Here is a 72,089-nt window from a genome sequence, read left to right on the forward strand (position 1 = left end):
AGGGCATTTGCCCAAGAAAGTTCTGCATTTAATACCCAGTCTGGCACAGAGAAGTTCCCAATCAACAAATACTCCATTGCAAAGTGAAAATTCCTTCCGGAGACTTCACTGTCAATTTGATGTCAGCACCTTCAACAGGCTGGCACCAAACTTTGTAGCGTGCAGTGAACTCGAGTGTTGGTGATGTGATGTACATTCTACAATTTTGCCATCAGTGTTAACAGTGGAGTGACAGCACACTTCACTTCATAGTTTGCTGGACATTTAACAGATTACACTGCAATGTACATCCTGTGACTTCTGGCGATTCTGCGTCACTGCATCTGTGCGGCTGCAGTGTTGTTACCAGTAAAATTATAAATAACTTCTAACTTAACTCTCCCAGTGCCTGTTCGAAGACTGGAAGAACAAAGCAAGCTGAGAAACGATGAGCAAGTCAGAAGTACTCAGCACCCAGAACACTGCAATGAGTGTAGTAATGAAGGACTTGAAGCACAGCTACAAAGTCTCGCTCATAGCTGTCAAATGGTTAGACAGTGCACACATATATTATAGCTTTCCACCATTTGATAGGGCAAGCTTTTGTAGGAAAAATTATGTTGACAAGACAGTCATATAATATACATACAACATATCAATTTGATGTATGTATTTATACTAAATACATCTGATGATGAGGCTGAAAGCCTTGAAATTGGTGATGGCAAAATAAAATGAAGAACATTAAATGCAGTCTGAGGTAAACTTTCTTTCCCCGAATTATACATGAGGATTTTATCCTCTCAACACGGTACATGCTACAATTGAGAAGTAATCTTAACAAATTACAGTTGGTAACTCTCAAATAATGACTGTCTACAGCACAGAGCAATGTATCATAGTCTCAATCAACAGTTCCAGGTTAGACCAGCCTGAAGCACATAATGAGCTCTGCCAGAAGGTGTATGCACTAGGTGTGTGGAACCAAAGTCCAGCCATGACTGTGTGACCAAAGCTGGTGTAATTCCACAAAGCAAATCAGTTAACACTCCAATGCCTCCACGTGTCAGAAAATATATAGATTTACAGCTGGACACCCACCTACACAGTTCCTTACTCTCTGCATGCCTGAGGATCACAATCCCGAGTCTCAATTCCTCAAAGTGGTGCCGAGAAACGTTTCTCAGCCACCGATCGCGTGTGCGAAGTCGCTGAACTGCCCCCTCACGGGGAAGGGGGGTGGGGGTAGGGGTGGGGAGAGACTAATTCAATTGAATCCTGGTGGTCTCGCGAGGATCTTGAAGGACACTTGCCCCATACCGAGATAGAGTTTAAATTTGTACCCCCTCAGTGCCCGGTAAGACTTCTCGTCGATAACGAGAACCAGCGACGTGCCATCGTCCGCATCTTTCCTGCTGACGGCCTTCCATTCTGCAGATGGCACGCCTATATTCTGCTTCTGCAGAAGTGCCAGAATCTCGGGGGTACCCTTCTTGCTCGCAGGTTTCGGGATCCAGACGAGAACCTTCGCCAGCCGCATCACGGCGTTGGCAGGCCCGACCTTCAGCCTGGCACCTCCCCACGGGCTGATGTCGGGTATCGTCTCCTCCAGCCACACCGCCGTCCACTTGTTGGCGCAAATGAAATACGAGGCCCCGTCGGTGCACCGAGCAGACAGGAACTGCAACGGCTGCGTGCCACCGGACAGCTCGATCCTGTCGAGCAGGGCATCCTGCAGCGCATCGTGCTGCTCCTCGGTGATCTTAACCGACGGGAACCCTCTGCAGACGACGGCCATCCTCACGGAGGTCGTCGGGTCCCCGCACGGAGACGTGGGGCCGTCGCTCGGGTTTTGCCCCGGTTCCGAATGATCGGCTTCCTCTCCTGGAGACACCTCCAGTTTGCCATTCGTCGCACCCACGGGCCTGGAGTTTGGAGCTACCTTAGCCGGAGCTCTCCCTCTCTGCGATCGTTCAGATCTGGGAATCACCTTCTCTCCTGCTGCCAGTGCCCGCTGCATTCTCAATTTGCGCTTCTGAGCTCCACTCCGCTGTCTTTTTCCACGCTGCTGTTCCTTAAATGAGAAGTTAAAATACAGACGTACGTCATAAATAAGAAGTGCAACAGATGCATAATTTTCAGTTGTTAAACATATAATAATAATCTGTAGAAATTACGAGGGCTATCCTGAAAGTAACCTCCATTTCAATCTAGCACGAGAAGCAGTGAGGGGGACAGAACAGTCACTACATTTACTCTGGTCACTAAGCTCAGCGTGGAAGCCACACTACATTGCTTCTCATTCACTTACCGTATCCACTGAACTTTAACCACAACAGCAGAACAGTAGTGGAATATTCACTACTCTGAATCAGTGAAGCACCTGATACATACGTATCTTTTCAATTTACCGATTGACTTCCTGGTTGTTTCTTTTATTTGGCAATGACAATTTTTGGTAGAAAGCTGACACTACTGATTGCTAATAAGAGAATTTTGCATAATTCTGGAATTACATTTCACATGTGGCAAAGTTAATAATGTTAGATAAAAATACAAAAGTACAGGACATTCCACTGTTTACATCACATAATCAAAAATTTCAGATACAGTTTGCTTCTTTCACAAAAACTAATAATGACTATGAATGTAGATTGACATTGTACTTCTAAATTTATGTAGGCAAGCTTTGAAGTCTGATATTAGCAGAATAATTAATAACTAAAACCAATGTACAAAACTTAAATTTTAAGCTGGTTCACTTAGGATTCTAACATAAAACATGATTTTATAGGAAAAAGCAGAGATTAAATAATCAAAAATCTATAATGTAAACACTGTTATACTTTTATAAAATACAAATGCCCTGTATGGATCCATTTGTCACATTATTTCACACTAACTTGGAAAAGGCTGTATTATTTTTTGCCTTGCATATTGAAGCATAAATCTTAAGAAAGATTGTATTGTTGTTCTTTTATAAATACCCAGTAACAGCTCATTCAAAAGTAACTAATGATCCCTTATATTCAACATTTGCTGCATGCATCACTGACATGGGCTGAATTTATATAGATTTTGCGCTACAAATATCAGCTTCCTACGTTGTTCCTCAAATTAATAATTTTGAATAAACAAAGTGTATTCAAAAACTAGGGTACATTTGGCATTAAAAAATTCAGCTCATTAGGAAAGGTTTTCATCAACAATAATATTTTACTATATATCAACTTTACTTTCCCACATAATTGCCATTTACATCTCTAAACTTTCTGTAACACTGCACCAGCTTCTTTAACCTCTCTCACAGGAGTCTTCAACTGGCCACTGAATAAGTTGGTAACACCAGTCTTGAGTTCGTCATTTGTTACCCATCCAGCCACTTCTTCAAATGCAAAAAGAAGAAATAGTCACTTGGTACAAGGTCATGACTGTATAGAGGATGCTCAAAATGTTCACAACAAAAATCTTGAATCTTCTCCTTGGTTCTGGCAGTGTGTGAAGGTGTGCATTATTGTAATGGAGGATTAAACCACACGACATTTTCCCACTGCATCGATTATGGATTGCATGTCTCAGTTCGGTCAGCATTTCACAGAATACATCAGCTGCTATTGACCCATGGTACATGAAATCAATCAAAAGGATGCTCTTTTTTCCCCAAAAAATGATAGCAATCACTTTTCAATTCGAGAACACAGATTGCTTAAACTTATTTGGTTTGCTTTGATTCTGCACTGGTGTACGATATCCATATCTTGTCGGTCGTAACAATGTGGGAAACAAATTCATCTCCTCCTTGTCTATAGTGCTCCAAAAACTGACTGTACTGTGTTTTCTCTGCTTTTTGTGCTGATCAGTGAGCATTTTTGGAACCTCGCTCACACAGTTTGTGATATCCAAGCTGTTCAGTGTCAATTCTGTAAACTGCGATTCAAGCAACATTTTGGAATTCATTAGCCAGATAAATAATCATCAATCGCTGATTGCTTAGAAGTTTTCAGTTCACTTTTATCAACAATGTTGCTAGTATAAATACTGCTCATCATGGACATCCGTACAGCAAATTTGAAATTATTGACACCATTTTTGAACGTGTTTGTCACCAATTTTTCAGGTTCGTGTAGTAGGCACAACTCACGACATATTTCAGCAGCTTAAGATCCTTTCGCCAGCAAAAATCTTAGCACCTCCCGCACTTCACAAATGGCGGAATCTACAATTGTCTTGGCCATTGTGATCTGCTCTCATCAACTGGCAAATGATACTGAATCAAACGAACATTGCAGTTGTTTCCTAAAGAGTCAGTATACAGGGCTGCATGTGTGAAACTTCATTCAGACCTACAGTCAGTTAAATGTTAGTCACCAGACCTTAGTTTTAGAACATGCCTTGTATGTTGAAAGGATATCAATATTAAAACTTCGAAATGAGTGTTACACTACTGAAGATCCTGCCAAACAAGAAATCCACTGTGTAATACAGATTTCAGTGGCAAAAAACTTCAAAACTGTTGACATTTTTTGCAAATATTGTATGGTTTCTGGGTGGTGACTGTTACAACACAGGGGCATTCCAGAGAGCGGGCATAGAGATCCCGAAAGAGGGAAGTGAGACACATTGAAACTGCCAACCTCACCCGTGGCCAGTTATCAGGAAGGAGACGTCCCTCATTTGCAAAGAGAGCAGGGTATACGGGATGGCCAGGGAATTGGTGAATGGTGATGGCGTAAGAAACCAGGAGCTGGCTCCATCATATTTGTAGAGAGGGAATCCCCACTTCTGTGAGGAGACTGTCAATAGCAAGATGCACTCCACAATGGTGAACAGGGTCAAGTATTTTCAGAGTGGAAGGAGCCACTGAACTGTAAACCTGACTAGCACAATCTAGTTTGGACAAAACCAGAGCACAGTAAAGATGGAGAAGAGTAGCACGGTCTGTCGTCGCCCCCCCCCCCCCCCCCCCCGATGTGTGAACCAGGAGGTGGAGAGCATTAAGGTTCCGCATACATGTACCATATTTACTCGAATCCAAGCCGCACCTGAAAAACGAGTCCCGAAATAAAGGAAAAAAAAAAAAAAAAATTTCCCGAATTTAAGCCGCACCTGAAATTTGAGACTCGAAATTCAAGGGCAGAGAAAAGTTTTAGGCCATACCTCCAAATCGAAACAAAGTTGGTCCATTGTAATATGAGACACAATTTAGATTGAATGAATGACGATACACCTACAGTAGTTTGGTTCGAGTCGTAAGCTTAGCAGTTAAGCTTTACCAGGTAGCCATGCTATGCATCAGGCGCTCCATCCATATTTATATGCGTACCCTTCCTTCTTCACGTGCTTCGTCTGGTTTGAATCGATTGCTTATTTTTCTTTGATCTGATAAGTGCCGTTTTCTTTGTAATAGGTGTTTACGTCACTCTAAGCTGAAAATGCATTCCTGTACTGTGTCATGCATTGTTTGTTGCATTCTGATAGTGCGTGTTTACGAACTGTCACCGCTCGCGGCATGGCTTGATTTTGTGCACGCTACCGCCGCTTACAATTAAGAAAACAAAAAAGAGAGGAATCGTCTCATTAGCGAAACAATGGCAAGAGACTGCTATTTGTTGTTACTTACACTGCTGCTTTCTTTGATAATGATCAACAAGAACCAAATAATAGACAGCATATGATAGAAGATGTTCTGAATGAGAGTTAGGCGAAAATTTTTCTCCTTTTGAAAATCTTCGCAGATGCCTCTTTGGTACATTATATTCTGCACTGAAATTAGTCATATTAGATTTAAAAATCTAGTCAATTGCCGTGCTTCATTTCTGACTGTATCACTATTAGGCATAAGAATAATACGAATATAAACATGGGATGATATCTATATTTTTCCGCGTTTGCTGTTGTCTCACTCTAGTTTCGTAGTTTATTAGGCAGACAGGATTTAAATGAGATAGCAGCAAACACGAAAGAATACATGGCAAAATGTTTATATTCGTATTATTCTTATGGTGAAGAGAATACTGCAAGTGATTCACAATTCATAAAAGTTCCAATTAGCAACCATCTCTTCTCACAGGTAGGAAAAAAATCAGAACGTAGAGTTGGCCATATTGACAAACATTCCAAACAGTCTTGCCAGTCGGATTTTCGTAGTATATTGAAATGCTGCTACATTCGAAGATGAACAATACGGAATTTGTATTTACTTCGTTGGATAATGTATGAAAATGCAGTGGTCGAAAATCAGGGCAGAGAAAAAAGCTCGTCTTCCACCTTTTTTTTAATTTATTTACTGACGCGCCAAAATTTATCTTTGTGCCTGCAAAGCATGCCTGTGTAGCGCTACATATATTCGACGGCTGAAGTTAGTTGTGGCGGCACCTACCAACATATTTCAGAACTTCCGCTTACTTTGCACTTGATTCTAAGCCGCAGGCGGTTTTTTGGATAACAAAAACCGGAAAAAAGTGCGGCTTAGATTCGAGTAAATACGGTAGTCTTCAGGTGGTGGATATGGGGACCCAACATCAGCATCTTATCAAAAATAAGGCCCAAGAAAAGGGACTGCACTACATCTAGGAGCTGGTCACCTAAATAAAGTTCTGGATCAAGGTGTGCTGTGGGTCGATGAAAAATGCATAACCTGGGTTTTGGAGGTAGAAAACTGGAAGCCATGGGAGACTGAGTAAATGATCAGTTGGAGACCCTTCCCGGAAGCCACACTGATACGGGGACAAAAGGTCCTGAGATACGAGTACCGTATTTACTCGAATCTAAGCCGCACTTTTTTTCCAGTTTTTGTAATCCAAAAAAACGCCTGCGGCTTAGAATTGAGTGCGAAGTAAGCGGAAGTTCTGGAAAATGTTGGTAGGTGCCGGCACAACTAACTTCTGCCATCCAATATATGTAGCGCTACACAGGCACGCTTTGCAGGCACAGAGATAAATACTGGCGCCAAATCCTCTGCGTCAGTAAATAAATTTAAAAAAAGGTGGAAGACGAGCTTTTTTCTCCGCCCCGAGTTTTGACCACTGCATTTTCATACATTATCCAACGAAGCAAATACAAATTCCGTATTGTGCATCTTCGAATGTAGCAGCATTTCAATGTACTACGAAAATCCAACTGGCAAGACTGTTTGGGTAGTTTGCCAATATGGCCAACTCTACGTTCTGAATTTTTTCCTACATGTGAAAAGAGATGGTTCCTTATAGGAACTTTTATGAATTGTGAATCGCATGCAGTATTCTCTTCACCGTAAGAATAATACAAATATAAACATTTTGTCATGTATTCTTTCGTGTTTTCTGCCAACTCATTTAAATCCTGTCTGCCTAATAAACTACGAAACTAGAGTGAGACAACAGCAAACGCGGAAAAATATAGATATCATCCCATGTTTATATTCGTATTATTCTTTTGCCTAATAGTGATACAGTCAGAAATGAAGCACGGCAATTGACTAGATTTTTAAATCTAAGATGACTAATTTCAGTGCAGAATATAATGTACCAAAGAGGCATCTGCGAAGATTTTCAAAAGGAGAAAAATTTTCGCCTAACTCTCATTCAGAACATCTTCTATCATATGCTGTCTATTATTTGGTTCTTGTTGATCATTATCAAAGAAAGCAGGAGTGTAGGTAACAGCAAATAGCAGTCTCTTGCCATTGTTTTGCTACTGAGACGATTTCCCCCCCCCCCCCCCCCCTCTTTTTTTTAGTTGTAAGCGGCAGTAGCGTGCACAGGAGCAAGCCATGCCGCGAACAGAGACAGGTCGTAAACACTCATTATCAGAATGCATCAAACAATGCATGACACAGTACAGTAATGCATTTTCAGCTTAGAGTGACGTAAATACCTACAACAAAGAGAACGGCATTTATCAGATCAAAGAAAAATAAACAATCAATTCAAACCAGATGAAGTACGCGAAAAAGGAAGGGTACCTGTATAAATACGGATGGAGCACCTGACGCATAGCAATGGCTACCTGGTAAAGCTTAACTGCTAAGCGTACGACTCGAACCAAACTACTGTAGCTGTATCGTCATTCATTCGACCTAAATTGTGTCTCATATTACAATGGACCAACTTTGTTTCGATTTGAAGGTGCGGCCTAAAACTGTTCTCTCCCCTCGAATTTCGAGTCTCAAATTTCAGATGCGGCTTAGATTCGTGAAATTTTCTTTTCCTTGATTTCGAGTCTCATTTTTCAGGTGCGGCTTAGATTCGAGTAAATACGGTACCAGACATAAACGGAAGCTAACCATCATCTCGAGCAGTTTACAAAGTACAATCGTTAGGCTAATCAGGCGGTAGCCGTCGCAAGATGTCGAGTTCTTCCCGAGTTTAAGGACAGGGATAACTACACTGTCTCGCCATTGCAAGGGCAAGGCACCTGTGAGCCAAATGTGGCTGAAGACCCTAAGCAGATATTGCCTCTGAGTGGAGTCCAGGTTGTGGATGGAATTCACAGCTGGAGGCATGTCACGTGAAGAGATAAAGCCTGCAAGAATTCCCATTCAGTGAAGGGTTCTCCCTGGTGGGGGTTCAAACAGAGGGGAGTCTGTTCAACTCAGCATTTCTGCCGGAAAAATGTAGCAGGAAGGGGGAGAACGCCAATGCTGTTGCAGTGTGTCACAAGGTGTATTGCATAGACCAATGGAGCAGTACACGGAGCAACCTGAAGGATAAGATCCTGGACAGTTGATCGTCACGGATGGAACAGAATACAATGGAGCTTGCACCAAACCTGTAATGAGAAGGCATACATCCCCACGGAGGAAACATAGCACTCCTATCATTCCTGCTTAACACTTAAAAGCGAGGAGGTCGGTCTGCGAAGGGTGTTGTTTAAATCACTAAAGCACGTGTCAGCAGTCCTGGACAGCGACCGCTACGACCTCGGTCCACCACGCTACCGATCGACAACAAAGGGAACCGGTGGATAGGAGGATAGCAGCGGCAGCAGCATGAAAAATAGTGGTAGAGAGACCCTGCACTACCACATCAATGCAATTCGACAGAGGGGCGTCTAAGTGCACAGCAGATGTATATAAAGGACAACTGGCCATGCAAATGCGCAACAATGGTGGCAGGGGACTGACTGATTCACCAGAACGTGTTTACTGTCCCAAAGATCATTATGGGGTGATAGGGAAGTCACGAGAGCAGAGAAGGAGGTTATGAGATCGATAGCAGTATATGTGCCACGAGCGGCACTGAAGTGGGTCGCGGAACCCTCACTGAGAGACACAAATCAACGTCTGTATTAAGTTAGTCAAGTTAGTCAATTAGAAGATCCCCATCTGTCGAAGTGGCACTCTCCCACATGGGATGTTGTGCACGGAAGTCCTCGAGGAGGACATAGGGGACGGGAGTTGCTGTATTCAATGTAAGGAAGTAGACTGCCTGGAGGGAGGTAGACATTGCAAACAGTGAATGCTGGGGCTGTTTGCACTCTAACCACTACTGCTTACACATTAGTGCGAAGGGGGATCCAGTCACTAATGACATCGGTGCGAACCAAAGTGCAGACCCTTCAGATGCTATCTCGGGACCGACACGGTTCCGACAAAATGCCCAATAACTATAAAATGTTGGAGAGTGGTCATCACAGAAGAAAGCAGAACAATAGGAAACAAGCTGTTGTATTTCCTGTAGGTGACAATAATATCCAATGCAATTCCACTGAAATATCGTGTGGTGAGAGTCCAGGTTAGACATAAAGAAGCCAAGGGGAGGTCGTTTCACTCAGTCGCTGGTCTTCACCGACAAGGATAGGGTGACATCCACAGATAAAACATCAGGCTCAACTGTGAGGGGCGAGATGACAACTCTGGGGCCACCAGGGTGATCTTGTCCTCGGACTTATGTTGTTTCTTATTTTTCTTCTTATACTACTTCTCTATCAGAAGTGGAGGAGGACAGGGCAATGAGGGAGAGCAGGCTTCTATAACGCCCAAAACTGCGAGAGCGCAGGAGACCATGGGACGATGGGACGCACAGATTGTGTATATTGTTGTTAAGTGTCATAGTAGGCTTCTGACATCAGACGTTACAGGAAGGGGGAAGGGGGGAGGGAGTCCCAGGGGAAGCCCGATCACCGGCAGGTGCCAAAGAAGAGGGGCACTATTTCGACCAGAGAGAGGGAGCAGTTCCCAAAGGAGAAGGAATGGGAACCCGGAGGATGATGGGTAGGGGGGGGGGGGGGGGAAGGGAGAGGAGAAAGGGATGGGGCTGGGGTAAGGAAGGGGTAGGAGGGGGAAAGGATGCAACAGGGGCAAAAGCTCCTCAACAATGCTAGAAGGAGTAAGATATATATTTTTGGCAAGTCTCAGCACAACATAGACTATCCAGGAACTTGTACTCTTGGGTCTTCTTTTCTCTCTAGTAAGCTGGGCAATCTGGTGACCAAGGAGAGGGGCGGTCATGACAACTGACACACACAGGTGGCAGAACACAGGGGCTTCCTTCACGCAGTGGGTATTCACAGTTACCACAAAGAGGGTCCACCATCCAGCAGGAAGACATATGCCCAAAACGCAAGCACCGAAAACACCTCATGGGTGGTGGGACGTACAGCTTCTCATAACCTTTATCTTATCTGGGAGGGTATCTTCCTTGAGAGCCAGAATGAAGGCACCAGCATCAATGTGCTTGTCTTTACGACTCTTCTGCACACATTGAACAAAACTGACACCGTGTAGCTCCAGATTGCCCTGCATTCTTCATCAGTTTGCAGGATGAGGTCCCTATGAAAAATCACTCCCTGGACCACATTCAGAGACTGGTGAGAGGTAATAGACTAAGACATTGCCAAGACAATCGCAAGCATGAAGAGCTGCAGGGCGGAAGAAGAAGCTTTGATCAAGAAGGAGCCCGACCGAATCTTTTGGAGTGACTCCACTTCACCAAACCTTGTCCTCTATATTCCCAACAAAAAAAAAAAAAATGGCTTTCTGGCGATGAATGTGTCCCTCTCCATCCTAGTACAGACGAGGTATCAGGGAAAGCAGCCATTGCCAGGAGTTCCTATACCCCAGGCACACAAGCAACGTTTCTTGGCATAAATGGGAAGGGGACAGCTCAGGTATCAGTAGTGCGATCCCTGCATTGTTAGGTGGGCTCAGCCAGATGGGTGCATACCTGCCCCACCACACACAGCGGCTACACGTGCTGGTGACCCAGTAGGGTGGAGGGGGGCTACGGCAGCAAAGGAAGAGAGGAAGGAAGGAGGAAGAGGAATCCACAATGTAGATGTTTGGGAGGGAGTTCTTCCCAAAGGGTTTACACAAAAAACAGAAAATGTAGAAATGGAGGTCAAACCCCAATCGGTGATCTAAATGGCAAAAAGGATGAAAGGGAACAGGCTGGATGAAACTAATCTGGAGGCAATACAGGGAACCAAGAGGATAGCCAGGTCGACATAAATCAGAACACGGAAAGAGGGGAAGGATGGGGAAGCAGGAAAGAAGTGAGGATAGGGAGGGAAGGGCATTGTGAAGGAAATACAGCCAGGGAAGGAAGAATGGACTGTAACAGCTCAGAGCCCTGTGTGCATCAAACACAAACCTATAAAAGAACCGTGAGCTCCGCCCCCAGGGGGAACTTTACTAACACACTTTCTCCAGACAGTTTACATCTATCATTAAGAATATTTCAGTTCAGCATGTTCAGTATCTCTGTGACATTCTCCCACATATTAAACAAACCTATGACCACTTGTGCTGCCATTCTCTGTATACGTTCAATATTCTCTGTTAAGACCTATTACGTTCAGGTGCCGTACACTTGTGCAAGTTTCAGGAACCGGTCATATGACTGATTTGTAAGCAATCTCCTTTGTACACTGATTGCACTTCACCAGTATTCTACCAATAAATTGATGTCTACCACCTGCTTTACCCATGACAACCTATGTGATCATTCCATTTCACATCCCTACAACATTTTACCCCAGGTATTTGTATGAGTTGGCTGATTCCAACAGTGACTCACTGACATTATATTCATAGGATACTACTTTTTTTTGTTTGGGAAGTGTCAAGTTTTACATTTATGAACATTTAGAATAAGTTGCCAATCTCTGCACCATGTTGAAATATTATCAAGAACTTATTGAATATTTATGCAGCTTCTCTCAGACAGTATTTCATTACAGATAACTGCATCACCTGAAAAAATCCTGATTGGACTATTGTCTGCAAGGTCATTAATATACAATATGAACAGCAAGGGTTGCAACACAATGCTTTTTGAAAATCAAGAAATACTGCATTTACCTGGCTGCCTTGAGCCAAAGCTTTCAGAACGCCATGTGAGAAAAATGTGATCAATGTTTTTGGTATTATGCTTTTTGGAATTGAGGAGGTAATTTTGTTCAAGATACCTCATTATGTTTGGGTTCACAACATGTTCTAAGATACAACAACAAATCAATGCCAAATATATTGGAATATAGTTTTGTGGATCACTTCTACTACTTTTCTAGTAGAAGGATGTAACCTGTGCCTTTTTTTAAAACTGGGCACGGTTTTTTGTTCGAGGGACCTACAAGAGATTACAGTTAAAAGAGGGACTAACTCAACTGCAAATCCCGTAGAGAATCTAAAAGGGATTCCATGGGGACCTGAATCTATGTTAAAATTTAACGATTTCAGCAGTTTCTCAATACCATTGACAATAATACTTATTTCATACATCTTTTAGGGATACGATGATTACATTGTGGCATTTCTCCTGGGTGTTCTTAGTAAAGGAACTAGTTTTCATGGCCACAAAAGAAATTTAAGTTTTCCACATCACCTATTAGTGATCTCTAGTAAAGCGTGTTTCTTTAAAGAATCAAACTACCAGATACAAACAGCTTCACACTGCTGATTACTTTACAAATGAAGTAATGAGTTACTTATTTTATGTCGAGCAAGTAAACAAACGATGTTTAGAAAAGGTTCAAAATTATATTAGAAGTTATCGGAAGTAGCTAAATACTCTCATTATCAAAGCATTTTGAATTTGGTCAGTTGTAATTACATGAAATATTAAGAATCAAATTTTTGTTGCCCTAGACACCATTAGATAGGCAACCTCAAACTGAGAATGTGCACCATGAACCGGGTTACCAATTTAGTAACACAGATTCCAAGTTCAGCCAAGATTTAAAGTTTTAACAACACTCCTGGAAATTTCTTTATTACCAACATGTCACCACTGTCCGAAAACATCACACATTTAGAAATTTTTGTATAAAGATGCTGCAAACTGTTGTCACTAGAATGTAATGTCAGAAAACTTTGATAACAATAACATGTCACATCACGTTGAAAAACTGACATTCTTACAACATTAATTTGAGCCACACACTACACGAAAGTTGACAAAATACATCCTAGTACTGAAACTACCGGAAAAGAACTGAAGACTGAACATTCGGTGCTGATCTGACATGTGTATTCGAATATTTACCTTATTTACACTTTCCATAAAATTAAAATTTACTTTTGCTCTTTTATGAACGACAAATACATAACTCCATGACAAATTCTCAGAGCCAAGAGATGCAATCATACAATAAATAATGAACAAAAACTAAGATTCCTGACATCTGGGTAGCTTGCTGGAATTAGCTGTGATAAAACAACATTACAACATCTCAATGCCCATCTTCACTGTTCCTTACCCAACTGATTGTTTCCGAAGCAGAATCTCAAAGTGATTTGTAACAAATGACTAATTTCCCACTTTTTCTAGAGGAAGTCATAATCCTGTGTATACAGATCAAATGCGACAAGTGAATATGCTGTATACCAATGGTTTAATGTGCACGAAAGATGGAGGAAAAATTTTCACCATGACAAACCTCCGTTATCTAGTAGTTGTCAACAAATGAATAAATCCATATAAAAACCAGTGTTTCACAACATCTCAATTGTTTTGCGCGAGATGGTGACCAAACAATTAGAGAACCTCCAAGTTCTGTTTTTATTGGGTACCTGTAGTCCTTTGGCAGAACCATAAATCTCTGTGCATAATTGGTGTTCCGTAAGATGCAGGCATTAACTTCTGAATGACACTGTCATCAGTGATGAAAGGCAAGTTTTCTATGCTAACACAGATGTAAAATAGCTGTTAAAGGTGATGGGGCAGCGAACACACAAATTTTTGCATCAGCACAAATGGGACGTATTTGAACACCAGCCCTGAACCCATACTTGGCTTCAAGTGATATGAAAAAGTAGTTTGCACCCCGCACTACTTTGATGCTGCCATTGTGGCTGCAAGCTCAGGTGACAGGATGTTATGACGAGAGAGTTTTTCAACTCATTACGGGAGCTGATAAATTTGAGATTCTTCTAAAATGTTTAGTATAACTATTACAGTACGTTATTTACAGTAAAAAAGAGGTTGCTTTGTGGATAGTCTTCATAATATGAAACAGACTCTCCATAGAGATGGCATGGCAACTGGGGTAACTTAGTTTACACTAAGAGTCAGATTTCAGAAAAATACCTTTTCCTCCACCTCTGACACTTTGGCTTCTTCTTCTTCGCCATTGATGGAACTTCCATTCACAGATAAGCATGCAGGTATCTGAAATTAGAAAGGGGTAAAAAGAAACTGAGAAGTGCTACAGCATTAAAAATGTAAGAGAGACAATTATACTGATGTCTCCCTTAAAACTTCAAACAGTGTAAATGTATCAAAATACAGTTATGTGGATTTTTCCTATAAAACTTCAAACAGCTCAATAAATTCAGATTCCCCAGTCTCACAATGAAAGTATCGCATACCTCAATAAGCAGTGACTCACACTGCAGAAACTGAAATAATTTTCGGCATATACTTCTATGAGGAAATTCAGCACAGTTACTTGATTCACGCCTAGAACATGCACAAACTAATTTCAATGACTTCGTTTGAGACAGCTTTTCATGTAGCTGTAAAATCACTGGTGTAATATCAAATACCAACAACGGTCACAGAATGAATTTTGTTTCTGCAGTGGAGTGTGATATGGAAACTTCCTGGCAGTAGTATTTAGCTGACTTTTTATGGTTCCTAGTGAAATATTTCAGTAAAATTTTCATTCACTGTATTAATTTCATTGGATGTTCCAGTGGCAGCTTGTATGTTTGGTTTTAGCTTCAAAACTGTGTGAAGTTTTGGTGGTATTGGTATTAGTTGTTGTTTAGTAGTACTGATAGAAGTTGTTGCTTTCTTAGAAGAGAGAGAATTTCGAGATCACTAACAAGAGATCTTTGAATAGTTCTACTGTTGTAACTGAACTTAGGTAATGTAGACGTTTATTTTTTTCAGTAACTTAAAATTTTATTTTGCGTGACAAGTGTGGGCATCGTCACAGGTTTGTGAGTAGTGGGTTACGGTGTGGGATTTGTTCAAGGTATTTTCTTGAAGGGGGCGGGTGGGAGGAATGCAGTGGAGAAGCCAGTGGGCATTCATTCATGCGAAATACTCTCCTGGGAATACAGAATCTGAAGTATAAATAAGTTGATAGAGGAGCAGGAGCATAAGATCTGTGCCCTTCAAGTGCAGTTAGAAGACACAAAGGAGGAACTAGATGGGTTGACGAAGGTGAAGGGTGCTGGGGAAACTGTAACTGGCTGTTGGTAAGAACGCACCTAGGAGGACGTGCTATTCAGATAGCTGTATGTTGTGGATATGCAATAGATTTGACCAACTGTCAGAGCTGAGTGGAGAGGAGCCTCTTGTAGATGTAAGCGTGGGAAACATGCAGCAGTAGGACACCTAAGTCAGTCATAAATTCTAACAGAAAGAAGGAGGTTCTGCTGCTAGGTAAATCACACGGTAGAGGTGTGGGCCAGCAGTTGCAGGATGTGTTGGGGAATGGGGAGTGAGTACCAGGTCATCAGCATTGTGAAGCATAGTGCACAGTTTGCTCAAGTGACTGACAGTACAGGGGAGTTATGTAGGAATTTTACAAAAGAGGATAAGGTAGTGATTGTGGGTGGAGGATGGTATAGCCTTGATAGGGACAAGGAACATGATGTAAGTGGTGACCTGGTAAAGATATCTACTCAACCTGGTGGCACTAATGTGCACTTTGTGCAACTGTTTCAGGGTCATGATTGGCCTCACCTTGATGTTGCTGTTACACGTGTTAACATGGGGCTGGAGAAGACACTGATGGCAGAGGGCACAGATCACATTGCAGTGATGTCTGTTGAGAATATCAAGAGATTGGATTTCACTAGACATGACCTGCATCTCAACAGGTACGGAAAGGGAACCTCGCAAACCTTATAGGTGACAGTGTGGTGAGTGGTGGTGGGATCACTTGTGGAAAAATCCCTGTAGCAGTTGGTGTTAGAGCTGCATTTTTTTAGACTCAATTCAGCTGATAGGTATACCTGCTTAAGGGAAGTCCCTCTGACAAAGGAATCAGCTTCAGAAGTGGTCGGGTATCTAAGTACAGAAGGAATTAGCATATTTCATCAATATATAAGAAGTATTACAGATAAAGTTAGTGAATTGCTTATAAATGTTCAATCAGACATTACTGGTATAAAAAAAGCACCACTTTAATAATTTGACTATTCAGAGGCTTCCTTTACCAGAATACAGATTAGCTGGCTGTTTTTCAAGGAGTTCTTTTTGGACTGGGGGAGTGGCCATTTACGTAATTAGACACCATTCCGTTTGAGTCCTTAGCGTTAACACGGCACTACAGTCAACAGATATTTGAATGTTGTGCAGGGGCAGTTGAATTTAGTTGTTTATATGCCCACTAACCCTAACTATGACTTCAGAACATTTCTGCTCAAGCTAGAGAGGATTCTTGTTCACTTTATAGGAAGTACCAAAAATTAGTTATATGTGGTAACTTCAATATTAATTTTGTATGTGATTGTGCAAGGAAAAGGATGTTGCTAGATCTCCCAACTCATATGATCTGATGCAGACTGTTTTTTTCCAACAAAAGTGTAAGGGAAAAGTAGCACAGCCACAGACAGTAGTTTTATTCATTCTTCATTACTAGATGGGCATTCTGTTAGGAAATGGGTGAATGGCCTTTCAGACCATGATGCACAAATTTTAACACTAAAAGACTGAACAAACGTCTCATATAATTACCAACTATGCAGGAAAGGTAATCCAACAGCAACAGAGAGTGTATTAAACCCTGTTAAGAAGCAAGAATGGGAGGCTGTTTACAGTGCTGTTAGCACAGATGACAAATAAAATGCATTCCTTAACACACTTCCCATGCTCTTTGAGAGTTGCTTTCCATTTAAATATTCTAAACAGGGTACTAGCAATAAAAGGCAGTCTGGGTGGCTGACTAGCAGGATGGGGATATCATGTAGAACAAAGTGGGAATTCTATCAAAATGTTAGAAGAAGTCATAACATAGCTACATTAGTCCATTACAAGTACTGTAAGGTGCTTAAAAATGTTACTAGGAAGGCAAAGAGTATGTGGTATGCAAATAGAATAGTTAATTCACACAATAAAATTAAAACCATATGGTCGTTTGTGAAGGAAGTGTCTGGTCAACAATACTAGGTCAACAATATAAAGTCAGTTCGTAGTAAAAATATATCTGTTACTGGTAAGTCAGAATATGTACAGTATTCAACAATCATTTTCTCAGCATTGCTGGTGAATTAAATAAATACTTAGTTTCTACAGGGACTCATGTAACCTTTCCGATATTGACGTCCAAAATACTCCTCTGTGATACTGAATCAATAATTGAATCACTGAAGACTAAGGACTCTCGTGGTTACGATGGAGTTCCTTTAAGAATGGTCAGTTTCCTGAACGATTAAAGTACTCAGCAGTAAAGCCGCTTTATAAAAAGGGAGAAAGGGATAATGTAGACAATTTTAGATCTATTTCTATGCCATCAGTGTTTGCTAAAGTTATTGAAAAGGCTGTTTATATAAGGATAATTAATTACTTTATATCACATAATTTGAGATCAAATCTAGAGTTTGGCTTTAGAAGTATTCTCTTTTCTCTGTGAGGTACTGGATGAATTAAACAAAAGGTTTCAAATGATAGGCATATTTTTTGATCTAACTAAGGAATTAGATTGTGATGATCACAAAATTCTGCTCCAGAAGTTGGACCATTAAAGAATATGGGAAGTAGCTCCCAATTGGTTCATCTCATACTTTAACAACAGACAGCAAAAGGTCATTATTCACAGTGTTGAGAATGGCTGTGCAGTGAGGTCTGAGTGGTGGGACTCGGTAAATTGGGGGGGGGGGGGGGGGGGGGGGCGCCCCAAGGATCACTGTGGGGGTCACTCCTTCCCTTATTTATACTAGCTTTGTAGTGAAGGATGTTGTGTGCAACACTGGCCCGGTTTCAAATAGTGCACTTCATGATTGAAGTTTATGGCTTGTAGAAAATATACTAATGCCAAATCACAGAAGACTCAGTTTTTACAGTTTCTAACACACAATTCAACAATTTTTGGCTCAGAAACCATCAGTTCAGGCAGTAAGTGGTGTAAGTTCATGAATCTCTTCTCAACCCCTGTCCACTAGTGTTTGTACTAGGCAGAAATCAAATTTGCATCTGGATCACTCTTTCTCGATTCATGAGCAGAAAGGTGTGCAGTATACTGCTGCATCCATTTTCAGTAAGTTACCACAAGAATTCAACAACCTTAGCAGTAATCCACATGTTTTCCAATTGAAACTGAAGAGTCTCCTCATGGGTAACTCCTCCTATTCTGTCAAAGAGCTCCTTGAAAAATTAAGCTGATTTCTATGTTATATTGTTGACTGCATTTACTTAAACATATGGCTTGTCATTTTTTGTATTCATAAACATTTTCTTTTATCTGTTATTACTTTAATTTTGTAATTTCATGTACTGACATGTTCCATTACCTTGGAGATTTGCTCCTCAATTTGCTCCTACGGAAGTAGAAGTATAAAATAAAAATAATAAGTAAATTAAAACTGTATGCTGGGTCTGGAATTAAAACTGCATCCTTTGCTTTATGCAGGAAGGCGCTTTCCCAACTGAACTATCCACACAAGTTGGAATCTGCCAGGGAGTTTCATCAACAAAGTTAATTAATGACCTGTTGTGAGAGTAGCAAGCTCGTGAATTCCTTGTAATGCAATTTATGAAGGCAACATTTCCAGGTTGATAAGGCTTTGTTTCTCCTCTTTGCTGTTGCCACAAATATTTAGCTATTTTTTACAAATATGGCACAAATGATGAGGGTGTGGTTAGATTGGAATGCAACAAATGTTAAGACTATAAGAAACCTGGTCGTGGTGATACACTGACCTTAACACAAGATCTAGGTTAGACTAGAATGCGTGTCTCACTTGAAAAAAATTTATGATCTCTGTCATCACATTTTTTACAAATATGTCATGAATTATAAGGTTGCAGTTACGTTAGTGCCTAACACCACAGCTTTATTAATTCAGCTGTCATAAATATTTGCTTCATCCTGAATGTGTCATGAATTTTTTGGCTGTGGTCGGTTTGAGACCGAACAGTACAGGATGACTAATCTGTGTTCAAAATATTTGTCCATTTATTCTGACTGTGTTACGACTGTGGACGTTGTTGCAATATTCCTTTGTCTACTGCTGCAAAACACTGCTCTCTCACTGGCTGTGCAGAACCGGCAGTTGAAACACGCCCTTTGCTTCCCACCATGCCTAATAGTGAGTGCTGACAACACTGCTACACAGAACACGCAACTATGCACGCCACAGGCCCTGGTCTAGACAGGGTAGCTATTCAAACTTGGAAAAAAATTTTCTCTGACAATTCCATGTAAGGGGGGGGGGGGGGGGGGGGTAACAGGTGGGGAGGGGTTTGAGCAGCTAACGTAATGACTTTTCTTTACTCTCCGCTATACTTTAGCAGCAGGTGGTAGCCATCAATTTATTGGTAGAATACTGGTGAAGTGCAATCAGTGTACGAAGGAGATTGCTTACAAGTCAGTCATATGACCGGTTCCTGAAACTTGCACAAGTGTACGGCACCTGAACGTAATAGGACTAACAGAGAATATTGAACGTATACAGGGAATGGCAGCACAAGTGGTCATAGGTTTGTTTAATATGTGGGAGAATGTCACAGAGATACTGAACATGCTGAACTGAAATATTCTTAAAGATAGATGTAAACTGTCTGGAGAAAGTGTGTTAGTAAAGTTCCCCCTGGGGGCGGAGCTCACGGTTCTTTTATAGGTTTGTGTTTGATGCACACAGGGCTCTGAGCTATTACAGTCCATTCTTCCTTCCCTGGCTGTATTTCCTTCACCGTGCCCTTCCCTCCCTACCCTCACTTCTTTCCTGCTTCCCCATCCTTCCCCTCTTTCCGTGTTCTGATTTATGTCGACCTGGCTATCCTCTTGGTTCCCTGTATTGCCTCCAGATTGGTTTCATCCAGCCTGTTCCCTTTCATCCTTTTTGCCATTTAGATCACCGATTGGGGTTTGACCTCCATTTCTACATTTTCTGTGTTTTGTGTAAACCCTTTGGGGAAGAACTCCCTCCCAAACATCTACATCGTGGATTCCTCTTCCTCCTTCCTTCCTCTCTTCCTTCGCTGCCGTAGCCCCCCCTCCACCCTACTGGGTCACCAGCACGTGTAGCCACTGTGTGTGGTGGGGCTGGTATGCACCCATCTGGCTGAGCTCACCTAACAATGCAGGGATCGCACTACTGATACCTGAGCTGTCCCCTTCCCATTTTTGCCAAGAAGTCGTTGTTTGTGTGCCTGGGGCATAGGAACTCCTGGCAATGGCTGCTTTCCCTGATACATCGTCTGTACTAGGATGGAGAGGGACACATTCATCGCCAGAAAGCCATTTTTTTTTTTTTTTTTTTTTTTGTTGAGAATATAGAGGACAAGGTTTGGTGAAGTAGAGTCACTCCACAAGATTCGGTCGGGCTCCATCTTGATCAAAGCTTCTTCTTCCGCCCTGCAGCTCTTCATGCTTGCGATTGTCTTGGCAATGTCTTAGTCTATTACCTCTCACCAGTCTCTGAATGTGGTCCAGGGAGTGATTTTTCATAGGGACCTCATCCTGCAAACTGATGAAGAATGCAGGGCAATCTGGAGCTACATGGTGTCAGTTTTGTTCAACGTGTGCAGAAGAGTCATAAAGACAAGCACATTGATGCTGGTGCCATCATTCTGGCTCTCAAGGAAGATACCCTCCCAGAGAAGATAAAGGTTATGAGAAGCTGTACATCCCACCACCCACGAGGTGTTTTCGGTGCTTGCGTTTTGGGCATATGACTTCCCTTGGATGGTGGACCCTCTTTGTGGTAACTGTGAATACCCCTCCATGAAGGAAGCCCCTGTGTTCTGCCACCTGTGTGTGTCAGTTGTCATGACCGCCCCTCTCCTCGGTCACCAGACTGCCCAGCTTACTAGAGAGAAAAGAAGATCCAAGAGTGCAAGTCCCTGGATCGTCTATGTTATCCTGAGACTTGCCAAAAAATATATTACTTGACTCCATCGAGCGTCTTTGAGGAGCTTTTGCCCCTGTTGCATCCTTTCCCATTCCTACAGCACATGTATGGGATAACACCCAGACAGTGAACTTACAATATTTCTGATTGGCTGTGTCACTTGAGAACCGCTAAACGTACATCGTGAACCGGGGCGCTCAAGGATGCAACAGTTTGGTCTATATATGTAATGATTTTTGTAAGAAGGTCTCAGTCTTCGCGCAGCTGCTTGAGCAACATCATTGGACTGCTCACACAGACGATGCCACAATTTTACAGGAGGAGAAGACGTACCCGCCCAACAGTGTATAAAGCAATAGACAGTATTACCATTGAAACCAAGAACTCTGTAGGTGCACAAGTCTGCCTGCATGGTCCTTCAGTGTTCTGTGGTGGTGTTCTTAACTTTACCATTACCGACAATGATGCAATGATGCCTTTTCCATTTCGGTGTTATTTGACTTAAAAAAAAAAAAAAAAAAAAAAAAAAAAAAAAAAAAAAAAAAAAAAAAAAAGAAAGCCGTGGCTTTGTAAACTGAACTTCCTGTAAGTGTTCAGCATCTTATGATACAGTAAACAGTGTGCAGATCCATCTTTCGGTGTAAAATAATGAGATTCCTTGTACTGTCAATTGAAGTGCAAAGACATTCTTGGTGATATACAATGCCGACTCGCCTGAGTTGTCACATCAGTGTGACTGGACTGTGTATTTTTACGAGGGTTGACTGAAAAGTAATGCCTCCACCTTCGTAACTCCTCAACAGTTGGCAGCATTGGTATGCGGCAGATACTGGCTTGTTCTGTAGCCTCTTCTCTACAGCTCCAGTTGGTGGGAAGCCTTAGCATTGAATGGTTGTGTTGTTACAGTGTTAAATATGGAACCCTGCACAGACGGTCGATCAGTGCGATTTAAGCAACGTGCAGTCGTGGAATTCTTGACAGCAGAAGGTGTCACCACAAAGGAGATTCAGCAGAGAATGAAAGCAGTTTATGGGTGAGTGTGTGGATGTGAGTACTGTTCATAGTTGGGTGAGTAAGTTTAAAGATGTTGAAACGGGAACATCTGACCTGCATGACAAACAGAGTTGGACGTCCTGTGACAGCAACCACCGAGTTTCACTAGCAAAATGTTGACAGATTGATTCAAGACAATCATTGTATCACTCAGAGAGAAATTGCAAGCACTTTCGGATTTCACTAGAATGTGTGGTCATGGTTTTTCCAGCTGAGGGCTGCATCTTGATTTTCTTTTTCTGGGGCGAGTCTTTGTGTCGATATTCCATATAATGATGTTTTGTGTCCTGGTTCTAATTGTGTTCCCATGTTTTGTCTCCTGTCACAGTTGAATGGAGAAAGGCGTCACCTTCATTCTCGTAACACGAGAGGAGTTCCTGGCAAATTTCGAGTCTGTGCACTTTCATTTGACGAGTCAGCATCTGCTGTACCCATCGTGCACAAATCTTCCGATAGCCAAGCAAGCTATAATGTGACCCACACGTTCTTGTGAAATGCCGATTGTGCTTGCAGTTTCTCTCTGAGTGATATGATGATTGACCTGAATCAATCCGTCAACATTTTGCTTGTGAAACTCTGTGTTTGCTGTCACAGGGCATCCAACTCTTTGTTTGTCATGCAAGTCAGATGTTCCCGCCTCAACATCTTTAAACTTACTCATCCAACTGTGCACAGTACTCACATCCACACAATCACCATAAACTGCTTTCATTCTCTGATGAATCTTCTTTGGGGTGACACCTTCTGCTGTCAAGAATTCCATGACTGCTCGTTGCTTAAATCGCACTAATCGACCATCTGTGCAGGGTTCCATACTTAACACTGTAACAACACAACCGTTCAATGCTAAGGCTTCCTGCCAACTGGAGCTGTAGAGAAGAGCCTACGGAACAAACCAGTATCTACCGCATACCAATGCTGCCAACCCTTGAAGAATTAAGAGAGTGTAGGCATTACTTTTCAGTCAACCCTCGTACATAAAATAAAAATTTCTGGTTGTGGAGATGCATATGACAGAAACCTCTGCGGATATTTAAATAGTGGTGCTGAAGAAATAGGAATTTGAGCAGCTACGTGATGTGGGTATAATGAACAGAATGTGTTTGGCAGCAGAAGAGAGTGAAGATTATGTGATGGAAGAACCCGTCATCTCACACACTGGGGCACTGAAATGCTTCAATCTGTTACCAGAGTGTGCAGGACTAAATTAGTGACTAGAGACATGTTTTTACTTTACTGAAATTCAGAACAGTTGTTGGGAAAATAGCAAATGAAAAACAGAGCAATAGAATTGTTGATTTATTTACCACAAGTGATGCAAAATGCTGTTTTTTTTTAGTGTAATTTTCTAAAGAAGTTGTTGGTAGGGTTGTGGTTGTTCTGGAAAATCTATAATTCTCAGGTAAATACATTTTACCTGGAAATCTCAGAGAATTTCAGTAATTCTGTAGAATCTTGTGGAATTCTGTGTTTTTAACCTAACATTGGAGCAATCATACAATAAATAATGAACAAAAACTAAGATTCCTGACATCTGGGTAGCATGCTGGAATTAGCTGTGATAAAACAACATTACAACATCTCGATTCCCTTCTTCACTGTTCCTTACCCAACTAACTGTTTCCGAAGCAGAATTTCAAAATGATTTGTAATAAATGACTAATTTCCCACATTTACCAGAGAAATGTCAAAATCCTTTGTATACAGACCAAATGTGACAAGTGAATGTGCTGTATACCAATGGTTTCATGTACACGACAGGTGGAGGACAAATTTTGACAATGACAGAAAGTTGTGTTATCTTGTAGTTGTCAAATAACAAATAAATCCATATAAAAGCAGTGTTACACAACATCTCAATTGTTATCCAGAATTCTGAGTGTTTTGCGCAAAATGGCTACCAAACAATTAGGGAATCTCCAAGTTCTGTTTTTATTGGGTACCTGAAGTCCTTTGCCAGAATCATAAATCTCTGTGCATAACTGGTGTTCATTCAGATGCAACATTAATTTACTGAATGACATTGTCACCAATGATGAAAGGTAAGTTTTCTATGCTAACACAGATGTAAAATAGCAGATAATGGTGTTGGGGCGGCGAACACAAAAACTTTTGAATCAGCAGAAACGGGACGTTGTTGAACATCAGCCCTGAACCCATACTTGGCTTCAAGTGATATGAAGAAGTGGTTTGCACCCCCCCCCCCCCCCCCCCCCGTACTTTGATGAATTTGAAGATGCTGTCACATTGTGACTAGACTGTTTTTCAACTCATTAAGGGAGCTGGTAAATTTGAGATTCTTCTAAAAAGTTTGGTATAACTATTACAGTATGTTATTTACAGTCAAACAGAGGTAGCTTTGTGGATAGTCTTCATAATATGAAACACACTCTCCATAGCAACTGGAGTAACTTAGTTTACACTAAGAGTCAGATTTCAGAAAAATACCTTTTCCACCACCTCTAACAGTTTGGCTTCTTCTTCTTCGCCATTGATGGAACTTCCATTCACAGCTAAGCAGGCAGGTATCTGAAATTAGAAAGGGGTAAAAAGAAACTGAGGAGTGTTACAGCATTAAAAAGGTAAAAGACACAGTTATACAGATGTCTCACTTAAAACTTCAAATATTGTAAACACCTCAATACATGGGTATGTGGATTTTTCATATAAAATGTCAAACAGCTCAATAAATTCAGATTCCCCAGTCTCACAATGAAAGTATCGCATACCTCAATAAGTAGCAACCCACATTACAGTAACTGAAATAATTTTCTGTGTATATTTCTATGAGGAAGTTCAGCACAGTTACTTGGTTGATGCCTAGAACACGCAGAAACTAATTTCAATGACTTCATTCGGTACAACTCTTCACGTAGCTGTAAAATCATTGTGTATTATCAAATCTCAACAATGGTCCCAGAATGAATTTTGGTTCTGCAATGGAGTGTGATATGAAAACTTCCTGACAAAATTGTGTGAAGTTTTAGTGGTATTAGTTGTGATTTAGTAGTACTGATGGAAGTTATTGCTTTCTTAGAAGAGAGAGAATTTTGAGACCACTATTGTTAGTTCTTTAACTAGTTCAACTGTTGTAACTGAACTTAGGTACTTTTTCAGTAACTGTTAAGATTTTAACGCGAGTGAGAAGTGTGGGCTTTGTCATAGATTTGTGAGTAGTGGGTTATGGTGTGGGATTTGTTCAAGGTATTTTCTTGAAGGGGTCGGGTGGGAGGAATGCAGTGGAGAAGCCAGTGGGCATTCATTCATGCGAAATACTCTCCTGGGAATACAGAATCTGAAGTATAAATAAGTTGATAGAGGAGCAGAAGCATAAGATCTGTGCCCTTCAAGTGCAGTTACAAGACACAAAGGAGGAACTAGATGGGTTGAGGAAGGTGAAGGGTGCTGGGGAAAGTGTAACTGGCTTTTGGTAAGAAGGCACCTAGGAGGAGGTGCTATTCAGATAGCTGTATGTTGTGGATATGCAATAGATTTGACCAACTGTCAGAGCTGAGTGGAGAGGAGCCTCTTGTAGATGTAAGCGTGGGAAACATGCAGCAGTAGGACACCTAAGTCAGTCATAAATTCTAACAGAAAGAAGGAGGTTCTGCTGCTAGGTAAATCACACGGTAGAGGTGTGGGCCAGCAGTTGCAGGAAGTGTTGGGAAATGGGGAGTGAGTACCAGGTCACCAGCATTTTGAAGCATAGTGCACAGTTGGCTCACGTGACTGACAGTACAGGGGAGTTATGTAGGAATTTTACAAAAGAGGATAAGGTAGTGATTGTGGGTGGAGGAGGGTATAGCCTTGATAGGGACAAGGAACATGATGTACGTGGTGACCTGGTAAAGATATCTACTCGTGGCACTAATGTGCACTTTGCGCAACTGTTTCAGGGTCATGATTGGCCTCACCTTGATGTTGCTGTTACACGTGTTAACATGGGGCTGGAGAAGACACTGATGGCAGAGGGCACGGATCACATTGCAGTGATGTCTGTTGAGAATATCAAGAGATTGGATTTCACTAGGAGTGGCCTGCACCTCAATAGGTATGGAAAGGGAACGTCGCAAACCTTATAGGTGACAGTGTGGTGAGTGGTGGTGGGATCACTTGTGGAAAAATTCCTGTAGTAGTTGGTATTAGAGCTGCACCTTTGTTAGACAGTAGTCAGCCGATCGGTATACCTGCTTAAAGGAAGTTCCTCTAACAAAGGAATCATCTTCAGAGGAGGTCAGGTATCCAAGTAGAGAAGGAATTAAGATATTTCATTAAAAAATAAAAAGTATTAGAAATAAAGTCAGTGAACTGCTTATAGATGTTGAATCTGACATTTTTGCTATATCAGAGCACCACTTCAATAGTTCGACAATTCAGAGGTTTCCTTTACCACAATAGAGATTAGATGGCTGTTTTTCAAGGAGTTCTTTGTGGAGGGGGTGGGGGGCATATATGTAAAAAGCAGTATTCCATTTGAGTCCATAGACTTATGGCACTGCACTGAACAGGTATTTGAATGTTGTGCAGGATCAGTTGAATTTAGTGAAACTAAACTTCTAACTGTTGTTGTTTATATGTCCCCTAACCCCTAACTATGACTTCAGAGCATTTCTACTCCAGCTACAGAGGATTCTTGGTTCACTTTATAGGAAGTACCAAAAATTAGTTATATGCGGTAACTTCAACATTAATCTTGTATGTGACTGCCCAAGGAAAAGGATGTTGGTAGATCTCCCAACTCATATGATGTGATGCAGACTGTTTTCTCCAACCAAGCTGCAAGGGAACAGTAGCACAGCCACAGACAATATTTTTATTCATTCCTCATTACTAGATGGACATTCTTTTAGTAAATGGGTGAATGGTCTTTCCGACCATGAAGCACAAATTTTAACACTACAAGACCAAACAAATGTCTCATATAATTACCAACTATGCAGGAAAGGTAATCCAACAGCAACAGAGAGTTTTTTAAACCCCGTTAAGAAACAAGAATGGCTAGCATAGATGACAAATATAATGCATTCTTTAACAAACTTAACATGCCCTTTGAAAGTTGCTTTCAATTTGAATGTTCTAAACAGCGTAATAGTAGCAAAAGGCAGTGTGGGTGGCTAACTAGCAGGATGGGGATATCATGTAGAACAAAGTGGGAATTCTATCAAAATGTTAGAAGAAGTCATAAAAAGCTACATTAGCCCATTACAAGTACTGTAAGGTGCTCAAAAATGTTATTAGGAAGGCAAAAGATTAAGTGGTATGCAAATAGAATGGCTAATTCACAGGATAAAATTAAAACCACATGGTCAGTCGTGAAGGAAGTGTCGGGTCAATAGCACAAGGTCAACAATATAAAGTCAGTTAGCAATAAATCTATTTCCGTTACTGATAAGTCAGAATATGTACAGTATTCAATAATCGTTTTTTGAGCACTGCTGGTGAATTAAATAAAAACATTCTGCAGGGAATCATGTAACTCTCTTGGAAAATACGTTTCCAAGACTGACATCTGAAATACCTGTCTGTGATACTGAATCAATAATTAAATCCCTGAAGACTAAGGACTCTCATGGATATGATGGAGTGCCTAGAAAGATATTAAAGTACTGCACATGTTGGTCATACACTTGGACATATTTGTAATTTTTCCTTTAAGAATGGTCTGTTTCATGAACAATTAAAGTACTCAGTAGTAATGCCACTTTATAAAAGGGGACAAAGGGATAACGTAACAATTTTAGACCTGTTTCTATGCCATCAGTGTTTGCTAAAGTTATTGAAAAGGCTGTGTATATAAGGATAATTAATCATTTTATATCACATAATTTGCAATCAAATGTACAGTTTGGATTTAGAATTCTTCTCTTTTCACTATGAGGTACTGGGTGGATTAGACAAAAGTTTTCAAACACTAGGCATGTTTTTTGATTCAACTAAGGCATTTGATTGTGTTGGTCACAAAATACTGCTCCAGATGTTGGACCATTAAAGAATACGGGGAGGAGCTCATAATTGGTTCACCTCTTACTTTAACAACAGACAGCAGGAGGTCATTATTCACAGTGTTGAGAATGGCTGTGATGTGGGATCTGAGTGGGACATGGTAAAATGGGGCGGTGTGTGTGTGTGTGTGTGTGTGTGTGTGTGTGTGTGTGTGTGTGTGTGTTTGTGTGTGTGTGTGTAGGGGGGGGGGTGTAGGGGAGGGGGGAGGGGGTGCCCCAGGGATCAATGTGGGGGTCACTCCTTTCCTTATTTATATAAATGCTATGCCCTCTAGTATTACAGGAGAATCTAAAATATATCTGTTTGCTGAAGACACTAGCTTCGTAGTGAAGGATGTTGTGTGCAACACTGGCCCGGTTTCAAATAGTGCACTTCATGGCGGAAGTTTACGCCTTGTAGAAAATATACTAACGACAAATCACAGAAGACTCAGTTTTTACAGTTTCTAACACACAATTCAACAAAATCTCACCTTTAATTTCACAGAATGGGTACATGATTGGTGACACTGAACATTTCAAATTTCTAGGTGTTCAGATAGACAGTAAACTATCAAGGAAAGCCCACGTTCAGGATCTTGTTCAAAGACTTAATGCTGCCATTTTTACTATTGGAACTGTATCTGAAGGAAGTGATTACTCAATACGAAAATTAGTCTACTTTCTTCATCTTTATTTGCTTATCTCATATGTTACCAATTTTGGGGTAACACTTCCCATTCTCCAAAGATATTTTTAGCTCAGAAACAGGCTGTTTGGGCAGTTAGTGGTGTATGTTCACAAATCTCTTGTCAATCCCTGTTCACTAGTCTGGTTATTCTGACATTGGCCTCTCAATATATATATATATATATATATATATATATATATATATATATATATATATATTCTTTACTTTTGTTTCCTATTAACAGTATCAGCTTATTCCCAATAATTAGCAGCTTTCACTCATTTAATACAAGGCAGAAATCCAATACGCATTTGGATCGCACTTCCTCAATTCTTGTGCAGAAAGGTGCGCAGTATACTGCTGCATCCATTTACAATAAGCTACCACAAGAATTCAAAAACCTTAGCAGTAATCCACATGCTTTCAAACTGAAACTAAAGAGTTTGCTCATGGGTCACCCCTTCTATTCTGTCAAAGAGTTCCTTGAAAAATTAAGCTGATTCCTATATTATATTGTCGATTGCATTTACTTAAACATATAGCTTGTCTTTTTTGTAACCATAAACATTTTCTTTTATCTGTCATTACTTTAATTTTGTAATTTCATGTACTGACATGTTCCATGACCTCTGAGATTTGCTCCTCAATTTGGTCCTATGGAAGTAGAAGTGTAAAATAAAAAGTAAATTAAAACTGTGTGCTGGGTCAGGAATCAAAACTGTATCCTCTGCCTTTGCAGGGATGTGCTTTACCAACTGAGCTATCCAAACAAGTTGGAATCTGCCAGGGAGTTTCATCAACAAAGTTAATTAATAACCTATTGTGAGATTAGCAACTTCATAAATTCCTTGTAATGCAATTTATGAAGGCAACATTTCCAGGTTTATAAGTCTTTGTTCAAGACATACAGCAATATCTGTATAGAACTTCACAGTGCACCAGTATCGGTTCTCTAAACTTGCTGTCCTACTTCAAAAAATTACAGCAAGCTACTAACTATCAGGATTAATAACAACTCAAGGAGGGTTATTATCGAAAGCTACTATTTACTATACCTACAAAACATGATATATTTCAAAGCCTACTGTATTATTTACACATTGTCACTAGAAACTGACATCTTACATCAAAGTCCACATAAGAGAAGGTCAGAGGCAGTTACATAAGTGTTTCTTTACTGTCCACAGATTTGCAACGCGTCAGTTTTGCATAGTCACAGGGACGATACCTTCAGTAATCGATGAGAGCCAAGAAAACAGGCAATGAATTTCTAGCACCAAAATTGAAACCATTCTCCTCTTTGCTGTTGTCACAAATATTTAGCTATTTTTTTTACAAATATGGCACAAATTATGAGGGTGTGGTTAGGTTGGAATGGAACAAACTGGTTGTGAGTTGGTGAAACCAACAAATGTGAAGACTATAAAAATCCTGGTGATGGTGATACACTGACCTTAACACGAGATCTAGATTAGACTAGAATGTGCGTGTTTCACTTGAAGAAATTAAATTTATGATCTCTGTCATCACATAGATTTGACTGCTTTTTTCCAATTATGTCATGAATTATGAGGTTGCAGTTACTTTAGTGCGTATTAATTCAGCTGTCTCAAATATACGCTTCATCCTGAATGTGTCATGAATTTTATGGCTGTGGCTGGGTTGAGACCGAACAGCTCAGGATGAATTAAATTACTAACCTGTGTTCAAAATGTTTGTACAGTTCTTCTGTCTGTGTTACGACAGTGGACGTTGTTGCAATATTCCTTTGTCTACTGCTGCAAAACACTGCTCTCTCACTGGCTGTGCAGAACCGACAGTTGAAACACACCCTTTGCTTCCCACCATGCCTAATAGCGAGTGCTGACAACACTGCTACACAGAACACGCAACTACGCATGCTACAGGCCCTGGTCTAGACAGGGTAGCTATTCAAACTTGGGAAAAATATTCTCTGACAATTCCTTGTAAGGGGGGGAAGAATATGTCATAAAAGGCTCCTGAGAAGTTAACGGTAACAGGTGGGGAGGGGTTTGAGCAGCTAACGTAATGACTTTTCTTTACTCTCTGCTATACTTTAGCAGCAGTTTTTATAAACATTGATAATCTATAGTGACTAATATTGAAATGATTAACACTATGAAATTAAGTATTTTTAAATTCGTGACTGATAAAGCTCAATAAAATTAAGCTCCAATGTTAGGTTAAAAACACAGAATTCCACAAGATTCTACAGAATTACTGAAATTCTCTGAGATTTCCCTGATTTTCCCGGGTAAAACATAATTACCTGAGAGTTACACGTTTTCCAGAACAACCCCCACCCTGTTAGGCATTTACAGACAACTTATGTAGAAAATGACACTTAAAAAAACTTGTGGTAAATAATTCAACATATCTACCACCTCTGTTCTTCATTTGCTTTTTTCCCCAACAACGTTCTGAATTTCAGTAAAGTTGAAACATTTCTGCAGTCACTAATTTAGTCCTGCACACTCTGGTAACAGATTGAAGGATTTCAGTGAGTCGGTGTGTGTGATGACATGTTCTTCCGTCACACCATCTTCATTCTCTTTTGCTGCCAAACACATTCTGTTCATTATACTCACATCACTTAGCCACTAAAATTCCTAGTTCTTAGGCACCACTACTTAAATATCCGCAGAAATTTCTGTTATATGCATCTTCGCAACCACAAATATTTATTCTAAGCAAAAACACACAGTCCAGTCATATTGATGTGACTATCTGTCAAAAGCATAAATAATCACTATCTGCAGCACCAATCGCTGTGAAACGTGCAGCCGAGAGTCGATGGGGTTGTGGAAAGTAGTGACAGGGACGTAGGACCGTGCCGACTCCAGCGGCGTGGCTAGCAGCACCGAGTTTCTCAGTCAAAGATCCGTACTGTGAACAGCCCGATCCAGGTGGTCCCACAGATTCTCAATCGGCTGTAAATCCAGGGACTTTGGTGGTCAGTGGAGTACAGAAACTCATTCTGGTGCTCTTCGGTTCACACATGTACACTGTGAGCTTGTAATGTCCCCACAGCAAATACCCTCTACCACACACCAATTAATCATTTTCAATCAAACCATCCACATTCATTCACTTTGGAAAAGTTATCTGATCTGATTTTCTCGTAATATATGCGGCGACATCTCATAAACGCCACACTATTTTCTAGTGCATTTATTCTTTGAAATAACAGGGATGCATATATGCATTCTCCATGGTTGTTAGAGGGGTAAGTAGGACAGCTTCTGGAGTATCTGTTGAGGGATTGAAGTGTTTCCGAGAGATACATATTCTGATTTTCTTCTCGCTAAAGCGAGCCAATTAACATTTGTGCCGCTAGCGGTTTGTTTTGAAGAGAAAGAGATTGTAAAAGGAACATAATTAAGGTGTGGAATCACCGGAGATCTGGACATGTAATGGAGATAGATTTGATACACGATTTCCTCTATAAATAAGGTTTGTGACTTTTTTGTTGTGGAGTGAATGAACAAATGAGTTTTTTCTGAATCATTTGTTGATCACGTTGGCCCTGTAATTAGTGGGGAAGTTTCAGCTGTGTCGAAGAGAGCCTGCAATCACTGAGTCTGTGTTAAATCGTCCAAAAAGGCTTCGTACACATCTGGAATTTCCAATCTTTCGTAAAAGGAACAAATTGTCCAAACGATTCATTCTCCCGACTGACTGCAGTGTTTAACAGAAATAATAAATGTAAAGATCACTTACAGCAAGCCAGCCACTGATTACCAAGACAAAGGACTCTACCAAAGATTCTATTTGGCTGATTCTTTTCATCACTATATCACGTAATGAAATCTTATATTAAAAACTATACATAGATAACGGAGAGAAAGAGAGAGAGTGAATGAAAATAATAGTAATAATCCTCCATTAGTCTAATTTTTCGCCTGTCTTATCATGGATCAGCCAAGAACTGGGAGGGCATTACTTTACTATATAGACTTATGTGTGAAGGTGAAGGGATCTTAAAGACAACAGATACACGTCTATACAGACAAGACATTACACAGAGATAGCGGCTAGCTGCATTGATAATCTATTCTTAGATTAAAGAGATGGCAACTTATTATACAAACATTAAAATGTTAAAAGCTGCGTGATGGTTTGCATCGTCCTGCAGGTAGTCGCCGTCGTGCTGAGGGAAAGGAACTGCATTTAGTGGTAGATATGTTCCACAAACATCTATACAGACTAGTGCCGATCCAGTCCAGAATGACGAGATCACCCGGGGAACGCCACAAAAGCATTCCACAGACCGTAACGCTCTCTCCTCCAGAGGGGACCCTTCTGACGATTCTTGCAGGGCTATACGTACCAACAGCCACCTCTTTAATAGAACGTAAAAGATTACCAACATACGAGGTTGACGGTCTTAAATTCCTGGGATTACAACTTGATAATAAATTCAGTTCGGAGGAGCACACCACAGAACTGCAGAAACACCTTAACAAATCTGTATTTGCAATTTGAGTGTTGGCAGACATAGGCAACATAAAATGAAAAAGCTTGCATACTTTGCCTACTTTCATTCCACAATGCCATAAGGGATAATATTTTGGGGTAAGTCTTGAAGTCAAACAAAAGTTTTCAGAGTCCAAAAGCGTGTAATACGTATTATTTGTGGAGTAAATTCACGGACGTCCTGCAGAAACCTCTTCAAAGAACTGGGTATACTAACTACTGCCTCTCAGTATATTTACTCCTGAATGAAATTTGTCCTAAATAATATATCTCTTTTTCCAGCAAACAACTCAGTTCATATATATAATACCAGGAACAAAAAGGATCTGCACAAGGACTTAAAAGCACTTACTTTAGTTCAAAAAAGGGTCCACTACTCAGGAACACTCATCTTCAATAATTTGCCAGCAAACATAAAAAATTTAGTTAGAAATAAAGATCAGTTTAAAAGGAGCCTGAAAGACTTACTAGTGACCAACTCCTACTCCATTGGCGAAATTTTTAATAGAAACAAATGATGTATTTATTCATACTATTAGTATTGTTATTTCTGCTTTAAAAAATCGACATGTTCCACATCCACGAGGATCTCCTCAGCACGGATCTATGTAACGAAAAACTAATCTAATCTGGGTGAAGATGATCAACAAGAACCAAATAATAGACAGCGTATGATAGATGTTCTGAACTAAAGTTGGGCGAAAATTTTTCTCCGTTTGAAAATCTTCGCAGATGCCTTATTGGAACATTATATTCTGCACTGAAATTAGTCATCTTAGATTTAAAAATTTAGTCAATTGCCGTGCTTCATTTCTGACTCACTATTCAGCATAAGAATAATACGAATATAAACATGACATATGTATATTCTTCTGCGTTTGCTGTTGTCTCACTCTAGTTTCGTAGCTTATTAGGCAGACAGGATTTAAATGAGATAGCGGCAAACACGAAAGAATACGGGCAAAATGTTTATATTCGTATTATTCTTATGGTGAAGAGAATACTGCATGTGATTCACAATTCATAAAAGTTCCTATTAGCAACCATCTCTTGTCACAGGTAGGAAAAAATTCAGAACGTAGAATTGGCCATATTAACAAACATCCCAGTCTTGCCAGTCGGATTTTTGTAGTAGCTACATTGAAAGGCTGCTACATTCGAAGATGAACAATACGGAATTTGTATTTACTTCATTGGATAATGTATGAAAATGCAGTGGTCGAAATTCGGGGCGGAGAAAAAAAGCTCGTCTTCCACCTTTTTTTAAATTTATTTACTGAAGCAGAGGTTTTGGCGCCAGTATTTATCTCTGTGCCTGAAAAGCATGCCTGTGTAGCGCTACATATATTCGACGGCAGAAATTAGTTGTGACGGCACCTACCAACATTTTTCAGAACTCCCGCTTACTTTGCACTCAATTCTAAGCCGCAGGCAGATTTTTGGATTACAAAAATCGGAAAAATGCGGCTTAGATTCGAGAAAATACGGTATTTATATGTCTACAAGCTGCTGCACAATTACTTTTTTTTTTTTTTTTTTTTTTTTTTTTTTTTTTTTTTTTACAAAAATGACTATTTCCATTAAAAATTCATTTACAGCTTAGAAGTTGTGTTACGGAGAGGCATCTTTAATCTACATTTGAAAACACTTCTATCTGTCAGACATTTTATAACAATGGGCAAACAAAGAAATTTATATGGATATTTTACCATTCTCTGTTCAAAAGTTAAAGATTCATTAAAGGGTAATGCAGTTCTTTTCCCCCTATAGTGTTGAACTTGTAAATATATCTGGCTGCTCTCAAAATCAGATGGAGTGTTGAAACCATATTTCATAAGTGAATAAAAGTACTGTGAGGATGCAGTTGATATTCCCAGTTGCTTAAAGAGGTGCCTCCTACATGTACATGGGTGAATCCTGAACACAATTCTAATTACTTTATTTATGCAGTGTATAGTCCACTTTTTGCCTAAGTGAGGAGTTATCCTAGAATATTGTCCCATAAGACATCAGATAATGAAAATATGTTAACTTATTGACATCTACATCCCCCAACTTGGCAATTATTCTAACACTAAAACTAGTCAAATCTAAATCTTCGAGAAATAACAGAACTTTCTATTCTGTTTGTTATTTCTTGTTGGCCCACTATGTTACTAGGAAGTGGGATATTTTTAACAGTCCACAACTGAATGATCTCTCTCTCTCTCTCTCTCTCTCTCTCTCTCTCTCTCTCTCTCCCCCCCGCCCCCTCCTTCCCACCCCCTCTGTGTGCGTGTATGTGTGCTCTTTTTAATTTTTTTAGTATAAAGCTAGCCCGTTTGTGCAAAACCAGTCAGTAACTTAAAAAAAAAAAAAATGATTTACTAATTTCTCTGTTGAAGCTTCTTTGCTCCACTTCACAACAGTACTTGTACCATCTGCAAACAGGACTAATTTTGGCTCATGGCAGATCATTTACACAAGGCATGAACACTAGTGCACGGCTTAACAACTCGTTCATTTTCAGTGTGTGCATCTGCATTTGCTCATTCTCTTGCTCACAAATGCACCAGTTGCAACAAAGTGGGGAGTGAGGGAAATGTGTGTGCATCATGCCACGACAATAGGGACAAAGCGCAAATTGACGTAAGTGAGGGGCAGTTTTAACTGTGGTGCCACTTAATATCAGCTATGTCAGTCGGCATTGCATATCACCCAGAATGTCTTTGCACTTCAATCCACAGTACAAGGAATCTCATTATTTTACACAAAAAGGTGGATCTGCACACTGTTTACTGTGTCGTAAGATGCTCAATACTTCCAGGAAGCTAAATTTATAAAGCCACTGCCCTTTTTATTACACCAAATAACACCAAAATGCAAAAATGCACACAACTTGAGTATGTACACGAGTTGTTGAGACTTACGAGGATGCTTACTGAAGAGGAAGAATAGAAAAAAGAAATATCATGCGAGTGTGCCGTTTGGATGAGCTACAAAACTGCACTACTTTTAGTAAAGTCCTTGTGCCCTATCACCTATTGTAATTTAATAAAAGAATACATGGTAGTTGCAGCTGAACATTTATGTCCACTTCGGGTAGAACGATTGTGACACTCACGGGTCCACAAAGGTTATGGCAGATAATGTTCAGAACCAGTTTGCAAAATCTTTGTAAAAAGTTCGTTGCCACTCTTTAGCACTCTATGCAAATGTAGATAACACAAGCACACAACTGGATGTGTCATTTGTATCAATGTCTAAGAAAGTGTAGAAAATGTGGGTTTGTCATAGAATTTATTAGTTTGTGTGTCTACAGATGGACCATCAGCCATATTAGGGGCAAAAACCAGGATTTGTAGTAGAACAGAATGGGAGAATCAAATAGCTTACAGTAACAAAATAGCACTACTCTGCATTTTGAAGTGACTGATCTGTAATGCAACAGGAAATATAACGGCAGTCTAGATTTCTTCAAAAATTTCCCTCAGGATTGAATTCCTTGCTTACACGGTTTCCTCGTCCTATTCCCCGTGATGGTGGAGGATGTACAGTACTCGCTGCTTGCAGGCATGAGTTCACTGCCTGCTCACAGAGCATGTTTGCTGTGAAGCCCTGCACTAGTGGGACAACGATCTAATCCGTTGGAACTCCCGTTGTACTTTCTCCCACGCAGAGGACATGGCGGCTCTCTTTGTAATACTCAAAAAGCCTTAGTTAACATTCTGCATTCAATTTCTTGAATAATAATTACACCAGACATATGTGGAACTAAACACTTTATAAAAGTTTAGATAATAGAATATTTTTATTCACAAAGTCAAATGCCTTCGAAAGTCACAAAAGATCCCATCTGGTGATATTTTATCGTTTAAAGATGTTGTTATGTACTCAGTAAATTACTGCACGAATATCTGATTCGACCTAACAACGGCGTATTTCAACCTGTCTAGATAAACAGTTTAACGAAGCATTACATCACGCATTACCCTAACTGAAGTAGGACGTTACATTTTAGATGCCTGCAGCTTTTCAGTTACTATGCACCCATTTGAACTTTTACTCTTTGTAGTCACAATGATTTTTCTAATATGAGATGGGGATGCAAGATTAATTTTTATTTCATTAACGTCCTCTGTAGTGAATCTTTGGTGTACTGTTTTGCCTTCTCTTCTGAGCTACTTGCACCAGTTTTCTGATCACTGTAAAAGGTAATTATTAAAAATATATGCTACACGTGAACTGTCTTTTACAATGCTCCCATCCTCCAGCAGAAATGTCATCATCTATGGCTCACTTCCCTGTTTCCATTTTAACAATATTCCATACTTAGTTTATTTCACTGTTTGGTCTGTCAATATCAGACAATATGTGCATAATGCTTCATTTTTTACAACTTTCCCTGTGATAGCAGTACGGGTGCGCGTATAGAACAGCACTGTACAAAGCTCTGAATTCACAACAGTAGTTACTTAATTAGACTTTTGCATCAACCGATTCCTCGAAGTCATGAAATGTAATAGTCCGTAACTGCTACACTGATGGCTGCAGAACTGACAGTTTATTGGACAATGCATACTGCTGAATTGTTCTTCCTTGGAGTGGAACAAAGGCAGGCAAGATCATGCACAGAGATCATACATGCATATGCCTCTGCCACATTGAGCTATATCAAACTAACATGACAGGTACACTAATGTTGTGTCCTTGTCACTGCAAGCTGTATGAAGTGGAACTCTCAATCTCAGTTCTTAGTCATCCATAGCTGAAATCAAGCACTGATTTTAACAGCTGAGAAACCTATGGTATTTGTATTCCACATGTGACACTTGTCATTCATGTTGTATATCAATGTGACTACTCTGCAATTCACATTTAAGTGCCCGGAAGAGGATTCTTCGAATCACCTTAGGACAGTTACTCTTCAGTTCCACACTCAATGCATGCAAAAATTAAACATATCTTTCTGTACAAGCTCTAATTTCTCTTGTACTACTACTACAATCATTTCTCCCTACATAGGTTGGCAGCAATAACGAGGAGAAAGTTTGTGACTGAAATTCTGAGAAAAGATCTTGTAGTAATGAAAAACACTTTTGTTTTAACAAATGCCACCCCACCTGCCGTACCCGTTAAAAATACTCCCCCATTTCATGATAATACAAAACAAGCTGGCTTTCTTTGGACTTTTTTGATGTTCTCCATTAATATTATCTGGTAACGTCCCATACTACACAGCAATACTCTAGCAGAAGACAGAGCAGTGTATAAAGTAATGTCTCTGGTTCTCTCTTTTTTTTGTGAAAAATCTTACAGCTTTTTAAATAAAACAAACGTTATCAACATTCTACATGCCTATACATCTGCAGTCCTCTGCTGCTAAAGGATTCTGTAATGCAGCGCGTAACATGGCAGTGTGTAATGTACCTAAATCGGTCCGTGAGAAACAGTGTTCTGACATCATGTTTAAAATTCAAACAGTTTGACCACACATGGAGCATTGAGAAATCTGCAACAATCCAATGCCTCGGGTTCACAGTCATCGATCATCCTCCGTACAGTCCTGACTTGGCCCATTCGATTTTCAAGTTTCTAAAACTTAAAAAACACTTTCGAGGACTTCACTTTGATAGTGATGTGAAGCAGTGCAAGCAGATGCGAGGTTGTGGCTCCATCAGCAAAGTCACACATTCTACAGTGACGGTATCAACGAACTGGTCTCTCATCGGGAGACGTGTTCGTCGCTACAATGCCTTTGTTAAAAAAATAAATATGTAAACCTGAAGAGTAAAGACATAGAATGTTAATATGGTTTGTTTTATTTTAAAAGCTTTAAGAGTTTTCACATAAAAATTCAGAGGCATTATTTTTTCAGCAGTCCCTCATAGACGTTTTCCATCTACTAAGTGTTCTGCCAATGAAACACAGTCTTTGGTTTGCCTTTCCCCAACATTATCTTTGTGATTGTGCCAACGTAAGTTGTTCATAATTGTAATTCAAACATATTTCATTGACCTGACAGCTCTTAGATTCATGTGATTTATCACATAACTAAAATTTATTTTTATTACTCGTGTGGATGACCTCACACTTTTCCTTATTCAAAGACATTTGCCACTTTTTGCACCATACAGATATCGTGTTTAAATCATTTTGCAAACTGGTTTTGATTTTCTGATGAATTTGCTGGATGGTAAATGACAGCATCATCTGGAAAGAATCTAAGAGGGCTGGTCACATTGTCTCTTAAATTGTTTATATAGATTAGGAACAGAAGAAGGCCTGTAACACTTCCTTGGGGTAGACCACAGACGACTTCTGTCAGTGCTACATACTGTGAGCTTTCTAACAGGAAATCACGAATCCAGTCGTACAAATGAAATGATACTCTATTGGCACACAATTTGATTTGAAGTCTGGTGTAAGGAAGTGTCAAATGAATTCTGGACACCTTCAGTCCACAGAGTGACTTGATGCAGCTCTCCTGCGCACGTCTCTTCAGCTCTGCGTAGCTACTGCAGCCTCAATCCATTCGAACGCTCACTATAGCCAAGCTTTGGTCTTGTTCTAAATGTTTCATCTCCACACTTCCCTCCATTACCAAATTAACTGTTGACTGACACGACAAAGTGTCCTACCGACCAAACCCAAATTTACTCAAGATGAGCCATAATTTCTTTTTCTTTTTAATTTGAGTGAGTGCTCTTTCATTTGCTATCTTATCTATGAACTAAGTCTTCAGTATTCTTTTGTGGCACATTACATTTCAAAAGTTCCTAGTCTCTTCTTGTCAAAATCATCAGCATATTATTCCATTTTAACGCTACATCCCAGTCAAGTAAAACCAGAAAACACTACCCAACACTTTAATTCATACAAGGTCCGGTCACATTAATGTGATCACCACCTACGTGCAGTGTCGACGTGCAATAACAACACAAATACGGCAGGTGGCAACACTAACAGTGGAGCCTATATAAAGTGTGTTAAGGAAAACTGAAAACAGTGCAGTCGTCGTCATAACGCAGAAATGGAGCGATTTATGTGACACCCAGAAGGGCATGGTCGTTGGCTTTTGGGCAAAGGGTGGAAGAGTTTCCAAAGCAGCTAAGTTTGTAAACTATTTGCATGCTGCCATCTTAAACAGTACTGTGCATGGAAAAATAATGGTCGCCAAGGCAACTGTGGCACATCCAGCTGCAGAGACGTGGACACACAAACAGACGTGCAACTGTTGAGCAACTGAAAGTCTACAATTTTTTAAATTATGGTTTTAGGGCACAAAGCAGCTATAGTCATAAGCACCCATTCTGTGGTTTAGTGAAGGGCAAAAACAGGAATTTAAATCAGCAGCAACGGGAACGAAACTGAAGGAGGCGGGAAATTAAAAACAGAAGGAAATCTTACAAAAGTGCTATTGAAGAGGGTTTGGTTTCCCCAAAAAGAGCTTCAAATGCATCTCACTAACACTTATAAGCTCAGGGACACAATTGGCCAAGCTCCATCTGCTAAAAGGGAAGATTTATCAAGCGGCAGCTGTAAACGGGCAAGTAGCGGATTAAAATAGGGGCAATTAAGTAAAAGGTGTCTCACCATCCACGATTAAGAGCAGTGGGAACAAAGCGGGGGAGGGTCGTCACTTAAAAGATGTCGATGGCTAAAAAGACAGTGTCCAATCCGGACTCTAGTTAAAATTATCTCCTCCCAACGATGAGGCCAGGAGGAAGAGTTCCGAGCACAGGGAAGAGGTTTTGTGCCCCATAATTTATTATCCCGAAGTGCAGACCAACGTGTGTACCATAAAAGAGCATCACAACAACACAAAATGTTCTGGAGATCGGAAAAGGGAACCACGCGAACAGTGGGCCGAGGAAGAGAGACAGCAGCCTTTGCTGCTATATCGGCTGCCTCATTTCCACGTATGCCAACATGCCCTGGGATCCAGCGGAATGCCACAGAGATGCTCCTGAAGTGCAGCATGTGGAGGCAGTCCCGAATCTGGTGGATCAGAGGGTGGATAGGATCAAGAGCTTGGATGTTGAGAAGAGAGCTGAACGAATCCGTGCATATAATGTACTGTATCTGCTGATGGTTACAGATGTATTGAACAGCCTGGAAAACAGCATAAAGCTCTGCAGTAAAAACCGAACACTGGTCGGGAACCCAAAATCTAATAGGGGTGTCGTTAATAACATAGGTACTCCCAACACCAAAGGCGGTCTTGGAGCCATCAGTGTAAATAAATGTGGCATGCTCCATTTGTGAGCATAGAGCACCAAATGTTCGCTGATAAAGTATAGGGGGGATACTATCCTTGGGAAGTTGACAAAAGTCACAGAGAAGGCAGGGCCAGAGGCAATGCCAAGGTGGCTTTGTACCCCCATTTGTATTGGAACATGACTGGCTGGTATGATTAAACCTCTGGCATTGATAGCAACACGTAGGGTTGAGGATGAAAGGGTGAACTGAAATTATCTCATATCCTGCTTTAATGTTCAAAGGAAGTTGAACTCTGTCAATGTCAAGAAGAGCGTGCAGGTTGTTACCAATTCCTTTTCAACCCTTTTCATTACTGGATATATGGCCTTTACTCCCTGTTCAGACAGGTAATTTTGAATGTCCTCATTTGATAATCCATCAAGTGATCTTGTATAAACCACCCCGCATGATGAGTTTAAAATGCTGTGCGCTTCCACCCGGGCAGGGAAGGTGTGTAGCAGTGCAGTTCGAAGCAATTTTTGTGCCTGGAGGGCACTGTCTGTTTCTAACAACAAGGTGCCATTTCGTAACCGGGAATAAGACTTTACAGGACCTGCAATTGTGTCGATACCTTTCTGAATAATGAAAGGGTTCACTGTTGAGAATTCTTGAACTTCGTCAGACCGAGAAACAACTAGAAACTTTGGCACTGATGGAAGAATTTCCTGTGGGTGAGACTTATCTAGCTTTCTCTTGTGGGCAGAAGTTGTAGTAGAAGAAGAAACCATCGCAAAAGTAACCCCCACGATTACCGGCATATCCGATGGTGCGCTCCTTCACAGTGGAGACGCTCTCTGAGGGCACTCCTACCTTAGGTGATTGTCCACACCTCATGTCACACCTCCCAAGAAATTGACAGAGGGACCAATTGGCATGTTCGGAAGGTATCAGCTCGGGTAATCACCCCTCTCTGGGCCTGGCCTTTACCAGGGACTATCCTACCTGTCTACCCGGGGCAGGGAATTACGTGTCACCCCGTCACTGGCTATGCGTGGGAACGTGTGGGTCGACCTTCAGACACGCACAGGGAGGAAAGAAAGGAAAAGAAACACAGAAAAGGAAAGAAGAGGAAAATTCTCAAACGCCACAGTGGAGAAGAAGGTACAGAGAAGAACCAAGGAAACAGAAGGACAAAGTGAAGGCAAAGAATTCACATTATAGAGATAAAACAAGAGAAACCACTTCAGCTATTCATTCACAAGTGTCTACCTCTGGACATAGGCACAAAACGTACCCCCGTAACATGTGATCTTTTCAGATCAATCACGTTTTATGCTCCATTGGACAGACAGGCATTGGCATGTACACCCCTACAATAACCGCCAGAAGCGTCCAGAAGCAGGAGGAGGGAGTTACGGACTAGGGATGTTTTCGTGGCATTCCCTGGGTGATCTTGTCATTCTGGTAGACACAGTGGATCAACAAAAACATGCATCTATCCTTCAGGTCTATGTCCACGGCTATATGCAGTCTGTATTTACTTGGCACAATGGGCAATGCACAGTTCACAGTATACGTGCATGGTTCGAACAGCAGCAGGATCAGCGAGACGAGTTTGCCATACTACCCTGGCCACCCGCACCCCAAATTGAAACTCATTCAAGAATCTGTAGGACCACCTCGATCAAGCTGTTTGTACCACGGATCCTCAATTGTGAGACGAAATTCAGCTGGTCACAGCACTGGAGTCAGCATGGCTCTAAATCCCAGCCAGTACCTTATAAAACATCAATGATACTCTTTCTGCACATTCAAGCTGCAAAAGATGGTTATGCACGCTTTCGACACGAAGTTGGAACGGGGTTGTATTTATGATTCTTTCTTCACAAATCATAAAACAATGTTTCTTTCAATAAATTTCCATTTTGTGCACTCAGTGCGTTACCTCATACACCACAGCAGTTATGAAAACAAAACTGGGCTATTAAATCACATGAAATACTTTTCTAATCCATGAATGTAATGGAGAAGCTTATGTAAGAAAGAACAGATTAATTGAAGCCTTCGGTACTGTGTTGCCAACTCTTAACCAAACACTCAAATTTCAACTTAATCTAGGCCTTGACTCCAGCACACATCAGTATGTCCTCACACCTACAATTCTGCATTCATGTTCATTGGCTTCACCAACCTTCAAGCAGCCTGTCACCTTTCAACATGACCTATATCTTGGGTTACACTACAAGTCAATGTGTCATCCAAACCTACACTCCAAAAAACAATATAGACAAAAAGATATTATCAGTCATCTGTTCTCTTCCTGTTTACACATTAATGATGTCACTCATCACATCATCATTGTGTCACAGAACACTCATAGGTTCAGTTGACCAGGAAGAACATAAGGCACCTCTCTCAAAAAATTTAAATAGAGAAACGCATCACATATGCTGTGCTGTCTTAACGGTTTCGACCACAGACCACCTTCACCGTGGAAAAATATCTACTGTGACAACTTCACATGCCATACACGCTATTTACGGCCTGTCGAGTTATGACATGTGAACATGTTACTATAAATATTTTTCTACTGTGAAGATAGTCCATAATCAAAACCAGTAGTGAATAAATGTACTATAAGAAAGCACAATTTGTATCATGTATTTCTCCAACTACATCAATGCTGTTGACAGTCACTTGCAAAAAATTTTGATTAAAATAAAAAAATAGTGTCAATTTAGATTTCAATAGGTTCTCTGCACAGAACTTGCTATTCTTAAATTCATAAATGACATACAAAATTTGCCACTCACCATATAACGGAGACGCTGAGTCACAAATAGGCACAACAAAAAGACTGTCACTAATTAAAATTAGCTTTTGGCCAGATGGCCTTCGTCAATAATAGACGACACACATACACACACACACACACACACACACACACACACACACACACACACACACACACACACACACACACACAGATGCAAACACAATTCACACACACACACACACACACGACTGCAGTCTCTGGCAACTGTAGCCGAACTGCAGGCAGCCACCAGCAATATCTATGATCTGAAGCCACACCGCTGGCAGTGTCTGTCTGTTGTCTATTTTTGACGAAGGCCATACTGGCCGAAAGCTAACTGGTGACTGTCCTTTTGTTGTGCCTAAGTGCGACTATAGTGTGCTATATAGTGAGTGGCACCTTTCCTTTCCATAATATTGTTACGTTCCATCCTGAATTTTCCGTTGTTTGATTGTATAAAATTTAAATGACAAAATACTGCAAATGGGTATTTTCTTGCCCAAAATCATGATGGTGCAGTACACAGTTATTCTACCAGAGAAGACAAAATATTAGGTATCAGAGATCTTGCTAGTGACTGGTTTCTATGGCATCTAACTAAAAGCATGTAGATTGCTGCACTATAAACCCAAAGAGTAAACACAATGAGAGTGCACCTTTAGAAAGGGAAATAGTCATTACACAGACCAGTACTGGGTTCACTCTTGTTCTCAATAGCAGCACAAAACAGAAGACCTGTGAACAGCGCAAGTGCACTTTTGTCTCAAAGTGCACTTACAGTGTACTATGGCTTTTTATTGCATGCTTTTCACATGATGAATTGTGATAAGCCAATGTGACAAATCATTAGTCATATGGATATAGCCAATGGGATTATCATTTTTAATCTTCTGCGTTTCGCAAATAAAATTAGCTGGTATTTTCTTTTATTTGGTTAAAACTGAATTTAACCATATCAATGGAATGTTGGACATAATCAGAAATGAAACCTACAAGCTGGTTGTTGCAATGAGAAATACACATCTTGTGCTACTCTACACACCAACCTATTATGACAATCTTATTTTCCATATGGAGATTCATCACCAACTCACAAGAAAATTACCATATTCCAACCTCACCTGTTGTTGCGGTCTTCAGTCCAGACACTGGTTTGACGCAGCTCTCCATGCGATTCTATCCTGTGCAAGCTGCTTCATCTCCCAGTACCTACTGCAACCTACATCCTTCTGAATCTGCTTAGTGTATTCATCTCTTGGTCGCCCTGCACAATTTTTACCCTCCACGCTGCCCTCCAATGCTAAATTTGTGATCCCTTGATGCCTCAGAACATGTCCTACCAACCGCTCCCTTCTTCTTGTCAAGTTTTGCCACAAACTCCTCTTCTCCCAAATTCTACTTAGTACCTCCTCATTACTTACATGATCTACCCATCTAATCCTCAGCATTCTTCTGTAGCACCACATTTCGAAAGCTTCTATTCTCTTCTTGTCCAAACTATTTATTGTCCATGTTTCACTATCATACATCACTACACTCCATACAAATACTTTCAGAAATGACTTCCTGATACTTAAATATATACTCGATGTCAACAAATTTCTCTTCTTCAGAAACGCTTTCCTTGCCATTGCCAGTCCACATTTTATGTCCTCTCTACTTCGACCATCATCAGTTATTTTGCTCCCCAAATAGCAAAACTCCTTTACTACTTTAAGTGTCTCATTTCCTAATCTAATTTCCTCAGCATCACCCAAACTTAATTTGACTTCATTCCACTATCCTCGTTTTGCTTTTGTTGATGTTCATCTTATATCCTCCATTCAAGACACTGTCCATTCCGTTCAACTGCTCTTCCAGGTCCTTTGCTGTCTCTGACGGAATTACAATGTCATCGGCGAACCTCAAAGTTTTTATTTCTTCTCCGTGGATTTTAATTCCTACTCCGGTTTTTTCTTTTGTTTCGTTTACTGCCTGCTCAATATACAGATTAAACAACATCGGGGATAGGCTGCAATCTTGTCTCACTCCCTCCCAACCACTGCTTCCCTTTCATGCCCCTCGACTCTTATAACTGCTGTCTGGTTTCTATACAAATTGTAAATAGCCTTTCGCTCCCTGTATTTGACACCTGTCACCTTCAGAATTTGAAAGAGAGTATTCCAGTCAACATTGTCAAAAGGTTTCTCTAAGTCTACAAATGCTAGAAACATAGGTTTACCTTTCCTTACTCTGTCTTCTAAGATAAGTCGTAGGGTCAGTATTGCCTCACGTGTTCCAACAGTTCTAAGGAATCCAAACTGATCTTCATCGAGGTCGGCTTCTACCAGGTTTTCCACTCGTCTGTAAGGAATTCGCGTTAGTATTTTGCAGCCGTGACTTACTAAACTGATAGTTCGGTAATTTTCACATCTGTCGACACCTGCTTTCTTTGGGATTGGAATTATTATATTCTTCTTGAAGTCTGAGGGTATTTCGCCTGTCTCATACATCTTGCTTCATCAGATGGTAGAGTTTTGTCAGGGCTGGCTCTCTCAAGGCTGCCAGTAGTTCTAATGGAATACTGTCTACTCCCGGGGCCTTGTTTCAACTTAGGTCTTTCAGTGCTCTGTCAGACTCTTCACGCAGTTCAAACTCTTCACACAGTATCACATCTGCTATTTCATCTACATCCTCTTCCGTTTCCATAATATTGTTCTGAAGTATATTGCCCTTGTATAGACCCTCTATTTTCTCCCTCAACCTTTCTGCTTTCCCTTCTTTGCTTAGAACTGGGTTTCCATCTGAGCTCTTGATAGTCATCCAAGTGGCTCTCTTTTCTCCAAAGGTCTCTTTAATTTTCCTGTATGCAGTATCTATCTTGCCACTAGTGAGATAAGCCTCTACGTCCTTACATTTGTCCTCTAGCCATCCCTGCTTAGTCATTTTGCACTTCATCTCATTTTTGAGACGTTTTATTCCTTTTTGCCTGCTTCATTTACTGCATTTTTATAATTTCTCCTTTCATCAATTAAATTCAATATTTCTTCTGTTACCCAAGGATTTCTACTAGCCCTCGTCTTTTTACCTAGTCTGCTGCCTTCACTATTTCATCCTTGAAAGCTACCCACTCTTCTACCATATTTCTTTCACCCATTCCTGTCAATCGTTCCCTAATGCTCTCCCTGAAACTATCTACAACCTCTGGTTCATTAAGTTCATCCAAGTCCCACCTCCTTAATTTCCCACCTTTTTGCAGCTTCTTCAGTTTTCATTGACAGTTCATAACCAATAGGTTGTGGTCAGAGTCCATATTTGCCCCTGGAAATAACTTACAATTTAAAACCTGGTTCCGAAATTTCTGTTTTATCATTATATAACCTATCTGAAACCTTCCAGTATTTCCAGGCCTCTTCCATGTATACAAACTTCTTTCATGATTGTTGAACCAAGTTTTAGCTATGATTAAGTTATGCTCTGTGCAAAATTCTACCAGGAGGCTTCCTCTTTCATTTCTTAGCCCCATTCCATATTCACCTACTACGTTTCCTTCTCTTCCTTTTCGTACTATTGAATGTCACCCATGACCATTAAATTTTCGTCTCTGAATAATTTCTTTTATCTCATCATACATTTTATCATCTGCGGAGCTAGTTGGCATATAAACTTGTACTACTGTGGTAGGCATGGGCTCTGTGTCTATCTTGGCCACAATAATGCGTTCACTATGCTGTTTGTAGTAGCTTACCCGCAATCCTATTTTTTTATTCGTTATTAAACCTACTCCTGCATTATCCCTATTTGATTTTGTATTTATAACCTGATATTCACCATGCAAAGCAAATGTAAGAATTATGTATCTTCTGCTGACAGAAACCGTGAGATTTAGCAATTCTCATTGGCTACTGTGTACTATCACCTGGTTGGCTACACGTAACAATAATGAATTGCCAATAGCGGCACACAACAGAAGAACTACAGTACACCTCACTGAACTACCACTCAAGTTATATAAAACACAATACATCCAATTCACTACCATATAAGGCCCGACCACATCAATCCCAGGCTATTAACCAACCTGTGGCCATCACCAATGGCCATATATTATAAGTAATTACACCAGTGTAACTGTTTGCTCATATTAGTAAAATTTTGCAGTTGTTTATACTCGCTCCACACAGTAAGTTACTTCAGACGATAAATGTTAACATACTGTCGATAACAGAAAAAGAAGTTAACGAGTTTGTATTATGATCAGAAAAATAATGTTGCCTGCTGCCAGTGGAATTGTTATCAGCATTTCAGTTTAGAAACAATGATGGCTGAATGTATTAATAGTTTTCCTGAGAAACATCAAATGTTAAATTACTGTGATAAGTATTGTACTAAAAGTTTCAAAACAGTGTCAAGTTTCTCAGAAAAAATTATGTATACATAGGCTATAAAAAGAAAATTATTCAGAAAGCAGTAGTTTTCACCCTTTGCTTTATTCCTAATTGGTTGGTGGTTGATTTGGGTGAGGGGGGCCAAACAGCGAGGTCATTAGTCCCATCGGATTAGGGAAGGATGGGGAAGGAAGTCGGCTGTGTCCTTTGAAAAGAACCATTTGCCAGAAGCAATTTAGGGAAATCATGGAAAACCTAAATCAGGATGACCGGGTGCAGGTTTGACCCATCGTCCTCTCAAATGCAAGTCCAGTGCGCTAACCACTGTGTCACCTCGCTCGGTACGATGCTATTCCTAACTGTCAAACAACACAATATGTGTGGATGACTGGCATCACAGTCCGTATGCTGTCTTATAGTGTCACTATTCAAAACTGAAAGTTTGAATTGTACTCTTCACTACTTCCCACATGTCCTTGCATAGCATTTGCAAGGAATAAAATAGAGAGCATGTGGAGCAAGCAAGTTTGTTACATCAGTAAGCACAAAGGTGAGACATTAACTTCTGATGCTTCAAGCAGATACCATAGTTCCATCAACACTGAAGCACTCTTTACATTCCATTACACTCTGTTGGCAGCCGACATGAACACTGCCATTTTAAATATGTTGTAGAATGTCTTAGTGATGTTTCACCAAGTCTGAATTAAAGTTAATAAAGAGCACATCATGTCAGGTCTCCAAATGTACAGAACGGATGTTCGAAGCAGCAGCAATACTGTTAAAATTTCTAGCAGATAAATACGGTTTCCAATAAGCTAAGCTCAGTGATATTAGCAATGATGTAACTGGAATAATATACCTATCAAGACCTCTTGTGCACAGTCTGTCACGCACTTTTTGAGCCATATATGAAACATGGAATCACGTGGTGGTGGTGGTGGGGTGGGGGCAGTGGGGAACTATCATTACAGGAATAAAACATTATTCAAACTACAGAAAAGGAGGCACTCAGATTACAGGGACTGGACAAAAATATGGATACCCCACCAACACAACAATGTATCATGATTAACATGGTGCAGGAAAACTGCAGACATTCAAAACAGCTTCAAGTCATATTTGAATGGCAATGATGGAAGTGGACTGTGATCACGCAACCTTCTTTCCAAAGTAGACCACAAAGGTTCCATAACACAGATCTGGTGACTGTGGCATCCAAGGAAGATGCAATAATTCATCCTCGTGCCCAGAAAACCAGTCCTGGATGACGTGAGCTCCATGAAACAGGAGCCTTGTCATCGTGCAGCACAGAGACACGGAAATACAGAAGTGTCCGATTCCACCCGTCTGCTTTGACCCATGACGTCACAAATACAGCGGAAACGACCATACACTACGACTCCAATATGGCACCTATGACATCACGTAAACATGACCCCAAACACGAAAATACATTGAAAAACCAACACACACACACTCCACAAAAAAACTTAATGAAACTAATGGGACAAGCATGGGAAATTGGGGGTTTTGGGTGGCGACAAAGTAAATATAAACAAATTTAGACACACCACCATACCAAACCACACAAAACGATGAAAAAAAAAACGACGACACAAAACTCCCCAAATTGCACTAAACAATATCCTATGGAATCGAACACTTCCCTTGACCTGTTATCCTTACGAGATCACCACATACAGCCGTCCCTGGTCCAAGGCGCCAGAACTTTAAGTAAGCCTCATTTCTTCACGACATACTAAACACTTCACAACTTTGTCCAAAATCTGAACAGTTGAAGAAATTCTATTAGAGACAATGCACTGTCCCCCATCATCGCTGACAACCGAAAACTGTTGACCCTGTCAGTCATATCCATACCTACCAAAGAGATAAAAAAAAAAAAGCAATTTACCAAAATTCACACACACGACGCCACACTCGCAAACTAAACCAAAAACATCACCTAACACACCACCACCGATCACATCAAAACAACACTTACAAACACGCCACTCTCACAAACTAAATTCCGCGACGTCGTGATGTCACACACCACAACAGCCTTACGTCATGGGTCAAAGCCGACGGGTGGGATCGGACGCTTCGGTCGACCCCTTTGTTACAGACACACCAGGCATACGAGCACTGACAATTTGCCCACGTTCGAATTCATTTAAGTCCAACATAGCACACACACAACACCATTTTGACCTCAACTGACACTTGCAACATATTGACGACATTGCACAGGTGCCATTCATGGTCAAATATGACACGGTAACCTACAGGCCCAACTAGCATCTCTGCATTTATGTCCATGCGTTATCATTGTAGATATTCAGGACCACTGTGACTTCATTAAGGGATCCCACAAAACTGGAGACCGATGAGACTCTTCAGTCCCATAAAACAAGAAACAGAAAATAATTTTAGTGCCTTTCATACAGAGTGCAGATCTCTGAAAATAAGCCTCAGTACTCCGGTACCAAGTTAACACAAGCATTGTCCAGATAATTACAAAACCTCAAAACTGAGATGACTTTCCTTGTAACCCTAAAAATCCTAATACAAGAAAAATCCTATAATATTGAGTATATGAATAGACAGTGAGGGAAATACGGAAGCGTCCGATCTAACCCGTCGGCTTTGACCCATGACGTCACAAATATAGCGGAAATGACAATTCCAATATGGCAGATATAGAAACGTTGCATACGTATCACAAAGACGAAAACACATGGAAAAACAACACACACAAAGGTTTCACAAGAACAATCTGCTAACATTGATAGCAAACAAAGATAATAATAAACAAGTGGTACTCAAGACCAGGCAGGGGGGGGGGGGGGGCTGCGCCCCCCCGACCCCCCCCCGCAAAAAAAAAAAAAAAACTCCCAACCTAACCTCGTATTCAGGGCTACGCTACAGATCAATGTGTAGGTCAATCAAAAGATAAAAAAAAAAAGAAACAAATAAAAAAAAAAAGAAAAAAAACAATATTGATTCATTAGACATAACGAGTAGCGACAAAACATATAGACCATAAAGATTGAACAATCTAATGGCAAACTGATAAAAGCCTCATAGACGACGTTAAAACAAAAAGTACAGTAAAAAGGTAAACTATATATTACAGGGCCTAAAACTCCTACTAAGGTAACGTAAACGAGGCAACATCTACAAACACGCCACACTCACAAACCAAACTCCGCGCCGTAATGACGTCACACACCACAACACCCTTACGTCACGGGTCAAAGCCGACGCGTGAGATCGGATGTTTCTGTTGACCCACAGTGAGAAAAAGTTCATCATGAGTAGTAAATATTATGTATCTTGTTTCAGAGAAACTAGCACTAGAATTTAAACTAGAATTACAAATCCTCAGGTACAATCAAAGATAATATGTCACAAAAATGTAGATTTTAAAATCTGTCATCTTTATGTATTGGGGGGGGGGGGGGGGGGGGGAACTGGTGGGAGAATATAGCAAGTCCAATTCCACCTGTCTACTTTGACCCACTATGTCATATTTCGAGTAAAGAGTGTAGTTTACATGAGTTGCAATGACAACCACAAGTATCATTTCTTAACTGGCCACTTACATCTCTCACAATGTACACTCGTGATGTCACATAGCATGTTATGGGTCAAAGCAGATGGGTGTAATTGGACTGTGTGCTTGATACAAAATGATTACATATTGCAAATCATTGTGCATTATGTATTGTGTACGCTATTATGTGTGAGCTGTGACAAGTTGAGGCCATACAATGACTAGATTGTATGCATAATGACGTGTGCTATGTTACAAGTACACCATACATAACTTCATAAACAAGGCAGATAAAAGGGCCACTGAGGCTGAGTAGTGGAACAGTACTGGAGGGAAAAGTAAGCGGGTCCAGTGCAGCAGGGGATACAACCCGTCGGCTTTGAACAATGACGTCACAAGTCGCCAGAGACCATGTATTACAAAGATGAAAGAGCTGAGGAGAATGTTGAGAAACAAAGGAATGCGAGAGAGATAAACATTGATCTTGTCAAAAGCCGAGAAGCGATTCTTCTTAGTATTGTAGCTCCCTTCAGTAGCTAATAAGTGTTTTTTTGGCTTAAAAAAAAAAAAAAAAATCTTACGAGATAGTATAAACTGATCCTACTTTATTAAGCAATCAGTAAAAAAAAAACGAAATTGAAACATAACAGCAAAAGCTGTTATGTTTTAGTTTAGTTTTTTTATTGATTGCTTAATAAAGTAGGATCAGTTTATTCTATCTCGTGAGATTTTTTTTTTAAAAAAGCCAAAAAACACAATCCACATTACCTCAATATCATTACGAAAAATATTAAGTACCAGCCAAATAAAAAACAAACAACTAAGTTAATTAAATCACACGTTTAATGATGTACCAAATATCAAGCGATCGCTTTTAGATTAACATTCAATTATTTTAATGATAGTGCTTATTAGAACACAGAACTGTTTTATTGTCTATGCCTCGAAGTGAAGACATTACGATCTATGACTAAGGAATGACGTCATTGTTCAAAGCCGACGGGTTGTATCCCCTGCTACACTAGACCCAAGTAAGCTAATATAAACATAAAATTATATCTTATTTTAATGTTTCCAAGGCAACATGGTCACATACAACTACAAACGAGCGGAAGTGTACCATATCAGTTATATAGACTTTTGACCGCATTAAAGGTTAATGTCACCACAGCCAAGATTTTGCAGACATGCACCTGCTACATCACCTTTTTGTAGAAACAATGTATTACTAATTTGGCTGCCACACTAAAAAGTGTTCAAGCTTTCTAAAACATCATCATTTAGGCCTACTTCTCTATGTTAAGATTTAGACATGTCAAATACCTTTTGCCTTACACATGACAAATACACTTGTTTTTTCACTCACACAGTTTCTGACTGTATGACCTTTACTAAATGGGAACTAGGGATACTAACTACTGCTTCCTGACATTCATTTGTTAATGAAGTTTTGACATTAAAAACCTCTTTGTCAAACCAATAGCTCAGTTCATGGAATTAGTATGATGATAATCTTCATAAACAATTACAGTCACTATAATTAATATGGCTGTGAAATGTGTCCTTTGTACAAGTACACACATCTTTCATAACTTCTGTACAAATTCAATGTAGGCTAGTAATGCAGTCATTGCAAAGAAGTGTTGTAAAATGATTTTCTCCTATTTAATGTCTAAGAGAATGGCCTAAGAATTAGCATGGCCACCTCAGTGTATTGAACAGTTCTGAGAAAAGTTATGTAGGCCTATTACCTTTCAAATGACATTTTTTTCTTCTAAAATTTTTTTGACTTATCCTATACCAATGAAGCCCATCTGGGATTTAAAATGCTTTGGATCTGTGGATGGTAATTAGTGTATTCGTATTTCTTATAAATATTTGTGTATTGTTGTTTCCTGACATGTTCTATACCTCAGAGTATTTCTTCACAAGAGATCAAAAGTACATCTAACCAAAACAACTTTCTGCTCGGAAGCAAACCCACGGCTGGTTTCACTTTGCCAATCACTTACATACTTTTTACCAGAAACATTCATATGTTTATATACCTAGTTACGAGTTTCTTGTGTATAGTTAATGTCGGTTAAATCAGTTTAGAAAACATGTTTACGAAACATTTGGGGTTCACTAATTAAATATCATTACTATAAATCAAATATGCACTCACAATGAATAAAGTTAAATCAACTACAAGCCCGCGAGCAGTCACTTTGAAGGATGAGACAGCTGACCCGTACTGGACAGATCTTTTTTGGATAAACGGCACTCATATTTGTGATTATGGGTTTCTGGTAATGTCCAATTTTCGAATACGTCGCCAATGTTTGTAATTATAACAATAAGAAATGAAACTATTTACGAATACATAACAGAAATTCAACTCACTTCCTGCTTCATCTTTAAAACAGAACGAAAATTGTTTTAGCAGCGGCAAAACACCAAAGCCCGTCGAATTTACATGCGCACTTCCTTACATCCCAAAGAACTTCGGTGAGCAACTGTTCAAACCAAAGAGTTATCTTCGGTTACATCTCTGGAAGGCGTAAGGGCCCGCGAGAATGGAAACGACAGTGGGTTTTGCCACAGTCTAACATAACAGTCGCGACACTCACTGCTGTAAAAGTTGTTGCCGTTTGACAGACGGAGCGACACTAGCGCTCAGAGTGGCAGGTAAGGTGAACGTCAGACGCGTCGGAAGCATAATGTTTGTTTGCATCCATTTCCTACGTAATTTCCGAATTATTCGAGTTAGTTTCTTGCCTCCAAGAGTTTGTGTAGTATCAGAATGCATATATGTTTCTAAAATTGATTCTAAAATAAGCGCAAGTATGGACAAAAACCATGAATAGAGTGGCAAGCTACAACACATTCGTGAAGAAACACTTGTGACATTGGACAGAATTGCAGCTTACCACGTTGATATCAAAAGAATATAAACACACAGATTCACATGTAAGAAGCACGGACATGTACCTCTACATGCAAAAGCGATGGACAGCTCGTTTATCGTTATGTAGGCCTACTGTGTTTGTCATTGTCACTTGTTTCCACGACCTTCATCTTTATATTATTCTAAGTGGGACAAGCAACTGACCAAAAGTGGGAGAAATATGCCGAAAACATAATGAGCTGATTACATTACATTTCACGAAAAACCAAATATTTGAATAATTTTCTGTCTGTAGCACTTTCCTTGTCCCATAATAGTTTCGCTCGAAGTCTAGCGATCTGAACATTCTGAAACTTCATACGCTTTTGTAAGACACGAACAGCTGCACTTAATCTAACCACTTCATCGTCAAAGCAGGTCTTGTGTTGATGATTCTCACGAATCTGGCACTAATAAATGGAGGGTTGAACTAGCTGCTTCTGTGTCATAGGACTGTTTTACAGCTTTAGATTGACTGTCGAATCTTTGTGGCAGTTTCTTCTTTATCGTCAGTTGAGGTGGCTTATTAGGAATGTCAAACAGTGGGGATACTGCATTGCACACGAGTTTGTTATTGTCTGCGTTCATGACCTGGTTTTGTTCGAAATGTAGCGAACAAAACCTAATATTATTATACAGGTAAACCGGGTCTTTCTTCATAAGGTCTTCTCATCTGCTATTAACTAGCCATTTTTTTTCTCCTAAAACGAAACATTCATGATTTATACACATACATTTGCAAATGAATCCTGACGATACAGTTTAGTAACATGATGGTATATACCTCTCAGGATCCTTAGGAAACCTAAAAAAGACACCTGTGGTTTCTTCTTCCTATTGCTGCTGCAATTTATTGCGCTACAAACGCTCCCGATGGTAAAAACCATTGTATAAACCAAAATAAACAATCACTATTCGCTTTCACGATCGCGCCGAACTCACAGTTCAACCTACCGGCCGCTTGGAGCACTGCTGGCGCTGAAGGCAACAAAATCGAGGCTAAGTGTCGCGACTGTTATGTTAGACTGTGGTTTTGCCAACGCCTTCTCTAGAAACAAAGCCTCATAGCGCACGTCTCAGATGGCTGTGACGTCATGCGTGCAGTCATGAACCAAGCGATCTCTTTGAGTACCTAGTACCACATGGTGTGTTGTGCTTCGGATCAAGTGAACGTTAACGTTTTCGATTGTGCCAAATAAGTTAAAGCGCTATCGAATGTCACGGAAGTTGTGTATTGCACAGACAATTACGGCAATGGGCCTAAGGTCTCTGTGTTTTATTTTCTGTCTGATGGATCTCTAAGACGGAAATAGATCTCGGCCGTTCACAGACGAGATTGAGTGCCTAGCAAACATTCAGTTGTAAGTATCGTTGTGTTTGTTAACCACTACAGTACCATTAAATAAATTGTAACACATAATAGCTTTTATTCCAAAATCTATTACGAATGGAATCAATACACAATTTCGTCCCTCTTAACGGTAGTTTTCATAACATCTTTAACAATCAACTTTACGCTTCTTTTAAAGTTAGTGAGCTGCATTTCAACGAAGAAGATATATCAAGCACTAAGCAGTACAAGCATGTACGACCCAAGAACTGGCAAACTGTTAACGGCACCATTGGATCGTCGACGCTTAAGAAAAGGCAGGTTAAAGAGCCAAATGTTAGGGAGAAGCCTTATCTCGCAACGAGAAAGCTGATTGCGTAGTTGCATGTCTTTTGATAGTGGTGGGCAGGAAATCGCGTATCTGTTAGAAATCACAGTGATTGAGAAGTCACAGATATCACAATAACAACTTTACATAATCTAACTGCGATTTCAGTCACAGTTAGCAGTCGCAAGTAGCATTTCACATTCAACGCCGTGAGCCATCTGTGGGCCGAATTCCATACTCCTTTCTGCGATTTCAGTGACAAGTCGCGGCTAGAAGTCGCAAGTAGCAACAAAAAAGCGCAGTTAACAGTGCCATCTGTTGGCCAAAGTTCGTACTACGCTCATCTCTGCGACACGCTATCGAGTCCAACTGCGATTTCGGTGACACGTCGCAACTAAGAGTCGCAAGTAGCAACTAAAAAGCACAGTTAACATACTTTTCCTAGTGCTATCTGTTGACCAACGTACGTACCTCGTTATGAGAGCCTTGTGCCTCACGAGATCGATGTGCTGTGTGTGCATATGAAGGGCTTATTTCAATACTGGTACAAGTCCATTTTTGTTCATTTTGAGATACAGAGTCGTAAAGTTAAATGAGCGCTGAAAAATCTGCAGTTGAGATACCAGTAATATTCAAGCTTCTGGCTTCTTGCTAGAGATGAACCTTTATTTATGTTTGTTTGGATTATTAATTTCAGAAGCATTATAGACAGAAAAGTGGAGGTAATGGGCTTATACCACTATTGAAACAAGCCCTTCATATTATATGACGACATGCACATTCAGCATCAGTTATCATTGGTCAAACACTGCTGTGACTCTGAATGTATTATATTAATAAGGAACAACATTGCCTTTTTCTCCTGAAATATCAACTAACGTAACAAATGTGTTTGATTCTGCTTCCAACATGACAGTTTTGGTTAATACTCCACACGCCTACAGGACTTTGCAATGTTAACACAGCAGAACTCAGACATATGTATAAGTGTAGTGAAATGTAAACAGTATTATTGAGTCATATGAATGCCTCACTTTTGTTCCAACACAGTTCAAGACTAGGGAGAAAAGTTTTACACCTGGTGTTCTACATGGCAACTTCACACACATGAACTTTTTGCCGACACTACTACCACCTACATAAGTAAGCTCTTCCTGTGTTACTTTCAAGTAATGCACTTAAGCTATTCCTGATTTAACTGGAAGATCTGTACCTCCCACTTTCATATCAACAGCCTCAAAATGCATATTGTAGACTTTGGGATATGTTACAGGTCAGTGTCACACCAAGATTGTGTAGAAAGGGGGGGGGGGGGGCGGCATGTCACTCTCCAACAAGTGTTTACCAATAAGTAAGTGGCGGAAAATTACGGGTATTGGACGGCTTAACATGTGGAAAATGAGATTTTCATTATTCACTCACTGTGTTTAACATTTATTATTCCTTTAAAATCGCACAACAACTTCAATAAAACACAGTTTAATAACTCACACATTTATTTCACAATTATTTCACTTTCAAACTGCAAATCCTCTAAGAGCTGTCTTGAATCTTCACGAGTCTCTCTCAACAGCATTGATGTGGACAGATACGTACAGCAACCAGTAATCAGAGTCAGAACTGCGTCTGCAAAAACACAAGGATTATTAAACAATTTTTGCTGTCACTAATTACTAGCAATATAATTGACAGAGTAGATTGCTCATATTTGCTGTAATGAATATCACATTTGCAAGAATAATCTCACTGAGTAATTAAGTCCATCGAAACGCTTAGAAACTAACCTCTCGTCTGACGGAAATGGTCTAAAGACGCAGTGGCAATTTCTTCAGATCTGTTGACAATGATATTTTGAGTTATCGCTTTACTGAGTGACTGAAATGTAGTTCGGGTACCTGTGAACATAACAATATGTTGGAATTCATTTTCTAAACACGAACTATTACGGTACTGTATGGCTACTTACATATTAATTACACTATTAATATTTTCACAGTTGATTCTTTAATACAAAATTAAAGCCAACGGAAGAAAAAACGTAAAACATACTTACCAATGACAGGTTTGTTGAGATGCAATTTTCTGTGTGGACAGATGTAACTTTTTCATACGGTGGTAAGTCGCAGAAATCGCAGGAGTCACAGAAATCGCAGAAGTCACAGAAATCGCAGAAGTCGCAAGAAATCGCAGAAATAGCAGTGGCGGAGGGATACACGACGTATGTTCCTTAACTGCGACTCTTAACTGCGACAAATCACAGTTAAGAATAACAGATACTGAAAAGTAGCATTCACAGAAATCACTGATATTGGAAAATCGCAGTTCAGCCCATCACTATCTTTTGATGTTAAGGGGGGTAGGACGTGAAACGGGCCGACTTGGAGCAGGAGAGGCACCACAGGACATTTTAATTTGCACTGTCTATACTTTTACAAATAAATTCATAATACTTTGTCAGCATGACCAGGAAGGATTCAGGATTCACACTCATAGCAGAGGAAGTTAAAAAACATAACAAAACAAACTTTTTTTACATGTGAAATTTCATCATTTTTTCACTTGGTGTTGGCTGCATTTGTTGCTGTAGGTACACTTTTCTTCATAAGTAGGAGATATTCTTCGATGAATTTTGCAGAGCATGCAAACCATACTTACAGGTGTATCAAACTCCAGAATTCCCCAAATCTGTTAAAAACTGTGGTACAAATTGAGATAATTAACTATAAAATTCGAGTTTTCTCTAAACACGAAGTTTCAAACGTAACAGCCCATTCATTTTTCCATAGATTAAATAAATTCTAGAGTTTCATACAGCTGTAAGTATGGTTTGTAAGCTGTGCAAAATTCAAAGAAGAATCTCTCTTACTTATGAAGAAAAGTGTACCTATAGCAACAAATGCAGCCAACAGTAAGTGAAAAAATCATGAAATTTCGCATTTAAATAATATTATTTTTTCGTGTTTTTAAACTTCCACTGCTATGAGTGTGAATCCCGAATCCTTCCTGGTCATGCTGACAAAGTTTTATGAATTTATTTGTAAAAGTATAGACAGTGCAAATTAAAATGTCCTGTGGTGCCTCTCCTTCTCGAAGTCGGTCCGTTTGACGCCCTACCCCATTAAGCTTTTCTTTTTCAGATGCTATACTCTATACTTTCAAAGTTACCAGGATGCCCTTCATATTTGTCCAATACGCCAACATCAGCCTGAGAGGACCCCGAAAGTTGCAGGGAGCGACTAGAAGACAGTGCCTTCACATCGCCATTCGAGAAAGTGTAGAAACGCAGGAGAAATTGATAGAAGCGACTTCTTTCCGTAATTTAGAGCAGCTAAAAAGTAAAATAAGTGACTGCTATAAGCATAGTGACTGGATTGTAGTTAACAAAATAGGCAGTATACAAAGTAGGCAGTGCGTGTTTATTGTTAATTAACTACAGTCCTTACCCAAGAGTTGTTTGCTACTGTGTTATAAACAGCGATTTATTTCTCAATGTGTTTATGAATGATGTGGAATTGAAATGTGTTGGAAAGATGAAATTTCCCAAAAAAGTCTGCAACACGCAAGAGCTGAGTGATGCTGTTACGGAAATTTTTTTGTGTACAATAAAGATGAGGTCAGTATTAATAATTTTATGTCGTTCATTGAATATAATTTGCAGAATTTAGTAGAGAAGGTGCCAGAAAGGGAAACTAAAATACATTTTTTTAAAGGAACAAGTTTCTTTCCTGAAATGTTGAAGTTCATCTCAGTTTAGATATTATGCTGACTCTGATTATGTGGTCATTAGTAAATACTATTAGCCCAAGTGGACATAAGGTTCTGAGAAGCAGTGGCAAATACAAATACATTGTCCAGGCTCTATAGTAAGCTTTTAACTAGCCCAGGCATTGAACAAGATAGTGATCAATTTAGAAGTTATATCATACAAAAAGCTGGAACATTAGCCTCACAGGATAAAATAGTGCTTCTGTTAATTGATGAAATACATTTGAAATCCCAGCTTGATTACAAAGGTGGGAATATCGTCGGTGGTGCCTCCAACAGTGACAAATTTTTGTTTGCAACAAGTGCTTGTATTTTTATGATACAAAGTTTAGATCCACCTTACAAGGATGTGGTACACATTCTCCCAGTTAAAACAATTCAGGCTGATGTACTTTTCTCATACATAAAAAAGTAATCCTTAAATTAGAAGCAGCTGAAATTGATCTGGTTGTGTTAGTGGCAGACAATAATTCAGTTAATAGAAAAGCAATATCTACTCTGCCAGAAGTAAAGATAAAGTATTGTCACTCTGCAAAAACTTCTGCAATTCATCTTTCAAAGTGTATCCAGAACAACTGGTTCAATGAAAAGGAGCAGATTCTGTGTTTTCCTGATTTCAGTGAGAGCATGGAGGGAGGTTTTGAATCAGTCACAGCACTAAAATAGCTACACATGATTGAAAAAGATGATTCATTACTATATGTAAATTCCCTAACTGTAAAATTTCTGTTTCCAACTTCAATTGAAAGGCAAAATGTTGAACTGGTGCTTTGTATCTATAATGAGATGACAGTGGTTGCTTTACAGAAACAATGTTCAAAGAAACGAATTCAAAATTGGGAAAGCACTGCGAAATTTATAAAAATAATAAATCTATAGTAATGTATTGTGAATGTAAAAACATTACTTAAGGGCCAGAAGCTACGAAATGTTTTCTAGGAACCTGTAACTACTAATTCTAAATATACAACTGCTTCGATTGATTTCAGTAGCTAATGGCTGTCTGATAAAAACAGGTCCTATTTACTCCGTGGAAAAGTACAGACTGACAGTCTGGAAGATAGGTTCTGTAAATACCACCAAAAAAAGTGGGGGAAATTACCACATTTCTCTTAGACTGGTTTTTGAAACTGAGCAAAAACTTAGGGCGGAGAGCATGTTTTCCCTCATAGTATAATCTGAAGTAGTTGGATGTGTGGTTATTAAGGTGTCAGATATTTTTGAAACAACTTTTGAAGTTCAGCAGTTAAAGATACCCCAGTACCAGATTTATTAAATGTGGTAGTAGGTGGGAATGATGTTGAAGGGATAGTGGAGGACACCTGGTCAATATTGCACTACATATCAGGATCCTGTTCACACCAAGTGCTGAAAAATAAAAAAAATCACTGAGTATTGCAAAGTATTTCTCGTTACAGATGAAGTAAAGCAGGATGATCATTTCATAATGGCAAAGGATCAAGGAGGCTTAGCACATGTCAAAGAAGATGTAGTGGCATGTATAACTTATGTTTATTTAAACAATAGACAGGCATACACACTCACATAAACGCCACCCACACAAACGACTGCGGTCTCAGACAACTGAAACAACACTATACGTGTGAGTCTTTCTATCGTGCCTATGCGACTCAGCATCTCCACTATATGGTGGTAACAACTTTCCTTCTCATAATATTGTATCTTTTTACAAAATTATAAAAAACATAATATTTTGTTTCTGCAACAGGCAAATCTAAGGTGTGTGCTGTAATATTCCCAGTAATTTGTTTAGTCAGGCAGCAGCAGATGGCTGAGACACACACAGCAAATAACTGATTTTGTAACTTTTACGAGTTCCTAATCAGAAGCGAATTTTATATCATCATCTGTGTGCTTTAATAGTGTAGTTTCTTGAGTTCCTGTGTGTTAAAATAATATCTAATAGTTACAGTTCTCATGTTTTTGATTGCATCAGAAATTAAACCGAATTTGTGGCATATTACAAGTTCCTAATCAGGGGCGAATTATTAAGTTTACCATTAGGGAACGGCCACGGAGTTCTACATTATCCACTATGGATGTAAATTACTTAATTGTAATAATGAAGCTTCATCTTTATTGATCTCCAGCAATATAAACAAGTATATGAATGTTTAAACACCTGTTGTGTGATGAATAAATAATCTTTTATTGTGACTGATAGTGGAAATTTTTCTATCCTTTATTTCGTTTCACCTGAGTGCTTTGGTAGTTAGATTTTCGAATCTCTGCGTATTGATCTAATTTATTAGACACAGTTCCTGTGTTCGCATCAGTGCCTACAGTAGAGTTCCTCAGCAGATGCTGGTAGTCTGTCTATCTGGATAGTTTAGTTTTCCACGGTGTTCAGTACGGACAGGGACTGTGATTGTCATGTGTGGGTGCGATCCAAGATGGTGACACTTTGTTCTCAGCTCCAGGCCATGATGGCTTCAGTTACACAATTTAAGGCTGCAGTGGATAGGCACCACTGTCGTGGGCCGGCCATGGGGACCCAACAGACGTCCAGCACGTCCAGTCGGTCCTCACCGGCGGCCACCCCAGTTACCGCTCATACTGAAGTTGACACGTCACCTGTGGACAAGTGGGAGGTTGCCCAGGGCGTAGCAGGCGACGAAAGACTTCCCAGGTGGTCGCGAGTAAGGCCTCCTCTGCTAGTCTGACTAACAGGTTCCAGGTATTGCCTGTGGCTGACACTGTCGCTGAGCCAGAGGCTGTTGCCTGTCCTGTTTCAGAGGAAACCTTTCATCCTGCAAGCGCTGGAGAATCACAGAGGTTGAGATTAATGATAGTTTGGAGCTCCAATGTTAGGCGCGTTATGGGGCCCATTAGGGACATGGCTGCCAAGAAGGGGAAGAAAACCAATGTGCGTTATGTGTGCACACCGGATGGAGTCACTCCAGATGAATGAGTCCTCTCGGATGCCTTGATGAGCACAGAATGCAGCCAACTGCAGGTGGTGGCTCACGTTGGTGCCAATGATGTGAATCAATTTGAATCAGGAGAGGTTCTCTCTGTTTTCTAGAGGCTAACAGAAGTGGTAAAGGCTGCCAGTCTTGCAAGCGAAATGAAGGCAAAGCTGAGCATTTGCAACATAGTCGATAGGACCCATTGCGGACCTCTGGTACAGAGCCGAGTGGAGGGGCCAAATTAGAGGCTTAGCGGTTCTACGATGGTGTAGGCTGCAGAGTCCTCGACTTCCGCCAAAGGGTGGTTGGGTTTGGGTTGTACTGAATAGGTCAGGAGCCCACTATAGGCAGGACGTGGCTACACGAGTAGCAGGGGCTGTGTGGCGTGGACTGGGTGGTTTTTTAGGTTGGAGGGTCTCATGAAAACACAAAAAGGGTTTCAGTCAGAAAGGGCGCAAGCTGAACACAGGAAGAACATAGACACAGGAACCATCAGTATAACAGTTGTAAATTGTCATAGTGGTGTTGGGAAAGTACCAGAGCTGCAAGTGCTAATAGAAAGCACTGATACTCAAATCGTTATAGGCACTGAAAGCTGGCTAAAGCTGGAGATAAGCTCAGCCGAAATTTTCGTGAAGAACCTAACGGAGTTCTGAAAGGATAGCCTGAAGACGGTTGACGGTGGCGTGTGTGTTGCTGTTAGAACTAGTTTATCTTGTTGCAAAATTGAAGTAGACAGCTCCTGTGCATTATTATGGGCAGAGGTCATTGTTGGCAACCAGAATAAAATAATGATTGGATGCTTTTCCCGACCTCCCAATTGCTGAAGGTTCAAAGAAAACTTGAGTTTGATTTCAAACATGTACCCGACTTATACGATTGTAGTTGATGGTGTCTTTAATTTACCCTCGATATGTTGAAGAAAATATATGTTTAATTCCAGAGATATGTATAAAACATAGTCAAAAATAGCGCTAAGCACATTCTCTGAAAATTATTTCAAGCTGTTAGTTCATGAGCCCACGTGAATAGTACACACATCAAAAAAAGTTTTGCATCACCATGGTTCCGAGAGTTCCGGAACCTGTACAGAAAATTGAAATAGAGGTCAACATAAACGCCATTTCCGCGCTTTTTATTGCTCATGAAAACCACACATTGATGTTGTACCACCATACAGTGAGACCTCCAGATGTTGTGGTCCAGATTGCTGTACACACCAGTACCTCTAATACCCAGTAGCACGTCCTCTTGCACAAATGCATGCCTGAATTCATCGTGCCATACTATCCACAGGTTCATCAAGGAACTGTTGGCCCAGATTGTCCCACTCCTCACAGGCGATTTTTCAATCTATTCCAGGTATTTTCAATAGGGTTCAAGTCTGGAGAACATGCTGGGCACTCTAGTCAAGCGATGTCGTTATCCTGAAGGAAGGCATTCACAATATGTGCATGATGGTGTGCGCGAATTGTCGTTCATGAAGACGAATGCCTCACCAATATGCTGCCAACACGGTTGCACTATGGGCCGGAGGATGGCATTCACGTATCATACAGCTGTTATGGGGCCTTCCATGACCACCAGCAGTGTACGTCAGCCCCAAATAATACCAACCCAAAACAGCAGGGAACCTCCACCTTGCTGTATTCGCTAGACAGTGTGTCTAAGGCATTCAGCCTGACCAGGTTGCCTCCAACCACATCTCCAACGATTGTCTGGTTGAAGGCGTATGCAACCCTCATCGGTGAAGAGAACGTGATGCCAATCCTGGGAGGTCCATTCGGCATGTTGTTGGGCCCATCTGTACCGCGCCACATGGTGTCATGGTTGCGAAGATGGACGTCGGGAGTGAAGTTGCCCATCATGCAGCCTATTGTGCACAGTTTTTAGTTTAAACACGACATCCTGTGGCTGCACGAAAAGCATTATTCAACATGGTGGCGTTGCTGTCAGGGTTCCTCCGAGCCATAAACCATAGGTAGCGGTCATCCATTGCAGTAGTAACCCTTGGGCTGATTGTGTGAGGCAAGCCATCGACAGTTCCTGTCTCTCTGTATCTCCTGCATGTGTGAACAACATCACTTTGGTTCGCTCTGAGATACCTGGACACTTCCCTCACTGAGAGTCCTTCCAGGCCCAAAGTAGCAATGCAGATGCGATTGAACCAGAGCATTGACTGTCTAGGCATGGTTGAACTACAGACAACACAAGTCGTGTACCTCCTTCCTGGTGGAATGACTGGAACTGATCGGCTGTCGGACCCCTCCGTCTAATAGGCGCTGCTCATTCATGGTTGTTTACATCTTTGGGTGGGTTTAGTGACATCTCTGAACAGTCAAAGGAACTGGGTCTGTGATACAGTATTCACAGTCGACGTCTATCTTCAGGAGTTCTGGGAACTGGGGTGTTGCAAAACGTTTTTTGGCGTGTGTAAATGGTTGTGAAAACACACTTGACCTCCTAGTAACAAATAATTCTGAGTTAATAATCGGCATCAAAATGGATACAGGGATTAGCGAACGCAAAGTTGTCATAACGAGATTGAATATTGTAACAAAATTCTCCAAACATAAACCGAAAACCTTAGAGAGAATCTCCACTCCTTCCAAATTAACAATATAAATGTAGGCCAGATGTGGCTTGAATTCAAAGAAACAGTGTCGGCACCAACTGAGAGATTTATACCAAATAAATTAAGAAACGACGGAGCTGACCCTCCTTGGTACACAAAACAGCTGAGAACACTGTTGCAGAAACAAGGAAACAAACATGCCAAATATAAACAGACGCAAAATCCCCAAGACTGGCGATCTTTTACAGAAGCTCGTAATTTAGTGCAGACTTCAATGTGAGATGCTTATAATAGTTTCCACAGCGAAACTTCGTATCGTAATGTGGCAGAAAATCCAAAGAGCTCCTGCTCGTATGTGAAGAATGTTAGTGGCAAGACACAATCAGTGCCTTCTCTGCACTATAACAATGGAGATACTATCGAAGACAGTGCTGTCAAATAAGAGTTACTAAAAGCATGCCTTTCAAAATGCCTTCACAAAAGAAGATGAAGTAAATATTCCAGAGTTTGAATCAAGAACAGCTGCCAACATGAGTAACGTAGAAGTGAATATCCTTGGAGTAGTGAAGCAAATTAAATCACTTAATAAAAGCAAGTCTTCTGGTCCAGACTGTATACCAATTACGTTCCTTTCAGAGTATGCTGATGCAATAGCTTCATACTTAACAAGCACATACAACTATTCGCTCAACAAAAGATCCATAACCAAAGACTGGGAAGTTGCACAGGTCACACCCATATTCGAGGAAGGTAGTAGGAGTAATACACTAAATTACAGGCCCATATCATTAACGTCGATATGCAGCAAGATTTTGAATCATATATTCTGTTCAAACATTATGATTACCTCAAAGAAAACGGTCTATTGACATACAGTCAACATGGATTTATAAAACATCGTTCTTGTGAAACACAACTAGACCTTTATTCGCATCAAGTGCTGAGACCTATTGACAAGGGATTTCAGATTGATTCCGTATTTCTGGATTTCCGGAAGGTTTTTGATACTATACCACACAAGCGGCTTGTACTGAAATTGCGTGCTTATGAAATATCGCCTGAGTTATGCGACTGGATTCGTGATTTCCTGACAGGGAGGTCACACTTTGTAGTAACTGACGAAAAGTCATTGAGTAAAACAGAAGCGATTTCTGGCGTACCCAAAGGCTGTGATACAAGCCCTTTGCTGTTCCTTATAAACGGTTTGGGAGACAATCTGAGAAGCTGTCTTAGGTTGTTTGCAGATGATGCTGTAGTTTATCGACCAATAAAGCCATCAGAAGACAAACAAAATTGAAAAACGATTTAGAGAAGATGTCTCTATGATGCAAAAATTGGCAGTTGACCCTAAATAACGAAAAGTGTGAGGTCATCTACATGAGTGCTAAAAGGGATCCGTTAAAATTTGGTTACACGATAAATCAGTTAAATCTGACTGACTGCTTTTTATCGGCAGGACACTTAGAAAATGTAATAGATCCACTAAAGAGACTCCCTACACTACACTTATCCGTCCTCTTTTAGAATACTACTGCGCAGTGTGGTATCCCTACTAAATAGGATTGACAGAGTACATTGAAAAAGTTCAAAGAAGAGCAGCACGTTTTGTATTATCGCGAAATAGGGGAGAGAGTGTTACTGAAATGATCAGGATTTAGGATGGACGTCATTAAAACACACGCATTTTTCGTTGCGACGGAATCTTCTCACGAAATTCCAATCACCAGTTTTCTCCTCCATATGTGAAAATATTTTATTGGTCCCTACCTACATGGGGAGAAACAATCACCATGATTAAATAGGGGAAATCAGAGCTTGTACGGAAAGATACAGTACTTCGTTCTTTCCGTGCGCTATACGAGATGGGAATAATAGAGAATTGTGAAGGTGAAAATCAAACAATGGAAAATCCAGGATGGAATGTAACTATACTAGAGGAGGAAAGTTACTTCTCACCAATAGCGGAGATGCTGGGTCGCAGATAGGCACAACAAAAACATTTTCACACTTAAAGCTTTTGGGCAATGGCCTTTGTCAACGATAGACACACACACACACACACACACACACACACACACACACACACACACACACACACACGACTGCAGTCTCAGGCAACTGAAACCACACCGCTCACAGCATGTGTCTGTTGTTACAAAGGCCTTTGGCCGAAAGCTTTAAGTGTGAAAAATATCTTTTTGTTGTGCCTATCTGTTGCGACTCAGCATTTCCGTTATATTGTGAGCAGTAACTTCCCTTCTCTAGCAGAATTGTGAAAGTGGTTTGATGAACCCTCTACAGGCACTTAAATATGATTTGCCGAGTATCTGTGTTGATGTAGAGGTAGTGGATTTCAATGTAGAAACAGACATAGCCTCGACTCTACCAGGTGTTCCATACTGCTCTGTTGTGCAAATATCGTATTAAATTATTATACTAAGAGAAGAAATGAGGCATCTACGAAGAAAAATACAAATGTTTTTAAAATAATGAAAAAATGTAACCTAACTGTACTTTAATTTTTTTATTGACATGTAGAACAGTGTTTTGGTAATCATATTATGAGGCGAAATAAAGTCACTTTTACCTTTTTATTTTTATTCCTTTCTGTTTCTTCCCACCCACCCCCTCACTTTCTGTGTGTGTGTGTGTGTTTGTGTATGTGTGAAAATTACATGTAACTGAATTTCTCAATTATTTTAGAGTCGTGAATGTTAGTTCCCTTAGTCACTGAGGACGTGACATGAATCAGTAGTTTCAGTAATATTTGCATTAATTTGTGTGCTGCTGCTTTAACTGTGTAATCCTACGTAAAAAAAAATTTGGTGGCTAGGTTACAGCCAATGTGGTAATTTTCCATTAACAGAAAATGAACATGGAATGCACCTGCTATATTTTACAATTCACATCTGCACTTGTTTTCCATTAAAATGTGTTAGTTTTATTCTGATTCATAAAACATGCACAGGTGTGGATCGCTAATCGTTATATGAAAAGGCACATTACCATTTATGTATTGTCACTCTACGAGCTTATGTTAAAATTATGAAGTTGCACATCAACAAAGTCGAAATATTGCGAATATGATATTTGCAGCTGTAATAGGCGTTCGTGAAGGAACTTACGTCCATATTTATTTTATGCTATTTGAAATGACAATTTAGGTTTATACCACAAGACGCGGGAATTAATGGTAGATTCACGAACGTTTGTTCATTATTGAACAGTCTGTGTTGCAGGGTCTTCCAGGCTGCCAAAGAGCCGATATTGTGTGACACCTGCTGTGATGTCACAACACACGCTGTGGTTTCGCACTCTCTCCACCACGTCATACCAGCTCGAACCAAACGACCATTGAGAAGACAGAACTGGAAGGGGAGTGGGAGAGCGATATTTTTCACCTGCGTGCACGTAAACCTGTATCAGTATGTAATTGTTGTTCTGTGGTGTGTAACACGTGCATTGTATTCTCATGGAGTCGTGGTATTTTCGCTTTTTATTCGCTTGAATTATAATTCATCATGATTACTTTCAGTGATAAAATTGCGGACAAACAAAAGAGTGAAATAGCTGTAACTACACTACTGGTCATTAAAATTTCTACACCACGAAGATGACGTGCTACAGACGCGAAATTTAACCGATAGGAAGAAGATGCTGTGATATGAAAATAATTGGCTTTTCAGAGCATTCACACAACGTTGGCGCCGGTGGTGACACCTACAACGTGCTGACATGAGGAAAGTTTCCAACCGATTTCTCATACGCAAACGCCAGTTGACCGGCGTTGCCTGGTGAAACGTTGTTGTGATGCCTCTTGTAAGGAGGAGAAATGCGTACCATCACGTTTCTGACTTTGATGAAGGTCGGATTGCAGCCTATCGCGATTGCGGTTTATCGTATCGCGACATAGCTGCTCGCGTTGGTCTACATTCACTGACTGTTAGCAGAATATGGAATCGGTGGGTTCACGAGGGTGATACGGAAAGCCGTGCAGGATCCCAACGGCCTCTTATCACTAGCAGTCGAGATGACAGGCATCTTATCCACATGGCTGTAACGGATCGTGCAGCCACGTCTCGATCCCTGAGTCAACAGATGGGGACGTTTGCAAGACAACAACCATCTGCACAAACAGTTCGACGACGTTCGGAGCAGCATGGACTATCTGCTCGGAGGCCGTAGCTGTGGTTATCCTTGACGCTGCATCACAGACAGGAGCGCCTGCGATGGTATACTTGACGACGAACCTGGGTGCACGAATGGCAAAACGTAATTTTTTCGGATGAATCCAGGTTCTGTTTACAGCATCATGATGGTCGCATCCGTGTTTGGCGACATCGCGGTGAACGCACATTGGAAGCGTGTATTTGACATCGCCATACTGGCGTATCACCTGGCGTGATGGTATGGAGTGCCATTTGTTACGCGTCTCAGTCACCTCTTGTTCGCATTGTCGACAATTTGAACAGTGGACGTTACATTTTAGATGTGTTACTACCTGTGGCTCAACCCTTCATTCGATCCCTGCAAAACCCTACATTTCAGCAGGATAATGCACGACCGCATGTTGCAGGTGCTGTACGGGCCTTTCTGGATATAGAAAATGTTCGACTGCTGCCCTGGCCAGCACATTCTCCAGATCTTTCACCAATTGAAACCGTGTGGTCAATGGTGGCTGAGCAACTGGCCCGTCACAAGACACCTGTCACTACTCTTGATGAACTGTGGTATCTTGTTGAAGCTGCATGAGCAGCTGTACCTGTACACACCATCCAAGCTCTGTTTGACTCAATGCCCAGGCATATCAAGGCCATTATTAGGGCCAGAGGTGGTTGTTCTGGGTACTGATTTCTCAGGATCTATGCACCCAAATTGCGTGAAAATGTAATCACATGTCAGTTGTAGCATAATATATTTGTCAAATTAATACCCGTTTATCATCTGCATTTCTCCTTGATGTAGCAATTTTAATGGCCAGTGGTTTATGTACAGTACTGTTTTGCTACTACCGTTTTTAGCTTTTTACCTTTATTATTAACATTATTTTATGGTCTTTACTGGGCAGCTATAGCCAGTTATGCATAGATTTATACAGTGTCTCTACAAGGATGATGTATTATTGGATAAAGGCTGTTTATTTCTGTCTGCCCAACATTTCTTCGTACTTTGAGATGTTTTCGTACTTTGAGATGTTTTCTTTCTTCGTTTGAGAGCTATCTCAATACTGTCAGTTAATTGATCACCGTTTGTAGTGTAGTTCATGTTTCTTGCAGTATTCTAGTTTTCACAGTTTTGTTTTTTCAGGTCATCTACTTTAATTTGGAATTATCCTACATCTTCCTCCATTTCCGTGATCCGTTTCATTTTTCACTTACTATTTTGCAATATATCTGCTATCTTGTTACTAACTCTATTTTCTGCTGCTCTCATCAGATCTCCAAAGAACTAGATGTGTTTCTTCCTGGTTCTGTTTCCTTGTCTATTGTTTCATTTGTTGCCATCCTTCAATGTCCATTTACTTGATATAGTTTATGTATGCATGTGGTATTTTGTCATTTCCTACTGTATTACTTGTTTTGAAGATGGTTTCATCTCCATATGTTGTTTCTGCTTGTATAACTGTTTTATAATGTTTTAATTCTCCAGCTGTAGACATTC

General features: G+C 40.3%; 1 protein-coding gene across 2 annotated transcripts; it reads right to left on the reverse strand.

Moving 5' to 3' along the window:
- Positions 1–728: 728 nt before the first annotated feature.
- Positions 729–55,080, reverse strand: LOC126426832 (uncharacterized). Of its 2 annotated transcripts, XM_050088855.1 has the most exons (4): positions 54,957–55,076; positions 24,926–25,006; positions 14,487–14,567; positions 729–2,053 (listed from the first exon to the last, which is right to left on the reverse strand). In XM_050088855.1, exons 1-4 carry the CDS (start codon positions 54,966–54,968, stop codon positions 1,247–1,249), a joined length of 981 nt encoding a protein of 326 aa, XP_049944812.1. In that variant the 5' UTR covers positions 54,969–55,076; the 3' UTR covers positions 729–1,246. The 2 variants fall into 2 exon arrangements, with proteins under 2 accessions (XP_049944812.1, XP_049944813.1); XM_050088856.1 differs by lacking the exon at positions 24,926–25,006 and having other exon boundaries at positions 54,957–55,080.
- Between the last annotated feature and the right edge of the window lie 17,009 nt (positions 55,081–72,089).

This window comes from Schistocerca serialis, chromosome 11 (genome assembly GCF_023864345.2).
Source record: "Schistocerca serialis cubense isolate TAMUIC-IGC-003099 chromosome 11, iqSchSeri2.2, whole genome shotgun sequence".
Classification (NCBI taxonomy): domain Eukaryota; kingdom Metazoa; phylum Arthropoda; class Insecta; order Orthoptera; family Acrididae; genus Schistocerca; species Schistocerca serialis.

Bases quoted from the DNA above. Each gene is read 5' to 3' on its own strand.
- LOC126426832 (XM_050088855.1), bottom strand. The intron at 14,568-24,925 runs GTATTTTTCTGA...TTCTAATTTCAG, and splicing joins TGTTAGAGGTGGTGGAAAAG to ATACCTGCATGCTTATCTGT. The intron at 2,054-14,486 runs GTATTTTTCTGA...TTCTCATTTAAG, and splicing joins TGTCAGAGGTGGAGGAAAAG to GAACAGCAGCGTGGAAAAAG.